Source organism: Kryptolebias marmoratus, linkage group LG21 (genome assembly GCF_001649575.2).
Source record: "Kryptolebias marmoratus isolate JLee-2015 linkage group LG21, ASM164957v2, whole genome shotgun sequence".
Lineage (NCBI taxonomy): Eukaryota > Metazoa > Chordata > Actinopteri > Cyprinodontiformes > Rivulidae > Kryptolebias > Kryptolebias marmoratus.
Window position 1 is genome coordinate 9403977 of NC_051450.1, and position 72089 is coordinate 9476065.

Sequence of the window (72089 nt, forward strand, 5' to 3'; positions counted from 1 at the left end):
TGCACTGGTGTGTAATCTTATCTTATTGAGTGAGCCATCCAGCCACAAGTGTCACTCAACAAAGGTCAAAGCTAATTCCTGAGTAATGATAACCCACATCTTTTGCATAGGTTGGCTCATTTGCATCAAACTTTGTTCATTCCATTTCTGTTTATGTGGTTGAGTCTAGAATAATAGAGGGTGCACCATTACCCCGGGTGGTATGGTGGAAAGTTCATATATTATGTCTCAGTTCAACAAAGCAAGGAGTTTTCTGCCTCACAATGAGTCCTCAGAGGCCAATGGTAACAAAACGCAGAGTTACTCTGTGTACAGTGAAGGCAATAAGCTGTGCTGCAGTCTATGCATTTTTGTCAGTTCTGTTCATTTGATAAATAGAAATATCCACCATAAAACTGATTTATAAAACTGGTATAAGCAGCAACCACAAAAGCCCATTTAATTTCTATTAGGATTGTACTATATTGCTAACTCTGGCAATAATAATAAAATAATGTATGATTAATGCCTAAATACTCACACAGTGCAAAAATTATAACAATGTAAACATGTAAAACACATATATATATATATATATATATATATATATATTTTTTTTTTTCTGTTAGCAATAGCTCTTTTTTATTACTTTTACAGCAGAAGACAATAACTGTCAGTTGTCTTTCATTATTGTTTTTATGTTTTTTACAAACTTCCTTTTTAATAACCAAGTTCTGGAAGGTATCTTCTTAACTCCACGCTGTAATGAAATGAATACATTTTCAAAAATAACTTTCTCAGGCTGTGCATCATTATGATGAACTGTGCTAACACAGCAGGCAGAATATTACCACCAAATTGCCCTTGAGAATTAGCTTTTCTGTAATACATCCTAAAAAAAATAGAAAAAAAAAATAATAATAAAACAACAACAACATGTAACAGAAGCGTTTCCTCTTGAGTGTAAATACCCCTGAGCCAGAGAAGCATCTGGTAGAGGAGTTAAATCCATCCTGCAGCTACTGTCAGTTCAGGCCCCACTGGGCCTTGTGGAAACCAGTGAAAGACACTCATACCTTTAAAACACCTGGTTTCCTGCTGCCCTTAATCACAAATTCACTACAACTACTTTCTTTTTTTTATCTTTTGTAAGTTAGGGTTGAGAATGACCTACTGAGCAAATCCAGCAACTCATTAGGCTTCTGAAAGTAAAAACAATACAGTCTTAGTTCATATGGTGCACCCATACTGAATAGCAAATAAATGTCCATATTAAATGCATTTAAATGATAATATATATATATATAAACATGGCATTCACAACAATGGAAACTAAGCTACTGAAGTGGAAATTAAAAGGTGGTGCTAAGCGAGTTCTGGTTCACTTAGCACCTGTTTGGTGGAACAAAACTCCATTTGGGAAACATCTTGTTTGTGCTAAAATGCTATTTTATGTGTCAAACTGTGTCATTTTTGATATTTTTCATAGACTTGGCTTAAAAAAAGAACAAATTGTATCTTTGTGACAGTCTGCCCATAACAAAGTCTCAGGAAATCCAATTTAAAGTAGGTTATTTGCTAAGTTATGAATCGATATAACACTATTTGATGATAACTTTAAAAGGCTTTAGATTTAAATGGTTTGATAAACAGCCAGAACTGAAAATTAAGGATGACCCAAGAACATTTTATGCTTTATTTTACTCAAGTCCTTCATTTATATTCATTTTTTAAAAATCAACCTATGTTCAGTCCCTTTTTTTTCTTTTTTAGCATTTGTTAAAACCAAGCAACAGCCATAAATCTAACAGCAGTAGTTGATTCAATGTATCCTTACAGCCAAGATGTCAGAATGACCTTTTTTGTTTCTACACTACACAGCCAGCTACCATAAGAACGATGCACCATGGTAGACATCCAGAGTTGTCTGCAGTGTTGTCAGAGAAGCCGGTACTTGAGAACACTGCTGTTCGATACGTCACGATTTGATTTGTTGGAGTGTAGCAAGTTTCAAAAAGAAATGCGGAGGGAAAAAAAGACGGCTGGCAGCCTGGAGTAGAGAGATGTGAAAACCTCCTTCATAATGGGGGAGGAAAGATCGACAGTTACTGTGTCACCACTTGTCAGAAAGAGGAGTGGAGGTATACTGTGCAGCAGGAGTTGTTCTGTGAGTAGTTTTACATGGTACCCTATGCTAACTGTCAGAGAAACACTTCGGGAAAGTTTAATAAAAGATGTAGACTGAAACGTAGAAAACAGCTGGAGCAGATTGTCAGACCACAATTAATTATCTGATTGGAACTTAAACCGCACAGGCGACCAAGCTCCACTTCTATGTGCTTTATCTAGAAACTTTTGTCACAATTATACATGATCCATGTAGATGTTCTGTACCCAATTAGCGAGCCAGGGTAATTAACTTTGTCTCTGTGTCCTAAAAAGTAAGGGGGCGGCGGTAAATAGGCTGTTGTCTGCATGGAAACAAAGCCCATCAGCCAACAACAGAGCTAATAGGGACAGGATTATTGGACTCAATAACTCCAAGTTAATAACAGTGTAGCACCATGTTTGCAGGAGGCGTGAACTGGTGCTCACTGTACATAAGGAATTGTTTTTTCTCAAAACCTTATTAAAGGCCTTGCATTCCTTGAAGGAATGCATATCACTCGTCTCCTTTAATGCCAGAGTTTTACATAAATATCTTTATTTTTTCCTGAGAAATGAGTTGTTTTAAGTTGAGTTTGACTTGAGTTTTGGTCAAATCTTGAAAATACTGTTCTACACAATCTTATTTGGTGTCATAATATGGTATGTGTTCATTGTAAATGATTTTCGGCTACTATCATACCAAATGTTACCATAATGTCTCTAAAAACCGACTGAATTGTAGACATGTTTGTGTTTTCTGAGTCTATTTGGTTGTGGCAATCATCTTGAATTGGTTTGGCTCCGAACGATAATCATTTGTAGATGAACATCCAATGACTACTTCATGAAGGTTTCCTTAAAATCTGTCCGATGGTTCATGAGATACTTTGCTAACAGACAAAGTTGACTCATGGCAAATTTTAAAACAATGATCTCATGCAATCTATTCAAGCTCAGAATATGTGTTGAAGAACAGTCTCATTTACTACTACACCAAATTTTAGGTGAATATAATTAAAATTGACCGAGGTATAGCCACTTTTGTAGTTTTTAAGGTCAGTTTGCTGTGGCAGCCAGTTTGAATCAGATTTACTCCAAAATTTAAACAGTTTTAGATGTACTTTCTGCAAGTTTCAATAAAATTTTCCCAGTGGTTCATGACATATTTTGCTAACAGACAAACACACACTCACCGACACAGGCAAAAACATATTTTTCCATTTTTGCCTTTTGGCGCTGTGTGAAAAAAGAATATGTAAACAAGTCACATGTTTGTGATGCATGCCTGTAGAACAGTATTTGCAGTCATTGTAAGAGCATTTCTGCTCAGTGTATTCACCGAGCAGAACATGTGAATAAAACAGCATCATCTGCTTCCACACATCCAGTCCTGAAGCCCATTGTTCGACAACTCCTACACGGTTGCTCAAACGCTCAATGCTTACTTGCTTGTTAATACATTTTTTGTCAGGCTGCAGCTCCTTTTCTTTCTTGAGCAAAAAGAATGTGAAAAAGTCACTCTTGAAAAGAATCAAACACATATCAGCCCGTTTTTCTTCTTCTTTTTGCAACAACAAGACTCTACCATGACTTCTCTTAAATCTAATCAAGTTTGTAGCATTATATGTCCCTAAAGTTGGTATTGCGCACAACCTTCACAAGGGAGTTTTCAAAATGTTTTGAAATGTTTGTTGGAGTTCTCAGTGTCCTTGTGTAACATTTGTTAAAGTACTAACATTGGATGCATTCAAAACAAACAGCCATCTTGAATTGGCTTGAGTCAGTCAGTTGCAGATGTACATCCAGTTACCTTCTAAAGCTTTCATTAACATCCATCCAGTGATTTATGAGATTATTTGTCAAAAGACAAACAGTGTTGACTGTAATAGTTAATGTTAAAGTTAAAGCAAAGACATTGCGGAATGTGTAGCACTCAGAATATGTGCTGGGTAAACCCGGCACAAGGCATAAGCAAAGCAAATGTCTGCTTTAGGGCCCCCAGGCCAACAGGGGACCCCAAAAGGGCTTTCCTATTCACATGAAGTGAGTTAAAACTTAGTTTAATCTACAATATCATATTCAGAAGGATACCAGAGTGATGCATGAATGCTAATATATGAGTGTCGGCTCCTTGTCTTTGGGCTGGATCACATTTTATGCACACTGTAACCATTCATTGATAGATCTCAAAAAGTAGTTGACAGTTTTCCAAAGTTCCTTAAACAAAATATTGACAACACGCTGATCCCTCCTACTCAACTCCACAGCAGTAAAGAAGTGCTATGAACTGGATCCATCGGCAAACTGAACTAGTAAGTCAGAGAAATAAGATATTTTGCTCATGATAATCATGCGATGATTTGCTAACAGACAGACAGTGTTGACTTGAAGAGTAAATGCCAAACTTTTAAATAAAGCTCTGGTACGATCAGTTTGCATTAACAGTATGTGTTGGGGGTGAGTCTGAGCTACTTGCAGCAAATTTTAGTATAATATTTGTAAAATTGACTGAGGTATAGGCATTTAGACTACCTGTGGTAGCCATCTTGAATTTGGTTGTCTCCAAAAGTTAATAGGTTGTAAATGGAATACTTTTTTTTATTAAAGCCTGTCCAGACTATTACAGGCAACATCACTTTGCCATCTTCTATGGCGGGCAATAAGTATATATTTAAACATGTATGTTCTTTGGCATCCATGTGGTGGTGGTAGTGGGTGGGGGTGGGGGGTCCTGCAGCACCCACACTTTGCACAGCCTTGATTTTTAAATTGTGAACTATTTAACAACTCAATTTTTTAACGCTTTTAATCTGACAAACGTTGCTCATCCTGAGGCTCCTTTTTCATTTTATTGTAATGTCCCATTTTAGGCCCTACTCCTAAAAAGACTAAATGCATAAATTAATGCTGAACAGTGAGTTTCTTTGTAAAGTCATGTTTTAATGTTTGCAAACGTTTTGGTCAAACCACCATTCACACGAGCAAATGTCAACTAACGCAGAGACATGGATTAGAGGGTTTTTGTGAGATGTCTCGTTTCCAATGGATTTTTTTTCTTCCTTTTTTTTATAGAGCTCAAGCAGCTTCCATTACTGTGTCATAGTCTAGTCATTAATCAACTATTATGGTGATGAGGGCAAAGTTGCCGTGAAAGAGAAGAGAAGAAAGAAATTTTGAGTGGTTGAATTTAAGGTCATTTTCACTGAAATGAGGGGCTATTAGAGTTAGTGATGATAGGTTACTGAGCCTTAAACTTCTGTCAAACGCTAATGTACATTAGACAAAACGTATTTACATCTACGCATCTTTAAAACGGGTTTCATCTTACAAAGCATTTAAATTAGGACAGACAGATAAATAAACATATTGTGGTGCTTTTTGATGCCAGAGCTTTAAAGTAAGATCATCTCATATTGAGGATTGAAAGAGTTCTAATCATTTTAGTCAAACCTTGACATCAATGTTAAGCATGATAACGCACAACATAAGTGTAGCCATTTTTTGTGTTGGCTAAGTTTGATTAGCTGTGGCAGCCATTTTCAGCTAAACTGGCTTCAAAAGGTAATCAGTTTCAAATGCACATCCAGTGATTACTTTCTGCAAGTTGCACGAAAATACATACAGTGATTCTTGAGATATTTTGTTAACATTACAGACATAGGCAAAAAAAAACATTGTTGCTCAATTATTGGCAGATGTTTATTATTGACACATGAAACACACGTTTTGTACATGAGTGTTGCACAATTTTGGAACATTTCCAAAATGTTTATGAGATCACAGGAGAAAATATGGTAAAGTGACATTTTATTTAATATTTTTTATAAGGAACGACAAAACAAATCTATCTGTCAAAATTATTATTCCTTTACTGAGCATTTATATCTAAAATGTCAGTGCTAAAGTACAGTAATGGATTTCACTCAATGTATTTATTCTTTCATACTAAAAGCCCTATGAATAAGGCCACAGACTCCATAATGGTTATATTTCTCTACCTAAAGCCCATCCAATCCATGCCATGGCAACACATGTCACCATGTAATTCTCAAGGGAAACACACATTAAAATGAATGCAGCTTAATAAACTATATTTAAAATCTGGGAGTTATGCTTCTAATGTAGCTTTAAAAACCCCTAATGTATCTACTTTGCATCACTAACAAGCATGGAGGTAATAAGAATAAGAATAAAGTCTAGCATTCATTGAAGGAGAGCATATTGCCTACTGCTTTTTATGCTAGAGTTTTAAATTAAGATCATCTTACACAGAAAAATAGCCAACGTGATCAAACCTTGAAAATAACCTTATTCACAATGTCATGCAATATTGCAGTAAATTGTGTGATCTGTTAGTGTTTGGAGTATGCACTGTGAATGAGTCTCAGCTAGTACCTCACTAAACTTTACCTCAATACCTGCAAGCCTTACTGAGGTTGAACCATTTTTTGTGAGGGCTCAGGTTGATTAGCTGTAGCAGCCATCTTGAGTTGGGTTGAATCCAAAAGTTAATTAGTTTTAGATGTGCATCCAATATTTACATTCTCAGAGTTCCACTGAAATCTGCTAATTGGATATTTTGCAAACAGACAAATAGGGATGACTCAATTAGTTAATGCCAAGGCTTTAGGCAAATGTGTCATGCAATGGGTAGCAGTCAGGGTATGTGCTAGGAACTATGTTCAACTACTACCCGATCAGATTTTAACTCAATAGCTGTAAAATTCACATAAGGCTCTTTCAGAGGCCACATCAGGCCGGGACTTGGACACCTTCTAACAGCCTTGGTGTGATTTCTGAGGGGGGGTCAAAGCAACCCATGCTTGCTGCTTGTAGTAACAGAGCTAAAGCGGTCAGCATGTGGCAAAAGTGGCTTTGCGGTTGAATAATGTGACAAAGTGATGACGTACGCTTTCAGCGACCACCCAGCCATGGGATTTAAATGTCAAAACAATGAAACATGTAATCATTCCAGAGAAGAACTCTCGAGTGTTTTTTTTCTTTTCTTTTTCTAACAGGTGTTGTAAATGATGGGGAAAAAAAAACAAACAACAACAACAACTGTGGCTTTTAGCAGTATTTTGGAGCACACAGGAAACAAATTGCAGCAATTTGACAAGGTCAGGCAAAAACGGAGTCAATACGAGGCAAAAAAAACAGAAGTCGAGAGACAGGCGAAGGGTCAAAAACAAGGCAGGCATGAAACTATGGGAAGCGCTGGACATTTACTAGGCAAAAGCTGTTCAATAATCTGGCACTGAGGTGTGTGAGCTGTGGATATTTAAGGAGACCGGAACAGGTGAAACAGATGAGACTAATAGAGTGGGCATGGCAACATGGGCGTGACTTGAACTGTGGGACTGTGGAAAGTTACGTGACTGTGGCTAGAGGCGTGGCAGGAGCAGAGGGAAGGAACTGAGAGAGAGGAGGCGTAACCCTGGCAGTGAGCTGTGACACAATTGTGCATTTATTTCAAATATTCTGTCAAACACAAACAGAATCCCTACGCTGATCTCAACTGTCATGTTGTGAGAAATGTTGTTGAGGAGACGTCTGTCACACTAATAAAGCTACACGTAAAAGCAACTGATTTTTGTTCCACGCCTTTTTTGGTTCTGCCCCGCTCGCTTCATTTCTGAACGCTCCCATCTTAGCGGGACTTGGGCGGATCCATCTGAGTTTTATGAATGTCCAGAGGCGCCCTAAAAGATGGACTGGTCTGTGCACCCATTTTACAGAACTGATTTATAAACGATCCTAGGGCTATAGCCATTTTAGTGTTTTTTTTTTTTGTTGTTGTTTTTTTTTTAATCAGTTGGCAACTTAAATCTATTGATTACTTTCTGAGAGTTTCATTATAATCTATCCAGTGAGTCATGAGATATTATGCTAACATCACAGACAAGCAAACTCACACGCATAGACACGGGCAAACACATGTTCTCCTCTTACATTTGGTGCCAGGCAATTATAAGGTGTTGCACATTTATTGCTATAAAACAACCAACAAATAAACCTTGGTTGGGCATAGAAGGGGTACAAATGCTTTTATTTATAATAGCCTCCTACATCATATGCAGCATGTCCACACATTCAGCAGTTTTCCACAAAAAAGAAAATAAAAAAAGAATGTTACATAACTAAAATTGAATAGATGTGTTTAAGCAAAGAAAACAATATTTGGGTCAGTTGATGTAGAAAAGAAGAGCAGCTATTTCTTTTATATCATCTATTTATTAGTTGATAAACCCAAACATGTATCTGTAGATGATCTGTACTGGACCTAGAGGCTAATATATGAAAATTATTATAACTTATGGAACAAAATGTTAAAGATATCACCTTTTAGTAATGACTGAATGTACGATTCAACAATAACTTATATAAATTCACAGAAAATGTATGCAACTGTGCACCACAGATATAATTTGCATATTTTTCCTGTAACTATGCCAAGCTCTTGGTGTTGAATTAAAGTGTGTAGTAACATATAATAGCAGAGTAAAACACCTCAATGACTATTATGAAGCTATTAGTTGATTTTTGTTTGTGAAATGTGTCTTAGAGCTAATAATCCTCCCACTCTCCAGTCCTTATCAGGGACCAGGCTGATGCTTTTCCCCAGCTACATCCTTTATCCTTGCTTGGCGATCCTCTGAGGCTGTATGGGATAAGCAACATAATCCATGCAGTGTGGTCAGGGTTTTTTCTATTTTGTATTTTTTTTTTTTTCTATTTGGACACTCTTGTATTTGGACACCTCCACTGGGGAGCATCCTGGTTAGACGGACCAACTGGTTCCATGAAAACAGCGATGCGCCTATTATGCAGTGAGTCACTTTTTGGAGAAATCTCTTTTTTTGTATTAAAACTAATAAAGATATATGGTTTGATAACCATGTTTTTATTCAATTATGTGACCATTTACAAAATGTTTTGACCTATTAATTTACTGACTCCTTAAAAAGGTTTAAATGAAATCAAACTAAAACTACAGGCTTAACTGTGGTATTTAAGCTCAATCAGTGAGGATTAAGTTGCATTAAATGAATCTCCTTCAACGATCTGCTTGAGTTAAAAGTAAAAAAAAGGAAAGGCGAATAAAACCATGTAAGGGTGAAGTTCTGCTTTTTATGGCTTGAAAACAAATTTTTTAGTTTGAATTAAATCATATGCATCTGAATAAATAACATAAATAACAAAACTAAAAATAAAACTCTAGCGTTCCTTAACAAAACTCATATTGCCTGTCGTGTTTCGTGAGAAATGCAATATTTCTTTAACATAGAGTCAATTTTTCACAGCAGAAGCTAAGTTGTTTTTTCATCCAACATATTAGATTAGTAACACATCCAACGAAACTTTATTCTCAAGTTTTTTTCTATTTTTTATTTATTTATTTAAAGCAATAGTTTAGATTTTTTTAAATGTAGGTTTCTGTGAAAAGATTATAAGCGTTTAACATCTTACCTGTTACAGATAGTTTTTCAATCACCACAAACTGGAAGAATCAAGTTGAATTCTGACCATATTGACTAGATATTGGCTAATCCAAGTGGGGTCAGAACCAAATTTCATTGCTGGCTTCTTAAAATAACTCCAATATCAAAAATGTTATATCAGTTAATGCAATCATTATTTTGTAAAATATCTTCTTCACTGTGCATTTACATATGATTCTATGGTTAATCACAACAGCTAACTGTAGCACTTCTTGTGCAGCCTAGGGCACTTCCTGTAGGAATATAACTATTTCTGCTGGAATAACCATCTAATAAGTATAATCTAATTAAAACCATCTAATAAAACCGACTATGGTGGAAAGTAGAGATAGATTTATTTTAATTGAGCAATGTAAGCTACTTTTTTTTTTTTTAAAGGCCACAATCCCGTACAAATTTCATGAATTACCAAGTATGAAAATGAAGCTGCAGCAGCGGCAGCTACAACCAGCATACTGTAGCCCAGTTTAGGTTTTTCAAGAAAGAATGCTCTTCTATGTGATATTTGTAGGTGCTCTTCTAAGCATTGTTAAATATACGTTATTTAGATTTTGGTGAATGAAGAATACAAATTGGCCAGAAGAAAGAAAAAGAAAAAAAAATGTTGTATATTGGCCATTGACTGCCCTGATTTCTAAAGATTAGTAATGGCCATAGAAAAACTCAGATTGACCTTAAGTGGAAAGATTACGAAAAACAGAGGTCACATGAGCTCTTGTGAAATGTTTAAGATTAGAGTTGCTAAGACAGCAATCCAATTTGGTCTTGGCTTAGACTTGCCTTTAGCTTGTCATTCCAGTCAGAAATAAACTATCTTTGCCAAACTGTGATTGTTCAAAGAACTCTCTACAACAGGTAAGCTATTAATTGCTCATAACCCTTCCATAAAACCCCACTGCCAAACTTCTGAACTATCCCTTTAAAGGCGGCTAAAGATCAAGGTAAATACTGTAATTGTTTTGACCGGTGTTTTAAAATTTTTTATTAGGGTCAATCCTAATCAAAGGGTAAAAATAAACTAAAATAAAATACAATTAGACAAGCGGAAACATGTAAACACATCTGCAGATGGGATGCGAGGTCACATCCTAAACTTTACAAAGCAATTTAGTATCCAGTTTACTGTTTTTATGATGGGTCTTTAACATTTTATTGCATTCATTGATTTGGGTCAGAATCACAGGAAACATCCACACAGGAGAACAAGTCACTGACAGAATAACAATGCTAGTGTTAGTTAAATCAGACCATGATTAAAGCTAAACTCAATCCTTATAATTTGCCGCTAACATCTTCATAGACACCATGTTGGTGAAATGTATTCACATTGATTTAAAGTAGACAAATAGCAGGCAAACATGAGAGCAAAAACATGGAAATATTATTAAAGCCTCTTTAAGCCACGTTATTATGTTTTAAATAGTTACTGTTTCACAGCTTGCAGATTCAAGTTGATTGAAGAGGTAACTGGAAACAACACATTACGACCCGATGCAGCTAAGGCTGCCATTAGTCATGACCAATCACATCACCTCTGATGCTTCCCCTTAAAAAACTGTAATTGAGTCTGCAACAATTTAGGCCAATTTCTTTTGGTAGACGGCATGGTCTAGAGTGTAATCACCATTCAGACAAAAACAGTGTCCATTGTGAGAGAGAGGAAGAGGAAAAGAATCACAAAAGAGCCGGCACACTTTTGAAGAACACTAAACACCAGTGGTGTGCAAGGCAAGACTGCAAGGAGGAAACCATAGCTACAGACGAAGATTAGCAAAATCATAGCAAAAAGCTACAATTAAAACTCAAAGAGAACAATAATTTTGAAGGAATTTAGGAGATCTAAATGTGCTTCTTTTTTTTTTTTTTTGGTAAATAAAGATAAAAAATTCCAAAAGTAAAAAGCTTACAAAAACTAAAACTCAAAATGCACTATTCACGATACAGATGAACATTTTATATTAATGGTTGAAATATAACAGAATATGCAGAAGTAATTACAGTCCAAAAAATGTGATGAAGAAATCATAAACAGGAAAACAGTTGTGAGAATTTTGACTCAGCATTCACACAAATATTGAAGGTTTTTCCCTGCTTTGATTTCTCTTTTTCTTTTTTGTTAAAGATAGTTTTTCTTACAAGTCTTACAAGGCCACTGAGAAAAATAAGGAAAAAAAAACAAAAAACAAATTAATTTCTTTTATCAAATAATTGCTGAGTGAATCAAACAAAACCTGGACCATGAACCCACCTTTATCCTCATTTTATTAAGCAAGTGTGACAACAAAAACTGTTCTTGGAAATTAAAGAAATGACTGTTTCCGTTGGATAAGTGTGATCTCTGCCAGTTTGTTACACTTTAATAAATACAGAAGCAGCTGAGGAAAAGAAGACCAAAGACAAGTGAATTATATTTTGCCCACAGGAAATAATTTACTGTTGCAAAGACATATAGGAAGCGTAGATTATCCACTGACTAAAGAGGCTTGTTAGGTTTGAGTTAGTAAAGCTACAAAACAACATAAAAATGACTTTTATGTACTTCTTAGAGAAGCTAAGTAGGCACCACGTGGGCTAAAAACTATTCTTAATATTAAAAGGTTTACCAATGTCCCTGAATAAACTTGGCCTATTTTCGTTTTCAGGAAGTCACTTATAACCCCACTACTTTAATAGCACTCTCCTCGCACTTGGAACACTTCTCAGAATTCAGTCAGACCTCTTGCAAGAGCAGGTTTGTACTTTCCCTGTGTTCCTTGAACCCGTGCAGAGATCATCAGACTAATCCAGCCTTCGTGTCACGGTTCCTCGCTGATGACCCGGAAACCAATCAGCAGTCGGCAGTGAAGGAGCCCACCGTCTCTGAGGAGGTACCTGATGCGCAAAGTCAAGAACGTGACCAAGAGCATGCTCGCTAATTTCCCTGAAACTGATTGGGTTCTACCCCATTTGTTCGTCCTTTGAGGTAAGACTGTTGTTCCATCACATCATGAGGGAGAACATCTGTTGAAAATGACCTGACCAGTTTTGCAGGCCAACATGCCCCAAAACTTGTTGAAAATGCGGAAACCTTTTTTTTTTTTTTTTTTCATTTTTTAACACTAACAAAATCATCCCTTACTGCCAAATCTTTGCACCATATGTGGCTCTTTGCAGTATAAAGATAAGACAACAAGATTGTGTTAAAGATTGTGAGAAACACATTATGGGTTCATACCTATACAGTTCTTTGGTTTATATAGCTTAGAGCAAATGATTTTAAACTTTTATTTTGCCTTTTGCTTTGTGATACTGTTTTTGCCCATTACTCTATGTGTGTGTTTGTCTGTAGTGTTGTAATCATGAAAACACTAAACAGATTTTTATGAAACCCCCAGTAAGTAATCACTAGATGTACATCTACAACTGATGACCTGCTAGAGTTAACATCATTTATGATGGCCACCATCTTGAATGGTTATAACTCAGTAAAGTTTACACATATTGAGCTCAAATTTGGCATGGTAGTTGCTGAGAGTGAATCCCAACACATACTTTGATCGCACAAGCTGTGTTTTTAAAACTTTGGCATTGCCTATTAAAGTCAACTGTGTCTGTCTGTTCACAGAATACTCCATGAATTACTGGACACATTTTAATATAACTCTCTTAGAAATTAATTATTGGACAGATACAACCAATACAACCAATTAACTTCAATCATTTTGACATATTTGTGACTCCTACAAATACTTGTAGATACAAAAAGAATGAATTCACACATATATATATATATATATATATATATATTATACTTATCAACCATCACTTCATATCAGTGTATTTTGCACATGGTGTTGTAGTTGCAACAGAGTATTGCAATTATTCCTCTGCAGTGTGGATAGGCAAAGTTTACTTAAAATGCCTTTGCAAAAAAACCCCAATAAACTCCAAACTTTTAATTTCCTTATGTTTTTTTGAACCATTTGATGATCAGTACTTGTTTTTCAGAATTACATTTGACAGGAAAAAAAAAAAAAAGATGTTTCTAAAAATTATTCCAACTTGCATAATTATTTATCTGGCAGTAAAATAGTTTCTCCAGCTGAACACTGCTGCACAGAATCGAATGAAAGCCCATCGAGGGGGGGTGAAGTGTAAAATTTCTGTGATATGAGCCAACTTAGTCAATAAAAGCAGATGTTTCACTTGCTGAGCACTTCCATAAGTAAGTATTCACAGGCTGAGTGATCTGTCATCACTTTGGCTGGGACAGGAGCATCCTCGGGGCTTTTCCTGTGAATCCAACATCCAACACTTCATCCTGCACACAACCTCTCTGCACACACCTGTCACTGTGCATTACAGAGGATATGTGCCCACCAGTGATGGAAGGTTCTTCACAGAGTAACATGCAACACAGATTGTTAATTTGAATTAATCACTAAAGGTAATAAATGACATGACTGAAGAGGTGTATGGATTATTCATGCAGTTGAATGATGTTGAATCACTTCTTGAACGTGAACTACAAGCCTAAAATTGCTTTAAACCATGTCACTTTATGTCCATTTTTCTGTTATGTAATGAACAAATATTGCATAGAGTAGACACCCCCACCAACTGAGGGCAAAAGGGTGATAATGGTTTTGTCCACGTCTGTGTGTGTGCGCTTGCATTTGTCTGTATGGTTAGAAAGAAAGAAACAAACAAACAAACAAACAAAAACAAAAAAAGACTCATGAACCTCAGAACAGAAAGTAATCTTTGGGTGTACAGCATATCCTTAGAAAATACTAGAAGGCACCAGAGCTTCATTTGGGGAATTCTTTAATCAAGCTTAGGTTGAAGAGATATTATACGCAACACATACATGAACAACAACTTGGTCTATCCTTAACTTCCCCTTTTACAGTTTCCTGCTCCGGCAGTGTTTGTACATCTTCACTTTATGTGGTGCTTTTCTGTCAGTGTTGGTCAAAGCATGGAATGTGTCTGCGATGCCTAAGATCTGTGCTACCTGTGGCCTGAGATGCTTGGAGTTTTCTTGTCTGTCTCCATCCCCCATTCCTCCACACTCGAGTAAACAGGCATTTGGCCACACAAAGAATCCAGGAATACCAGTACTTTCATTCTAACAATCACATATTTCCATCTTGCTAATGAAAAGAATTTCTTGAAGAAACACTTACAGTGCATTCAGATCATTTTCATCACAAATGTTATGACATTTGGAGTATAATACCCCGAAACAAAACTTAATTTTAATTAGGGCAAATCTGCAGCTCTTTAAAAAAAAAAACTTGCACTTTGCTGCTTTTCTCAATGAGCAATGGCTTTGTTTAAATGTTATACTCCTGCAGCAAATAAAGCAAAATTATTTTAACTCTTGTTACCCTCAATAGGAACATGGAGAGGCTTGAGAGCACATTCTTAAAAAAAAAAAAAAAGATGTTTTTATAAATGTTTGTATTTAGTTGAGCTAAAATCTGTCCAATGTGGGTTTGGTACTAAGAAAACTTTATTATTTGTGTTATTTGTGTGTCAGATTTCAAGATCTTTCAATGATTCAAACTAGTCTGAGCAAACAACTCTGGCAGAGACGACTTTAATTCAAATGTCAGGGAAAAAAGTTGATCTTGAATTGTTCAATTGCCACTCAGTTATTAGGTCAATTGTTAAACAAACAAAAAGTTATTTTCTTGGTGTCTTTTCACCATGCCAGTAAGATAATGTATTTAAAAGAACATGACCTAACTTCTGGATCAATTATATGAAATGAAATTTGTCATGTCTGTGGCCTACTTGCAGAAATGTTTTGTGAAAAAGCCTATAAGTGGGCTTGGTTTGACCAAATATTGGGTTGGAAAGTCTGACCCAGTAGATGGGTGGAAGATAAGTTGTAGTATTCTTCACAGTTTGTCATTTTAAGCCAGAGGTTAACCAAATCGAACCTGACTGAATCACTGCTTGAAGATGTAATACAGTAAGTAAGCTGAAGATGGTAAAAACAACTTATAAGACTATGTTTAACCTGGCTGGCTGTGTTAAAAGCTTTAGTTTGCACTACACAGTGAGTTTGTGGCTCCTAAAAAAAGGCATTAATTGGTGTTAGCTAGCTGATGGTAACAGTAGTTAGCACCAGCTAGCACTAGCTAGCACCAATTCAAGTTCTAATTATCCAATTAGACAGTCTTTGGGTTATTCTTTGTAACTCAACTTTTTAGTATCTCTAATTAAACAAATTAGTCATGTTAACTCAATTTTAAAAATAACATTATTCACAATCTCATGTGAAAATGAAATTTATTGGGCAAACTGTTAGTAGCTGAGATTAATTCACAATACATACTGTGATTGCTGCTACATTAAATTTTAGCTCAATGTCTGTTAAATTGGTTGAATCATGGTCATGTTTGTGTTGGCTAATGTTTATTACCAGCTCAAAAAGGATATGTAAAGTATACCCAATAGTTACATTCTGAGCATGTCATTAAAATCCTTTTAGTAGTTCATGAGTAATTTTGCTAACGGACAAACAGGTTTTAAGCGAAGCTCTTGCATATGGCTAAGTTCTCAGACTGTGTTGGGGAGGACCCTCAACTAGTACTACACCAAATGGCTCAGTATTTCTAAAATTGATGGAGTTATAGCCATGCATTTTTCACAGTCCGTCAGCTGGGGTGGCCATCTTGAATTTGGTTAACTCCAAAAGTTAAACAGTTGTTGATGCCCTAATTTCATAACCCATCCAACCCAAGATTTTCGTTTCACTAATATACATGTATATGTATGTGTATTCATGGAGTTTGATTAAAAATAGATAAATAAATACAGGTAATCAATGTGACATATATATATATTTTTTTTTTTTTTTTTTTTTCAACACCTTCATTTTTGACTCAGCTATACATTTAGTACTGTACACTAACAACATTTACACATTACAAAGTGAGATCAGGACAAAAAAAATAAAAAATAAAATAAAATTTCCAAAAGGCCTTAAGTTTGGTCATCTCAAGGGATTTGAGCTCTCATATAACATTTACCAAGTCCTCAGACCTTAATTAGCTTTTTGTGTACAAGCCAAAGACCCAAGAAGCTAATTAAGTTCTGAGACCTTAATTAGCTTCTTGGGTTTATGGCTTGTTCACAATCACTGCTAGGAAAAGCCAAGAGAAGCAAATTTCCAAACTTTGACTCTCCAACATTTCCCCAACAACCAGCATAAATGAGTTCTTCCTCTAAGCTGCCATCTAGAAGCTTGGAAAGTAAAATAAACTGATGAGTAGAAATCATGAGATGTCAATGAGAGGAGAGCAAAAATATTCTGTAGCAAAAATGACCAGAAATAGTGGAGGTCAAGGTAAGATAGTGACCAAGAGACAGAGAAGCTAAAGAAGACTTGGATGCATGGATCGGATCCTGGAGTAATGGTGAAGTATTGTATTTTGTATAGATACCCTCATATCATTATCACCCACTGTCAAAAGGCAAAGGGTGTGTGTTTGTGCACTTGTACAAGAGAAAATATTTCCTGAACAACTGGATGGATTTTAATGAAACTTTCACAAAGTAACCAATGGATGTATATCAACAACTGACTAGTGTTTGGAGTCAATCAAATACAGGAGGGCTGCAACATCTAAGCACTCTAGTAAACACAAATATTGCCATAACCTATTCAATTGTACAAGTAATGAACTAAAATATGGTGTGTAAGTAGATGATAGCCATCATCTCTGAGAACTGACTCTTAGAGCAAACATATTGCATATGATTTGTTCTTAAAGTTTTAACATTAAAGCTGCATTCGGTAACATTTATAAAAATGTATATTTTTTACATATTTGTTAAAACTGTTACTATGTCCTGACAGTTGAATATGAGGAAGATAATCTGTGAAAAAAATCAAGCACCTCTGGCTTCTCCCAGTGGTCCTACTGCCATTTGCAGAAATACACTGCTCCCCGTCAGAAACAACCAATCAGAGTCAGGGGGAATGTCTTAGCAGTGTCAATCACGTATGTGTATACACTGCTCACACCTTCACCCCATACTGTTGTTCAAGCTCAAGATTGCCGGTGTGCTGCAGCTGTTCTAATGGCGGAGAAACAACCCAACGTTACAGGAAAACTGCCATTTTCTCACGTTTACAGCAGGCTCCGCTGTGGGGGAGGATCTCTGGAGGGAGGGCTGTAGCGGAGAAGAGAGCAAAGGAAAGAGACCTGTAAGGTGGACTTGTTCAAGTTTTCAGACTAAGTCCATGGTTTTCTCAGAACTCCTTACTGCAGCTTTAACGATTCAACATCAACTCTTTATGTCTGTAAAGCAAAATGTTTCATGAAGCAATGGACAGACTTTAATGAAATTCTCTTAATTTATAACTGATTAACTTTTGAAGCCAACATATTGTCACAGCTAGCTGATCTTAGAAAACACAAAAATGGCTACAACTCAGACAATTTTACAGATATTTAGATAAAATGTGTTATGGTTACAGCTGACACTAATTCAGAACACATACTCCAATCACAACACGTTGCACATCTTTGCCTAAAATTTTGCTATAAAGCATTTGGAAATGTCTATCTTTTAGCAAAATATATCTTAAACCAATGGATAGATTTTAATGAAAGTAACCCTCAGTTGTACCTTTATACCTAATTATTTTTTGAAGTGAATTTAATTCAAGATGGACACCATGACTAATTGACCTCAGCAAACACAAAATAGCCCATAGCTCAGTCAAATTTACAAATCTAGAGCTAGAATTTGGTGTGGTAAAGGCTAAGAATCATTCTCAGCACTTTCTGCATGATCAAACAAGATCGGACATTACGAGGTTTGACCCAAAATGGTCATAACTCTGTCCTTTTATATCATAAGAGGATCTTAGCTTAAAACTCTGGCACAAAAGGAAATGTGCGATATGCATTGCTTCAATGAATGCTAGGCCTTTAATTGACTTTAATGAAAGCATCAACAGAGGGAACTGTTTTCTGAACCACATCACAGAATTCAGTGTTAGAAGTTTGCAAATTAACATCCAAACAAGCCCAATGGATTTAACTTGTAACATTTTTGGGAGCGTTTGTAGCCTGACCTGTCACCTAATAGAGTGCATGCATCATGTGCAAAGCCAAAAAGTCAAAACATTGATGTAATGACCCAGGTTTAATTTTATCCTGTACCTTTTTGCTGCATCTCAGTTAGTGTATTCTGGGATGTACTCTTAAAGTTTTTTTAGGACACCAACTCTCAAAAGTAACTCTCGCACTCCACCTGGTGCACAAAAAATCATTCAAATCCTGCATGACAGCAGTCATGTACTCATTTTGGTACGCCCCACACAGAATAAGCCATGGAGGTGTACAATGTAGAGTGGCTGGCCACAGTCAGAATGCAAACAACCATCTGGCACCTCCGACAAGCTACATCGGCACAGGACCAGTCAGGAGGGATCCTTGGCAGAATCTGCAGACAACAGTGACTCGCCCCTTTAGTATAGGACAGTTACCAGGGAGAAGGTTTTTTTTTTTATGCAATCTATTACTGTGAAGTGAGAATTGTTCATTGATGGCAAGGTGGACCTAAATGCAAACTGAGCTCCAAAAGTAGGCTGAGGAAGTAAACTAGTTGCATTTATTTTAAATATAAAGAAAACCCTGTACAGGCAGCAAATCTGAGGCAAATACTGACCGACACAAAGAAAAAAAAGGAGTTCAGGGAGCATAAAGCAAAGAGACTAAGATTTTCCTTCAAGGAATGCAATAAGGCTGCCATCTTTCATGCCACACTTTTAATCAAAGATTTTCTTTTTTCTCAAAGATGACAGAAATAAGTAACTTGGTCAGACCTTGACGATAACATTATGCATGATCTGTTAGCTCTGGGAGTATGTGTTGAGGGAGATTCTCAACTAAAACCACAAACTATAGCTCAATCCCTTTAAAATTGGCTGAGTTATAGCAATGTTTGTTTTTGCTAAGCTTGATTGTCTGTAGTAGCCATTTTAAAATACATTGACCCCAAATGTTACTTTGTTGTAGGTGTACTGTACATCCAATGTTTGCTTTCTGAGAGGTGCATTAAAATTCATTTAGTGGTTCATTAGATAATATGTTAAAAGATAAAAGTAGTTACTACTCAAACTAACTCTCCAACTGATCTGCAAACATCACAGGCAGGAATACCAATACTAGTATTGGGTATTGGTCTAATACCGTGTTGTGTAATACTGTGACTTGAATACTGTCCCCATGAAAGTGTTTTGCTACTCCGCTACCTGATATCACTACAACAGTGTGACGTTCACCGCTCAGTTGAGTGGTCGAGTGGTAGAGGAGGAGTAATATTTGCCATGCAGAGGTAGCGTTTTTGTCTGTTGTTATAATTCCATTTAAGACGGTTGTCCTGATCCACACTCCTTACTAGTTGATACTGGTAATACACCATTTAGTTGCCAATAAACACCATCAGAAGAAGAAAATAAGCTGTGTGGAGATATTTCATTGTGAACGATGGTGGCAAAAGTAAAGTGGATTGCAAAATATGCTTAGGAAAGCTGATGTAATTCAGCACTTTAAACACAAGCAATTTGAAAAAAACAACATGATGCCTAGTTAAAGAAGTTTGCTAATAGTAGTGAGAATCAGCTACAGTCTGTCATTGAGCAGAAGAGGCCTTGAAAATATATGGATCTTAGAGGAAACTTCCCAGTAATATCACTGCTCAACAATAGACATTTTTTGAAAACACTGTTGTTTTCACTGTTTGTTTTTGTTTGTTTGTTTGTTTGTTTTTTCACTGTTCCTTTCCTGGCTCCATTTGAGAAGTTAACATGAAAAGTAAACTCCTCTGATTTTCAAACACATAAAAACAAAGAAGTAACAAACAAAAAAAAACCAAGATAATGAAAAAAAAAAAAAAAAAAAAGATTTGTGTGTTTAGATGACTTGTCATTGAATCTCATGTAAGTCAGATTAAAGATTTTTTTCTGGGAAAAAAAAACAAACAAAAAACCCCCCCTTAAAACAAGCATATTTGACTGAAACCAAAAGCAGGGTTAATTAGCAGTTGATGCGGCCTTGTCATTGCCACACAGAGCTATATCAATACCCTATGAGCAGCTGCAGTGGTTATGCTAGCACAGCAAACAGTGGAGAGACATCCTCACTTGAGCGTACCTTTGGGAAGGCAAAGGAAATCAGAGAACTAATCAGTGGCAGCCAGAACTGTGGAGGTGAATACAAGCACAACGTTCCGGTGACGCTGATGGGAGCTGACGCTGAGAATTGGGGGAAGATCAGGAGACACCTCTTACTTAAAGAAGCTGTTTCTCTGGGCTGGAAAACTTTGATTTAATGTAATGGAGTCCTTATCAAGAGAATAAGAAAAAACAAAACAGCAACAACATGAATTTGTAAACTGTTTGCCAGGATGGATTGTGAAAATGAGATGAGAAGATGTTGCCTGTGTGCTGGGTTTAGGAAGTATAAGGGAACTTTGTTTCAAAAAAGGCATTTCTACATCTCCTCAAGCAGCTTGGTACAATGCTTGCTCTTGTTCTCTGATGTTTGCTGAGTTGTTTGGACTGCGTAACAACAGCGTAATTAACATCCCAGGGGTGTAAATAGCAAGTAAATTATTACTAATTCTATGCAGAGAGAGAGAGAGGGGTACAAAATTGCCTCCTTTTTTAGTGGCTTGTTAGCAAGGAGCACCACACACAGACTCACACGTGCATCCTGCACACTCACAAGTTTAAGTAAACACCTCTCCTCCCCCCAGCCGTACATGCAAATGCCAACACATGCACACAGGAACAAATACAAACACTCACCTACTTCTTAATCTCTCAGCACCATAAACCCAATGAGGGGGTGAGTTATGAAGTGTTAGGACTTGGCTCTGTATCAGAGGGAGGCTACCTCGCTCCTCGTTTTGGATGTTAATTAGTTTGGCCCGTTTGCATTTTTATTTATCCGGCGCAGAGAGTTAGCCGCTGATAATCTATTCACACTGATATCAGGACAAGGAAACTTGAAGCTCAGTTGGGGTCTGGCCACTGAAATTGCTTCCTTTCTTAAATTATTCATCAAGCGCCGCGATGACTGGCGTCTCCGGTGCATATATAACTGAGCATTTATCTGCTTTGGTATATGTTGGGGACAAGATACTGACATCTGAAGATGCATCATCCCTTCTGTCCCACACCATCAAATACCTAGATGATATATCATCCCCCTCCCTCTGCTCCCTTCAGTTGAACTGAAATGTTATTTCACTCTCAATAGCATGTGCTGTACAGGGAGACGGATTGATATGCATCCAACATGTGGCACGTAATGAGAAGAGATGACAGAGTGGCCTGGACTGCGCGTGCACCTGCCACGTACCGCAGGCCAAGTCGGCGGGACGAAAGATGAAGATGAGCGGGGCAAAATGAAGTCCGACCCCTCCCTCCTTCTCCACGTTGCCCCCTCACTGTTTGGCTGATTTACAAGTTATGGCCCTTTTCTCCTTCATTCCTCTGTCATTGAAAGAAGATTAGATGGAGCCGATTACTTTAGACATCAAGCACCATACAGTCGATCCGTCAGCCACTAACCTCCCCTTGTTTCTCTAGTCTTCACTGAACTGATTCTCACTGGGATGTTAGGCCGGTCACCCCTCCCCCACTTTTCCTTCTCATCTCCCCCTCTTTTTCCCCCCCTGTCTTTATCAGTAACTTGTGAATGGCAGCCAATCAGGGGCAGAGTCGCCTCAGCCTCAGTGACATCCACCGGCAGAATTGATGCACTGCTTGAGAAAGAGAGAGGAGGGGACCGGGGTAAGGAGGAGGAGGAGGAGGAGGTGGAGACAGAGGAAGGAGAGAGACACTGAAAGAGAGTGAGGGGAGATGATAGAAAGAAAGTGTAGAGAAGGAAGGAAAGGAGAGAGGAGCCAGAGAGCGGGGAGGAGTAACGGAGCGAGGGAGGGAAGAGAGAGGCATAGAGAGAAGGGGAGGGGAGCAAGCAAGGGACCCTCTCTCCTCCACACACACAGTCCCATACACATTCAGCTGTGCTGCTGTCAGTCCTGGAATGTAAGCACTGGCGTCAGGAGTCAGACTCTTCACCGCTAAGCACTGCAAAGGAACACAGCACAGCACACTCAGAGACACAGATGGATGCTAAAGCTGTGAAAACCAAAGGTAAGGGCTTTTTTTCTTTGCTTTCCTGATGAATGCTTTACGGCTGAATCTGTATTTTCTCTGCCTCCAGACTCCAGGGGATGATCTGCTCTTTGCACTGTGACAAAGCCTGACTAAACGCAGCAGTGAGCACATATCTCATGAAAAAGAAGTGTGCAACTTCAAAGGGGCTGAAAACAGCATCATCGAGTGAACTAGAAAATAATTAGATTTCTGCTTCAGTACTCAGGTTGGAGCGTGTGTGTACGGGGCGTGCTTGATAATGACATAAACTCCACATTGTAAGTGGATTAAAGCATCTGTCTTTTTAGAAACTAAACTTAATGATCATTAATAATATGTTTAATAAACCAACCGTGCATGTTATTATATTTTTTCTTAGCATCTGTTCATTCTCCTTAAATCAGCTCTCACGACACCTGTCATCAACTGCATGTGCAACTTTAGGGTGGGTGTTTTTGCTTGGGATCATACTGTGTGTTTTAACTCAGACTGGTAATAACTTTGTCACTCATTCTGCTAAATTTAACTTGTCCCAAAATAAGCCTTCACAGATTTGTGTACATCTGTACAGCAGGTGGATGCACCTGTTTGAAGACCCGTGTGAGGCACATATGACTTTCTTTCTAAAAGTGTGTGCATCTGCGTATGTGGGAGCATTTTCAAGGGTCCTAACCAAGCGGTGTGTGTATGCATGTGTGTGTGTGTGCAGTCAGGGAGAATTGTACTTGTGATGTGCTGTGAGCAGATTTGATGGAGAGGCGCTGTAACACTGTTTGGCTGCTCTACTTGAACACCACGATAAACACCTTGAAGCGTTTCTGGAGATATGAATGGTACATGTGCTCCAAAGCACAAACTTAATCCAGCCTTAACAGTCTTTTTTATGATTGCATTCCAGCTTCCTGGTCTTCTGTGTTCTCTCTTACTCACACAAAGCTCTACAGGCTCCCAAGTGATAGGTAGTGTGGTTTAGTGGCACGCTCCTCGTCGCCCATGTAATGCCATTATTGTTTAGTGCAAATTAGCCATTAACATGCTCCTTGAATCATTGTCAAATGTGGAGTGACCTTTCAGCATAAAAATGAAAAGAGGTGGAAATCGGCTCTCCTACGCAGGCAGAGAGGCTCTCATAGGCATCCACACAGCACGTTTTAAAGGATTAGACATGAATATTTATTTGGAAAAGTGAGGAAATGGTAAAGCAGAAGAACAAAATCAGAGTAGAAGTAAAGTTTGTTTGGATTGGATTTTTTAGATTTTCCTTTTGTAGTATCTTGTACCCGATGGTACTGCTCCGAAACCTGGTCAGACTCCTTCATGACTTTGTTAGAATGCATCCAAACATAAAGTCTGTCTTTCGTGTTTTCTAAATGGCAGAAAGGTTAGATTTCACGCAACGCTTCCATTATCAACACTGTCTTTTCAAGAAGACTTTGGCACTCAACCCCCAGTTGTTTTTCAACAAGGAAGTGTGCATTGTATGACAAAATTGCTTTGAGGATTTAAAAAAAAAAAAAGAAGAAAAGAAAAGGGCGAGAAAATCTTGCTGAGGTCTGCCAAGGACTGCAGCCTCTGTCTTTGGGAAGGTTTAGGGCTCCACCAAGTGGAGGTTTGCGTGGCTGCTTGCTTACTGGTGCATCAACACCCCCCTTCATGCTAGATTTATACTCTGCCCGTGCAGGTCTGTCAGGCAATCACAGGAGCCACTCCAGGTGCCAATCAAATAACACAAGGTTCTAGAAAACATTCAATATGTATGGCTGGTTTTAGCTTTAGTTGTTTCATAAATAATGCATGTGCCGGTCATAAAATACGGTGCTGGACAAACTAAATGCCCCAAAACACTGAAACTAACGACATCACCTTGATGACCTTGTCACCTCCTTGTACAGTCTTTCACAAAGTCTGTATTTCTTTGCTTCATTTTCTTTAAAAAAAGAGCATTGTTGAATAGTTTGAGCACACTGGGTGATTTCAAATGGCGTTGGAAAGCCAGCAGTTTCAAACTGTATGTGGGAGGTAGGAGGTTTTGGATAGTTGCTTAATTAAGCGCTCCAACATTTATGTAACACTGCATCTGTTCATAAATATATCTATATGTATGAGTAATGATAGTCTTTTTATATTAAGTAGGAAATGCACTTCTTTTTAAAGGCAAAAGATAGTCCTTTCATGATTTAATGCATTTGTTGCATTTATTTCTATGTAATGGGTCTCACTGAAAGCTTTTTTTTTTCTTTTAACCTCTTTAAATTGCTAACTCTTATTAAAACACTGCGCTGGCGGCAAATGGCACATGGTTTTAGAATCAGGAGCTTCTTTTTGGTGTAACATAAAGAACACAATGTGGCTCTTTTATAGCTTAAATAGTTTTCAATGGATTATATATATATATATATATATATATATATATATATATATATATATATATATATATATATATATATACACTTTTTTTTTTTTTTCCATGCTTGTAAGACCTTTAAAAAAGCCTAACCAGCCAAACCTCTGGAGCATTTTGCAGCTATATTTGTTGTCCTCCCAAAGTTAGAGAATCTACAAAAGTGCTTAGTTGCAGAGACTTTTTTTTTTTAAAGGGAAGCTTGCATGTTCAATTTCGAAATGCGCATGCATGAAAATTCATGCAGGCCAATGTGCAAAGGCTGCGCTTTTCTAGGAAGCACATCCTGACGACCAGCTTGTTTATATCTGATCAAAGATATTCTTATTCAGCAAAACAAGAATGTATAATTTGCAGATTAAAGAAATGGAGCAGAGTGGAGTTGTTGCCAGCCAGAATGTGTATTTGCCAAGATTAGGAATTTAAAAAATAAAATAAACAAACACCCGTAGACAACCCTTAAAAGCATATTTAACAATTTAGTCTCTCAACATCCCTGTGTTTTAATGCCAAGCCATATAAGCTGCCTAAAAGTTAATTTAGTCATAAACAATTTCTTTTAAGACACCCCACTTTTTAATAGGCTGAATAAGTTGAGATAATTCAGCTTGAGCCTATAGGATCTGGCATGGATTCAGTGTGCTCCCTTCATCCTTTAATAGAGTGTTTGGAAGAATTCTGCAAAGAAACACTGTCCTAATGCTTAATAGGCACACCACATCAAAAATTAATATCCAGAATGCTATTAAATCTCAAGGACAGGCTGGAATGATAATTAGAAAATGCAATCACAAGCATCAGACTAGATTAATTGCAAGGCGGCACTTCCTGATTTCAGCACGTGTCACACTTATGTCACATTTTGTGCAAGGAAATAATCAAAAATATAAAGAAAAATGGTGCTCCAATCAGCAAATCACATCATACATTTAAACTCTTGTAATTTTTCAGCGCTAAAAGAAAAAATAACTTTTTTTGTTTTGTGTTGTTCTATTAAATGTGCTTAACACCTGTATGAACTTGTCACAGAATATTTAATAAATATCTGTCTTGATTGGGATGTTGATACAAAAGTCACTCTTAGTCTTAGTCAAAAACTGATGTAATTACTTAAAAATAAAAGAAGTCTTTTGAGCAGAGTCATTCAAGTTAAACTGAATAAATAATAAATAACAGAACAAAAGATATAATAGATTGTTTTACACTGATTTGATTTAAAAGACTACATTACAATTTTTGGTGCATATTTTGCCTGCCACCTTTCCTGTAAGAGTTTTAGACTATGATCAGCCTAGGTTAAGAAATTATGGCATTGTAGTTATCAAATTGGTCAAACTTTGAAAGACACTTAATGCTCAATCTCATGCAATATAAAATGTCACCTCAGGAGATGTGACTGAGCTATTACCACAACACATTTTAGTTCAATATGTGTAAAACTGAGTGAGTTATAGCTATTTTTAGTTGGCTAATATCAGTTAGTTGTGGCAGCCATCTTGGATTAGATTAATTCTGAACATTAACGATTGTAGATGTACATTCAATGACTACTGCCAGGAAGTTTCATTAAGATCCAGCGACTTGTTCATAACATGTTTTGGTAACAGAGACAGACTATTGACTCCCAATAGTTAATGTTTTAAGCAAAGAACTTGCACAATGAAAAGCACTTGGAGTATGTGTTATGAATAATTCTCACCTATATCTGTAAAACTGACTGAATTATATCAATTTTGTGTTTTCTAAAGTCAGTTGGTTGTAGTGACCATCTTGAATTGGGTTGGCTCCAAATCCTAACAAGTTGTAGATATCCAACCAATTATTGTTTTCTGTGAAATTTCATTGAAATTCGTCTTGCTGTTCATGAGATATTTTGGTGACAGTTTGACACACGAATACACACATTACCATAGACACGGAGCAAAACCATTACTGTCTGCATTTGACTTTTGGAAGTGGGCAATATTAAAACCATGATACTAATTTGTTCATAGACAGTCACAGATCTAACTCCGCTGACAGTTCTCATTTGAAAACTCTGACCAAACACTGATAAATTGACTTGCATGCGCCTCTTTACAACCGCATTCCCCGAGGAACACCATGAATGCTTGTTGAGATAATTCTACAACTCCAGCCTTTATGCAGGTACCTTACTAAATGGGTTCTTTTAGAAAGAGAGAAAAGATTTATTAGGATTAAGTTCCAAAAGACCATTAATTATGCATGCAGCGCCAAATTACCTATCAGGGCCAGCACTGCTAGGGACACAACCTCGGTGAGGTATTGGAAGGAGACTGCCAATAACAGAAATTGGCTTATCGCAGGCACAAAGCTTAACGCATACCTGAGGATAATTTTGGCGGTTCTGGCAATGCTTGTGTGGATTTCGCTCCTTTAGAGAACATCACAACATCTTGGAGGGGGGGTGAAAATCAATGAATGTACCCATCAGTTATGGGTACAAAAATGAAGTGGAGCTAAAAATTGTGAGGAGGTGTGAAATAGAGGAAGGGGAGGGAGAAGAGACGATGAAGAGATGGATAAAAAAAGAGAGACTTCCCCTTTAGCAACACAATCCATTTTCACATGTTAGCAGAGGAGCTGCACACTGTGACTGAATGAGTGTGAAGCAGGACATAAAAATAAAATCCGAGTTTGGGAAGAAGGCATTGGGGCGGTGTCTTTTCCCCCACGCGTCAAGAGCATTCGGCGCCAACAGCCGCCTGCTTCGAAAAGCTTTTCAAACATGCTCAGTGGCTTTGAAGCACATCCGCAGCCTAATGTAAGTAATAATTAGTGAAGTGCTGCCCGCGCCTATTATTCACACATAATAAACTCAAATTATTGGCCTCTGAAAAGTGGACATTTGCAAATGATTATAGGTGAGTTGTGGAAAAATAGGCTGAAATAAATTGTGATTTTCATAAGATGTCAGTGTCTGTAATGAAAGTAAAAGTTCAACAAAGAACAAAAGTCTGTAAGTTATATAACCTGAGTAATGCACTGATTAATGTAATAATAGACAAATGATTGTTATTTAGAAAAAAATGCTGTCAAAATAGTAACATCATACTTTTAATAGACAAGGAACATAAGCAACTACAATAGAATTTAACAAATTAGTAATGCACCTAATGCTTTGTAGTCATTATCACCTGCTGCCAAAGGCAAAAGAGTGATTATGTTTTTGCCCGTGTGTGGATGTGTTGTCCAAACTGTTAGCAAAATATCCAGTGAGACACCAGGGATTTTATTGAAACTTTCAGAAAGTAGTTATTGAATGTTTCTCTACAGCTGCACTACTTAGCTTTTCGAGTCAACCCAGTTAATTAAGGCTGCCACACTCAACTTAATGTTGGAATCACAAAAATGGCTATACCTCAGTCAGTTTTACAGATACTGAGCTAAAATTTGGTATGGTAGTAGCTAAAAAACATACTCCAAATGTTAACTAATGGTACGAGATTTGTTTCTAAAATTTTGCCTTTAATTCTTGGAGTCAACTCTTTCTGTTTGTGTGTGAAATGTGTCATGAACCACGAGGAAATAAATAAAATGATCCAGAAATCAATCCTTGTGTGTACATCTACAACTTATTAGCTTTTGGCCACCACAGTCAAGTGATGTCGTAGAAAGAGGTAGTCATCCTGAATATATTCGTTGAACACTGAAGGCCTTTGCATACACCATGAGAAGTCACGAAGACAGCTATCATTCATGTTAGTGCATGACAAAAATTGCATCATTTTTGTTCACGTAGCAGCTTCGTCCGCCCCTTTGTGACACAAGGCTATGGCCAAACTTTTTCTTACAAGGGTTTGCTCCAAATATTGTGTGATTGGTCAAAAGTTGTTGTGGGTGTGTTTATGCAGAAAAGCTCGTGAGCTTTAATGGAGTCATTTTGCTTCTACTACTTCGCTGAGAAGCAGCTGGCCAAGGCTGTTAGAAAATACAGCCATCTTTACGACTGTTCCAGCAAAACTTATAAACCTTAAAAAGACTGCACGGAGACACAGGCGGCTTTTTGTGACTGTGACTGTCTTAGTCGGTTTAAACACGTCTGGTTGCAGTAAGGGAAGCAAAATTCTGCACAAAAACAAAAGAGTTTAGAAGCAAGTGGGAAGAAATCTGTTTTAACACTGTAGAAGAAGGCAGGAGCTTCCTGGGAGTTCTGAGTCAAGTTCCTTGTGGACAATGAAAAATGTGTGTGTAAACAGTGACCCTGAACAGACTTTTTGATGCCTTATGGAGTATGCTGGAGCCTTACCTCAAGGAACATAACAAAAGGATTAAGAAAAAAAAAAAAGAAAAAAAAATCGGCATTAGTATTGATGCAAAAAATAAATAAAATAATACAATGTTTATATTGGATAATATAATAAAAATCAAGATGAAAAACATTAAACAAGCTAAAAGAAGAAGAACAAAAAATAAAACTAGACAACAGATTAAATCTAATGTAAAAAAAGTTTTTTTTTTCTAAACAAACACTTCGTAAAGTTGCTTCTCAGTCAATAGGAATTCTAAAATGTTGGGTGTAATTGACATATTATGGATAATCATACTGTAGTTGTTATGAGGCTTCTTCAGTGAACTTCCAGTATATGACTGCAATATTCCCAAAGGTATATATTTACAGATGTGAGTTTGTAAAGCATCTTGGCCATTTGGAGCATTATATGTAAGGAGAGGGACCCTAAAATCCATTCTAAAAGTAACAGAAAGCCAAAGCAAAGCAGAAAAAAATAATATGCTTTTTCCGCATGGATTTTATAGCAGCCTTCTGCAAAGTTTTGAATAATCTGAAGTCACCCTATACTTATTTTCAAAAAGATCAGTATAAACTACTTTAATCAGCTTTAAACAAAGGCAAAATACAGTTGAGCTCAAATCAGGGTCTACAATAACACCCAAACTTGTGACATCAGACTTAACCCAGGGAGTTACGGTAGCTCAACTAGGTCATTGATGAGCAGTATTTTTCAGGTCAACAACTAAGAATTCTGTTTTATCTTTGTTTTGTCTTATTTATTTGGACATTGAATTAGGATTGGATGGTTATTTCAATTAAATTCAGTTTATATGGTGCCAGTTCATAACATAAGTTGCCTCAGGACACTATACAGCAAAAATAATTCATATTCGAATCCAGTTGCAGTCAATTCAGTCCAATTATAATACAGTCACATATAATCCATTCATTCATTTATTTTCTTTACCCACGTGTCCTGGGTGTAGCTGATGTCTATTTTCAGCAGTCACGGTAAGAGAGGTGAGATACACTCTGGACAGGTTACAAGTTCATCACAGCTCACCAGTGCAACAATCACATACAGTATATAATGAAATGCCTATTGTCTATCTCGAGAAGCCAGCAGACTGTGTCAAACCGTGCAGTTGATGCCGTTCCCTATCCTGAACCAGCACACTGGCAACAGTAGAAAGGAATGATTCCATTTTAACATGAAGAAACCTTCAGCAGAACTAGGCTCAAGAGGGGTGACCACCTGGCTCAACCAGGTAGGGGTTGGGAGTGCAGGAATGGAATGCAGACAAACATAGAAGATTTGGTCCAGGTGTATTTTATTTATTTATTTCATGGGAAGAAAAATGCAAGACATCCAGATAAAGAATTACAATAGTCCAGCCTAGAAGTGATAAATGCATGGACCAGTTTTTTCTGCATCATTTTGGGACAAGATGTTTCTAATTTTAGTAGGATTGTGCAGGTGGAAGAAAGTGGCCCTGGTAATAGTTTTAATGTTGGGGTTAAAGGACATGACCTGGTCAAAAGTTACACCAAGGGTTTTACCTTAGGACTGGGGGCCAAGTTATTGTCATAAATTATGTTAAATGATTTATGTTTCATATTGAAACATTTAACACTGATTTTTTTTCTTCTCATTTTTACAAAGATGCCATCATAAAATTAAGGACTTTAAAACTCACCAACATATACATACAGAATGCATTACTCTTAGGTGTTTGCAAATGTTATTCATATTTTACCCCAATAAAACACAAACTGATAAAACTGTTACAATTGTAGCATTATGTTATTTTAATCTGTAGTTCTTACCATGCTAGATTTATTGGAGACTAATGAAAAGCCACATTTCTCCTGTTAACTGCAGTTTTCTCTCTTCACAGAAATCTAAAGGACATAAGTAAAGGAATACAATGTGTGTTCTGATGAGGCTACCTTCCAGTGTTTATCCTCTCAGAAGCTTATTTCCATAACTCCGAAGTCATTGCGGACATTTCCCAGCTGATTGGATACCATGATAAGCAATCAGGCTCTGCTACTCCTGATGCTCTCCAACCTGTGGCCCAGTACAGCCCTTCCTTTCATGTCTGGGAATATTGGGAATCTGTTTGGAATGCCAGAGAGTGATGGGAAGGTTCTTCAGCGTTCCAAACGGGGCTGGATGTGGAATCAATTCTTTCTGCTTGAGGAATACACAGGAAATGACCATCAATACGTCGGCAAGGTAAGGTGTCCAAATGCATTGTCTGTAGACTAATTATAGAAGGTTCAGCTTGTTGAAGTAGTGTTTGATGTAATTGGGTGGAAATGGATGGGCTGCCAGAAATCTGGCTGTTACGGGCAGAGTTAACTAGAGCAATCAGATCCACATGAGTGCATACAAATGCTCTCTCTTCTGCCTTCCACAGCACTCTTTATGCACCGTTTAAAATTGTAGTTATAGATCTAAAACCAAAGTGCTATTGATGACTTTCTGGGTTTGTAACATTATTAAAAAACATCAAAAATCATGGCTTTTTTTACATGCAAATTTTAACGTAATTCCAGCTGGAATCATAATTACAGCTTATGTAATAGCAAGAATCCAGAACTTACGAGTCACAGAAATCTTTTTATTTTTTTTTAATTTTTTCTTTTTCACTTTTTGCCAGTTGCCAAGAAGAATTAGTTATCTGTGCATAAAAAGTTTCTGTGCCTGAGAAGTTTTATGTTCAATGTACATTTTAAAACACCCCGAACTTAAATAAATAAATAATAATTGAAGCTGTTGCATACCTTAAAGGAATGCATATTGCCCACCACCTTTTTTAAGAAAGTTTTAAATTAAGATCAACTTATTTTCAAACCTTGAAAACAGCATTATGCACAATTTTGTGTGATATTGCAAGGAGTCACACTCAGAGTATGTGCTTTAAATGACTCTCAACTACTACTGCATTCATTTTTTAGCTCAATATCTTTAAAATACACTTAGTTATAGTTATTTTTGTGTTGGCTAATAACACTTAGCTGTGACAGTCATGTTGAATTGGATTGACTCCAAATCTTAATCATTTGTAGATGCACACTAAATGATTACTTTCTGAGAGGCTCATTAAAAGCTGTCATTTCGCTTTTTGACATCGGCCAATAACAATATGATAAGGTAAAACCTACTGCTCAAGTAACTGAAAGTAGTTTTCTATGATCATCCAAATAACTTGCCGATTTTCCCCCAACATAAATAATTTGTAGAAAGCATGTAATTCAGAGTTTTTGGAAGTTTTTTTACAGGCTTGGACACAAAAAAACAGTCTAGTAAAGATGTATTCATTAACATTTGGTCAAGTCCAGAACAGGGTTGTGTTTTGGAGACCAAATTAAAAACCTTCAGCTCCTGTAGGGCACCCTTCTACTAGAGAGTTGCGGGACAATGTTACTCTTTCACAGTCACCAAGATCAGAGTGGTTGCTGTCAGCTCACCGGTGCAACATGAAGACAGGTGTGATGTGAAACGGTGCTGTTATCAACTCGGAGGGAAATGAGGTGACTGTCACTACCCAATTTTCTCAAAGGAGGCTTGCTTTCATCACATACCTCATTCTCTGGAGAAAACAAGTGTCTTGTGAAAGGTTGAGTAAAGACAGCAGGGATATGACAACTTCTTCAGCAGAAACCATCATCCTGGTGTGGGTGAAGAGAAGGGAACAACAAACAGTAAACAGAAAAGAGAGACAAAGGAACTGATGAAACATATCAATCATAAAAAAAGAGAGAGAGAGAAATGAAGTTCTACTTAGGAAATGTGATGATACAGCAAAGCGGCTGCTAACTATAAATGAGGCTATCCGATGATACATCAGTGGATGGAAGCTTTTTGGCAACCAACTTTTGTGGGATGACGGCAATAAGATTCATCAGCTCCTCACTCATCCTTTGTCCAAAGTCATTAAACTGTCAGAAAATCACGAAGCTTTATTAATTTACTAGTGGTTGTGGGAGTGAGGCGTAGGGGAACGAGCAGTGGTGAAACACATTAGTAATTCTATTGGTTTTATTTGAGAGTTTTAGCAATAGATACAGTCTCTGGTCCTGACTGACAGACAGAACAAGTAAACTGCAAATGCATTATGCTATACAGTCACACTGATATCTGGCCCTTCAACAGAAATTTGGTGTAGTAGGTATAATTGGTTGTATTTTCCAGATATGTCACATATCAGAAAACAACTACAACATGTTATAATCCGTCTGGCACATGGACATATTGCCATCTTCCCTTCAAATTTGAATGCTTGTACAGTGATGATTAACTTGAAAGGAAGATTTGCAAGATCACAATCACAGGCAGTTCATTTTGCCAGGCTCCAAGCTAAATATCTGTGGCCAAAGTGCAAAAATGTTCAGAATTCCTGGTAGCTACAGCCAATGGTGTTTACTCCATTGATTGACTGAAATGTGCTTGTGATAGTAACAGTCAGATTATTTGCCTAGTTGCTATTCAGGCCCCTTCCTTTTCTAAAGCGTGTCTAAGAAGGTCTTTCAAGATATTTTGCATCATGTGGGAAAAAAACAAAAAAACAAAACAAAACAAAACACTGTGTTATTGGGCTTCAATTGAGCCTTTCATGAAACCCAAGAACACTATATAGAGGACAAGAATAAAACCAAACACAGATAAGAGTCAGGTCCAGACACTAGAAAAGAAGAAGAGCTCTGTTAAGCTGCAAGTTATGTTGAATATATTTTACTGTATGTAACATTAACAAATCATGCATAGAAGGTTTTTAAGCATAATCATGGGAGAGGTGCGACAAATGTTCACATGAGCATTCTAGGAGGTCAAGGCTGCAACACTGAAGCTGCTTTCATCTCTTAAAGTCTGCTTTCTGGTGTGATGAATGGAAAGCAGGACAGTGTCAGAAGACTTGAGGTTCCAAGATGGCATGTAACTAAGTTGACAGATAAGTACTGATGAACAAGTAAATTGAGTAATATGTAGGTATGAAAAGATATTTAGCACAGCCTAACTGGAAGTAAAATGGAGTAAAAGTGAAGTAAGATGCATGGCAGCAAGGGTTTGGACATACTGGAGACATTTTAGGGTTTTACTAGGTACTCCAAACACAAAACATTGGGTACTCCATACCTCATTACAATAGTCCAGATATAAGGTTATATGAGAGTTTCTGCCCAAAGTCAGGGAGTAATAGTCTACACGTTTTTTTTTTTGAGATGACAAAAACCTAGATTTAATATTGTATTTAATTTAAGACCTACAGGAGTAGAGTAGAGTCCAGGATGACTCCACTCTTGTGAACCTAAAAGAAGAATAGATGGTAGACCATTTTATGTCCAGAAGGAAATCACCAACTTTTCAAAGTAGTGCCTTTGAGGCCACAACCAAGAGCTCAGTTTTGCTGTTATTTAGTTTAAGTCAGTGTGTAGACATCTATACTTTGATGTCCTACAAACAGTAGACTATAGAATGTTAGTAGAACTTAGGGACCATTTACAAGAAGCTCTTTTGCGTGAAGCTGTAACATTTATGTTGCAGTTTGGCCATTCGTTTACGTGACAACAGCTGTCGGATTAACTGACACTGAAACTTTTTGAATGCAGGTCTCAAAGTGGAACTTTTCCGACACTCCCATTTTCATTTCAAAGGAAGCCGCAACATGTGAAATCGCATATGTGCACCACAGACGGCTGCAGTCAATAGCTGTTCTGTGGATGCACAAGTAAATCACCAACAATAATAATGGTGATTAGCAGAGAGCTCACCCTTTTCAACATGTAGCAGAAACCCAACCTCACTGTAAGTCAGAGCAAACGTCCTTGTATTCACCATTTTGGATGTAACTGTTTACATGCTCAAGAGACTGGTGTCTGCATGCATGTGGGTGTAAGCACTTACTTAGTGGCCTGGTATGGAAACTACAGTGGGTTCAATGAGCACAGCAACACCATGTAAACATGTAACTTTTTTATTCCAATCTGATAATATTTAACGTTTCCAGGAGATCAACCTCTTGTAAACATGGCCTTAGTGGATGCTTCAGTGCTGGTGTAGATCTGTATGTCATCAGCATATGAAAGGAACTTGAGGCCCTGCTGAGAAAATATTTGACAAAAGACAAGAACTTAGATAATGAAAAGGAGTTCACAAACAAACTCGAAAATACTCCTTGACTGACTGGGACTGTAGGGGAGCAATAGTTACCAATAGTTACATTTTTTTTTCTTGTTTTTATTAAAACATTTCAGATGTATTGATAAAAAGTACACCTGAAACAAATTAGTGTTCTATTAAATATTTTGATTTTAAGATACATAATTGGGGTGTATTCAGATTATCCATTTCCTTGGGGTTTTTAAACAGCACATCCAAGTGTTCCCAATAGGCCCAGAACTGTACAATGATTATATAATTGACATACATTAGGACATAAATCACACACTACATGCATTGTCTAATTATATAATGACTGACAAGAAAGAAAGAAAGACAGAAAGAACTCTTATGCCTACCACTAAGCTATCAAAGCCTTGATGGTCTTCCACATAAAGATCATTTAATAGCCCTTTTGCAGTGCACTGTGGGAAACCTTGTTTATTTCACATTCAATCAAACCTCTCCAATCAGCCCATGCACACTTGCTAACTGTCACTTGAGGTTGATTTCTTGATTATGGCAATGAAACAAGATGTAAAGAACTGTCACTCTTTTATAGCCTTTTGCTTAACTGAAAAGAACACGGAGCTCTGCTGCTCTACAATAACTGCAGCTCGTAACGCTTATCGCAGTGCTCAAAGGACAGGCTCTTTTAAGGTTTAAAATACTGACGACTGCTCAGCGATAGCTTGCATAATGACAGAGACAATTAGGAATTAATTCATTACAATTTTTTGAACACTTAACCTATGTTCAGGAAGGATTGTCAATGAGTTTAAAAAAAAAGAAAAAGCTCTAATTTGTTCCACTGAAGTCTTGTGCATTAAGGTACAATAAAAAGTGAGTGCAAAAGCCCAAGTCTCATTTTAACTTTCTTTAACGGGGCTGTTAGTGAGTGTGAGCACTCTTCGTCTGCAGCTGCAGTGCCCTACTTCTTAAGCAGGGCTGTGAAGTGTGAACACTTGCAATGCTGAGCAATACAACCGCAAACTTTGAATTCAGGGGCATTGGAGTGGTGTGTTTGAAGTGAGCTAAATCCTATTAAATTCTTGGTACACTGCATTGTGCTGTGCCTTGTAAACAAAATCTGCTGCCCTAAATTAAAATATTCAAGGTAGCTCACTTTGTTGTGGTAATATTTGGACAATAAGCATCCTTGGGAATTTTAAAAGGCCTCGTTCAAGACCTTTCCGCATTAATTTTTGTGTAAGTAATGAAAAAATATAACACACTTTCTAAGCTGTAAGCTGTAACTTTAACTTGCATATTTGACATTATAGCATGGTTCTGCGGTGGTAAAGAATCGTAGCCTAGGTCTTAAAAGATGCAGGGAGAGAGGAGAAAGAGTAATTATTCTGTATCCATTCTGCGCTCTATTTTGCTATCTCCTCTCTGCAGCACCGAGCAATGCTTACCAGAGACCTGACAAGAATTGCCAATGATTTTGCTGCTTTACTGACAATTCCTCAGTGTTTGTGCAAAGCGATTTAACTCATCAAGGCTCTCTTCTGTGCTTCTGTTGTAAGGCCTTGAAAAGACTGTGTTTGTGCTGCAAGGCCTTGAACGACGAGCCACTAAGTCTCTGCAAATATAGTGTGGAAGTGCTAACATTTGATTTTGTAAGGGGCTGTGTGTGAAAACATTCTGTGCCACACTTCCGAAAAAGTACCAAGGATTTTTTTTCTCAAGCTTACAAAATGATCAAGATTTATATCTTAGCTATGAACATTAACACACTTTGAAATTTATTAAATCTCTTTGAGAATAATGTCAAACAATCTATCGTATTGGTTTATTGCATAGACTGCTATAAAATGAAGCAGTTTATATGGTACACTCCAACAAAAAAGAAAAAAATCAAACCTCCATGTTGCTGGCACACTGCAAGGAAGATGAATAGCAGCCCTATTATTACTAGATGCCGCAGAATGGCAAAGGCGGACAATAATGATTTTGCCCAGATCTTTGGGTGTGTGTGTTCATGTGTCTTTCTTATACAGGTGTATTTCATGAACCACTGAACAAATTTTAATGAAACTCTTTTGCAGTGGATGTACCTCTACAACTGATTAACTTTTGGAGTCAACCTGATTCAAGATGGCTGCCACAGCCAACTGACCCTAATAAACACAGGGATAGCTATATCTCTGTCAGTGTTGTAGATATTGACCTAAAATTTGGAGTGGCAGGAGCTAAGAGAGATCATTCACTCATACCTCTGAGCACTTACAGACTGTGCAAAATCTTTGGTTACCATTTTGCCATTACCTATTCTGGGTCAACTCTGTCTGTCTGTAATTACAACTTGTGAACCACTGGACACATTGAAACTTTCAACAAATACTCGCTGAATGAACTTCTACAACTGGTTAACTTCTAGGACCAATTCATGTCAAAATGGGTGCCACAGTCAACTGATCTCAAAAACCTAAAAATATGTATGTAATTCATACAATTTCACAGATATTGTGCTAAAATTTGCTGTAATTATATCCGACAGTCATTCACAATATATACTCTAAGTGCTACTAGACCTTTGTTCAGAACTGTCGCATTACTTGTTGGATCAAAGCCTGTTTGTTAGCAAAATATCTTATTAATAACTGGATGGATTTTAATGAAATTTCCAGAAAGTAATCAATGAATGTGCATCTAGAACTAATTAACTTCTGGAGCCAGTCAAATTCAAGAAAGCCACAGCAAATCAACATAAGCCAACACAAAAATAACTATTTCAATAAATTTTACAGATATTAAGCTAAAATTAGATGTGGTAGTAGCTGAAAGTCATTACCAACACAGCGATATTTCACAATATTGCATGAGATTGTGCATGATGTTGTTTTCAAGGTTTAACCACATGGCTACATCTCTGTCACAAATCCTGGCAAGTGATATGCATTTCTTGAAGGAAAGTTAGGCCTAAATATAATTTTGTCTCACAATAGCATAGCTTGCTTGGGCACGGTTGTTTCCTTTTTTCTCAGTCAGAAATCTATATGGCTAGAAGAAAAAAAAAATCTTTTGATAAAGTATTAGAAAGTATGAGAAGATCAAATAATTGCATGGCACAATTTAAAATTAAAACAAATATATGAATTACAAGGTTATGCAAACACTGTAAAACTTATTTTACCTTGCAAGCTGTTTTTTCTCCATAGGTCTAGTATTGTTTTGTTTGATGGCAGTTTGTTTGTTTCTCTTTCTTTTTCTTTTTTTTTCTTTGTGCATACATGATTAACAAATAAGATAGGGAAATATGGTAATGATAAACATAGTGGAGAGTTTAATCAAAGGCTTTAAGAAAAAATGAACAACTCCTGCGGTTTGCAATTGCACTGGTCTAATTATCAGCGTGTTTTTAAAGTCTGAACAGTCACAGTTCTGAATAGCATTGATGAAATATATTCTTGTCTCGCTTGGAGTTCCACGCTGCATAGTAGACTGACCTCTAAGACCAGGTATATACTAAAATAATTAAAGAGCTAGTATTTCTCAAATAAATGCATATCACACACCATCTTTCATGCCAGAGTTTCAAACTAACATCATCTAAAGTTTAGAAGGGAATAGCTGTTTTGGTCAAACCTTGTCAATGACATTACATATGTACAATCTTATGCTATATCCTGTGAGATGGGTTAGTTCTTGAAGTATGTGTTGAGAATGACACTCGGCTACTGTCAAACCAAATTGTAGCTACATGTATTTAAAACTGACTGAGATAGAACTATTTTTGTTTGACAACTGTTGATTAGTTGTGGTGACTATCTTCACACAGGCTGACTCCAACATTTAAATTTCACAAGGTATTTTGCTAATAGATAAACAGGGCTGACACAAATACTTGAAATCAAAGTTTTGCGCAAAGATGTTCTGCAATGTGTTGTCCTTGAAGTATGTAGCTAAATAACTGTGAAATTGGCTGAGTTAGAGACATTTTTGTTTTTGATAAGATCACTTAGCTGTGGCAGCTATTTTGTTGTAGATGTACATACAATGATTACATTTAAATAGTTTCATTAACGTTCATGCAGTGGTTCATGAGATATAACACAGCAAGTTAACATACACACACACATGCAACAACATTATTGCCCTTTTGCACACAGATGAAGGTTGACTGTGGTATAATGACTTTTTATAGGAAAGAAATTACATCCATGATTTGTTTGTTTATTTATTTTTTCATTTATTTGTATAGGGACAAATGGTTTAACATTAGCAAACATATTGCAAACCCAAACCAAGGCACTTACAGCCTAAGCTAATTTGCAATGTCTGTATCCCTCTTTGCATTCAAACGAGCATCGTATCTAGGATTAGACGCACATTTGGGAGCAAAAATTCATGTAAATACTCTCCAACTTGCCAAAATTATCTCATCATTTAAAGTCAATAGCAGCAGAAGCCTTCACATTCACAACATGGCTTAAAGCTTTGGTTCACTGGCCCAATCCTCAAGAGAGAATTCAAATTCACAAACAATGAATAGTAAACATTCAAACTCACTGATATCCCTCTTTAATAGACTTCAGATAATGGGCTTCAGCTGCGTGAAAATGTCTTCAAATGCGATGCCAAACCCTGTGCGTATAGCTCATTTGAACTTGACAGTGTCTTGTTTCCATGAGCGTCCCCGTTCTTTAATTCTTCCTGAGAACAGTCACCGTTCTGGCAATTCATTTCTGATTTCCATCCAAAGTTGTGCTGTTGGCATCGCTCTTCCAAATGCAGGAAAAATAATTACTTCCCTCACAGCAAGCGGGCATTAATATTAATGAGATACCGAGGTGCACAGTGCGTCCCTAACTTCTCGTCATTTAAAATGTGAACCCATGAGATGGTGCTCTAAATATATCTGCTGACAGATCCAGAACAGTAATGAGCTTGAATCAAACGTCTGTCACAGCATGCCACCATTACTCCTCTGCAACACTACGAGGCTCTTCAAGGTGATGGATAGGTCAGAGGTGACTAATTTTAGCAGTTGTTGCTGTAGGTCAGATTTTCATCATTTTTCAAAGACGCAATCTGGAAGAATAATCTTAGACTAATTTGACCTTGAGTAATGGGCTATGTCGCACTTGACACTGTGGGTGTCCAGGCACTGAGACTCAGTGACTGAGACAGATCCCTCAGTGGACTTACATCATTATTTCAGCATTCCTAAAGGGCTCATATATAGACTGTAGTGGAAATGTAAAGAAATATTTGAATCAAATTGGGCAGCAAATCAAAACTAAAATAGTTTTCAAAAACTTAAGAGGAAAAGAAAGTAACAAAGAAAAGAAAAGGCACACTAGCCGTATATATAATATAGATAATATAATAATGGAATTGAACATCATTGACTAACCCTGTTTTTGTGGATGTGTTTATTTAACAAACTTCTCTCATCTTTCAGCTGCACTCTAATATGGACAAAGGTGACGGCACTGTGAAGTACATCCTGACTGGAGACGGGGCAGGCACCCTGTTTCTGATTGATGAGAAGTCTGGAGACATTCACGCCACAAAGAGGCTGGACCGAGAGGAGAAAGCCATGTACACGCTCCATGCCAAGGTTTTGGACAGGAACACCAACGCAGAACTGGAGCCTGACACTGAATTTAACATCAAAATTCATGACATCAATGACAATGAGCCAAAATTTGCAAGGGAAATCTACTTTGCCAGTGTCCCTGAGATGTCTGAAGTTGGTAAGTTGTGGCTACTTTCCCTGTTTGCCTACTTTACATTAACATAAAAACTTAAAGGTAGAGTTTAGTAACGTTTTTATTTATTTATTTATTTTGGGTCAAATATTTAACAATATATATTACCCTGTAGGTTGTAAATTCATTTTTTAGGAGGAAATGAAAAAAATCAGAAGAAAGAGGAAAAGCCCACCTGACCTAGAGTCAGGCTACTGGCTAGCCAGACTGGTTCTTTTCTATAGCGTTTTTTTTTTTGTTTGTTTTTTGTTTTTTTAGGAAAATACAATGACAACAATTATGTTGTTGATGTTGGTGAGTGTGTGACCACCATAGTCTCAAACTGGTTGCTGTGGTGTCCCTGAAAATGCACACTTTTCATTGGTTTCTGCAAGGAATAACACAGATATTTTGTTATAGTACTATATAAAGAAGAGTCCCTCCTATTACCTTTTTTTTTCACTCCCATTTATTGTTTGACCTGTGGAAGCAGCTCAATGGTTGGCTCAAATTTGTTGCATTTGCAGAACTTGTCAGAGGTCATGGATACAAAAAGGGTATGTTGTATTAAAGATTATTATCTAATCTTTGAACCAGCTAAGTTTCAGGGTAATAGGATGTGTCAAACTAAAGTTACGAGGGCCAACAGCTAATGTGCACTCCACCCAGGCTGCTCTGGTGGACCCAGTCCAGTTGATGCACAGCGTCTTTTTGATACTTGGATGAATCACTTCATTTTACTCATGCTGTTATAATACCACATTGCATAGTTTCAACAGTATCTACAGATGTGAAATAATGCTAGATTTTTGATTATTTTGCTGTAAATCTACCAAAGATAAATGGTTTTGTTTGTCCAGCACACATCTTTTATCCATAATTGCAGTATTTTTATCTCCACATTTGATTTTTAGATAATATTGAACCTCAACACTTTTAGCATCCATATTACTACGCAAATGTTGGTCTCCTAATGGTGCTGAATGTATCAGTCCACCTGATCAGCACACCTATGCAAAAATATAGAGCTTTAGTTGTAGCTAATATAGTGTACCATACTAGTATGACATTCATGAGCAAGAGTTGTTCTATTTGCCTAAAACAACACTGTAAAACAGGGTCCAGTCTCGGTAGTCATTAGCTAAAGTATTTTCCCTCTTTCTTCATTATTTATTTTTCTATAAGACTGTTTTCACGGCAAATAAAATGAAGATTGACCAAACCATCTCTTTAAGCTCCCCATATGTGTATACAACAAAACATGTTTTACAAGAAAGCCAAAAATGCACCCAAAATAAATAAATAAATTAGATGTAGAAATAATAAACCAGCCAAATTGTCTTAATTTGATGCTTGTATTCACAGCTTCAAAGGTTTTTCTTTTCTGTTTTATGATTGCTATTTGTTTGGTCAGGCTCATTGGGCATTCACAATAAGTAATGCCATTTGCCATTTTTTAATAGGGAGCAGAAATATTGAAAGTTTAGATTGTCACAGTCTTTCCAATTAAGTATTTGCTCCATTGCACTTCATTCCATTCAAGTAAATCTGTTGGCATGAGTATAAACAAAGTTTGTGAAAATAATGCATGCAAGTTGAAATCAATTCTCAATTATGAAACAGCAAATTAATACACAGGAGCAATCAAGGGTAAATCAAAACCCCATTGCCTATATGACAAATAGCAATACTCTATTTGGGATTCATAAAACGGTGTCTTTAGACTTCCCAGCTGCAAGGGCTCAGGAAAGAGGTGTGTCAGGGTCACAGCTACTCATCTGTGGACTAATAAACTGTCTCACATGTTCAAACTGAACACATGGCTTTATCAAGCCACCCAGGCATGAAAAAATCAGCAGCCCCCGCCACCCCAACCCCCGCTTATGCTATCAGTGCTGGGACTAAGTGAGACAGATGTTCAAGGGGTCATTAGTATGCACAGAGACAGTCAGACCCAAACAGGACACGGCAGAGGTCTCTTGAATGCCAAGGACAGTATTTGCAATGTGGGTTATTGAAACGCTTGGGTGGATAAAGCAGGATATGATATGGACGTGATTTTAATGACAGGATGTCTGAGAGGAACCAAGCTCTTTCTAGGCTTGTATGTTTATTATTAAGACTTTTATTTTAGCACAAGAACGAAAGGATCGTCAAGCAACTTGAAAGCTCCTCTGTTTACTTGTGTTGGTGTGCCTGTGAAACGTGATGCTGTTTTATGCATGCATCAAACATTAAAAAAAAACCTGCCTGTTCACAGGTTATAATAAGAAATGCAGTGTTTTTGTCAAATGTAACAATGACTGAGAGCCTGAAATAGTTAGCCAACTTCTTTCTTTAAGCAGTTGACCTCCTTCAATCACACATAGAATAATCTTTAATTATTAACATTTTTTTAATTGAAACTCAGAAGTTATCATTTGAGGTACATCTACAACTAAATAACTTTTGGTTTCCACCTGATTCAATGTGGCTGCAGCAGTAAACAGGTAGAAAACACAAAATGGTTACATTTCAGCCAACTTTAGAGATACTGAGCTAAAATTGGTGTAAATTTGGTGTGGTAGTAGCTAAGACTGATGCCACACATAGTCTAAGCACTACTCACTGTTCAAGATCTTTGCCTAAAATGCTGGCATTAGCTATTGTAGTCAACCAAGTTTGTTAGCAAAATTTCCTATGAACCACTGAATAGGTTTGAATAAAACTTTCATAAAGTTATCAGTGAGTGTACACTCACAATTGCATAATGTTTGAAATCAATTCAATTCAAGAGGGTTGAAAGCTAATTGATGTTAACAAACACAAAATTGGATATAACTCAGTAGATAAGACAGACATGAAGCTACAATTTGACATGGTAGTGGCTGATAGTAATCCCTAATACAATTTGAGCAGGTAATCTTGTAGTATTGTTTAACACTGTGCATAATGTTATTTTCAAGGTTTGACAAAAAATGGCTACAACTCCCTGATTTGTCAACATCAGGAGATTTTAGTTTTAAACACTGGTTTTAAAGGTATGCACTTCTTTTGTAACTTGTTAATTTCGAAAGATGCAGTTCCTGACTGGTTAACCAAACCAGTAGGATGTGCTCTCTGAAAACATACAGCAATAACAGGGGGGATAAAGGAAAGAAAATCCTTTGTATATTTAGATATTTTGAACATTGTAATCTGATCCGGTCACAGTATTGTTTAGCCCTGTTCAATTCAGATAAACCACAGAGGAGAGAAGAAAAGCTGAGGCATCAGCTCTAAACAAAAATGGCCTCTTGTGTTTTCACCTTGCTGACAGAAAACTAACAAACTTGCAAATTAAGTTTTCTGTCATAAAGCTATGAGAGTCTAGAGTGGAGAACAGGGGAGTTTGGTTTGGTATTATTACTTTATAAACTGTCAGTAGGCTAACGCCTACGGGCTTTATATTTTTTAAGACAATTGCTGCTTAAACTTAAGCAGAAACAACTTCACTTTACTCACATTCCATCTCTGCTGATCAGAACCAATTCTGTATGGTTTGTAGTGCTTGATCCTCTCAGCTGCACATCAACTTTCAAAAATATCATCTGACTTTAATCTCCATGCTGGGAAAAAAAAAAAAAAAATCAATGATCTTACCACTGTGGAAATACTGATATGCCTCTGGTTTTTCTGTTTGTTCACTGCATCTAAATGTGACTTTTCTGATGTGTAAAATTCTCATCTACCATTGGAAATGCACCATGCTCTGGAAAAAGACAGAGCCTTTTCTGCTGTTTCAGAGATTAAATACTTCTGATCACTGTCACAATGCTCTGGTATGATGCGTGCCATTGTGTGTGCTTATGTTAGTATCTCACTTGATTGCCACTGTTGGGGACAAGCGAGAGACACAAAACTGCAAGAAACTTATTGCTTGGATCTTCACTCTGTATTGCAGCGTTTTCCATTGGTCGTCTGTCTACATGAGTCACTGTAGAGTATTTAAAATGTCTTTGTTGCTGAACTTTGGCTATTTTCAGACATCTTTAAATAACTGACAAATATGAAGATTAATAGATTGATTTAACCATAAAATTATCCAACCACTGCAGTGTAGCTGTCACATCTTTCCAAATTTTATCCTATTTTATTTACAGTTCTGTATTTTTACAAAAGATACCAGTCCAGAACAAAAAGTTTTGTTCCTAGCTTAACTTTAATAACTTCACTAAAATGCCAGCAGAAGTTAAGCCACATTTTTTAAATTTTTTATTTCATTTTATTTATTTATTTTTATTTTAGCCTCATGCACCTTGCCATCATTACTTGTTATTGGGCTGACTAATTTGATTTACTTCCAAGGCCTTTGGTTTGACATGACTGCTTGGGGTTAGTCATTGGCTAAACATGAGTAACATCAGGGCACTGTTGGTAAAAGCTGTCAGTGTGAGAAATTGCGTAGCTGAAAAGTACTCTCATGCCTGCAGCCAACTAATGCAAATTGAAAGAAAACAAAAAATATGTTGACTAAGTTCTAAGTTTCTTGATCATTGCTTGGCTATGGTATCAGAGTCTATTTAATTTCACTTTGCATTTTTTTTTCTTTTCTGCAGGTACGTCTGTTGCCACTGTAACTGCCACTGATGCCGATGATCAGACATATGGGAACAGTGCCAAGCTTGTATACAGCATTCTACAAGGACAACCTTATTTCTCTGTGGATTCTGAGAATGGTAAGCCAAACTCAGCAAAATCTGTTGGAATGCAATTGTACTGTTATGCTAAGATATATATTTTTTGCAGAATAAGGAATACAAATTAATTCATTTTTCAGTTAATTTAATCATATATCAAAATGTTTCAAGTTAAAAAACACATTTGTAAGTAATAATCTAAAAGCACAAATTTGTTGTAAGCATCTTAGAAAAAATGAATCAAAACAGATTACATAAGTTTGTTTAATGTTGTCCACCTTATAAAAGCTTGGCAGGCCACATGATTTCCAAAATACTAATTATGTGTTTTGATGTAGGTATTTAGTTATGAAGTGTTTAAACTTGAATTCAATATAATAAATGATTAAAAAAACTTCAGTAAATCTTTGTACTTCAGGAACTGAAGTACAAAGATTAAGTTCTCACAATATAAATTGTGGTCTTAGTTAAAGGCCTAACATAGTAGAAAATATCTTCAAATATAAAATGTTGGGGTTTTTTTTCTTTTTTTTTTTTTTTTTTACCAAACTGTAACTATCAAATTTTGATGTTTATTTTTACCCAAACACAAGATTGGAGAAGTATTCAACTGTCTGCGACACAGTTCCACCACAATGCTCCATTTCCTCCACTGATGATTCTTGCTCTTTTGTTTCAGGCACTATTAAAACTGCCTTGCCTGGCATGGACAGAGAAGTCAAAGAAAACTACCAGGTTGTGATTCAGGCTAAAGACATGGCCGGACAGATGGGTGGGCTTTCAGGGACCACAACAGTCAGCATCACCCTTTCCGATGTCAACGACAGTCCGCCACGCTTTGCTAACCGTAAGGAGTCCTGTAAAATATTTGTCACCACTCTTTAAAGATAATCATTCATGTGCAATGATTACAGTGTATAACGGTTGTCTGTTGGCTGATCTGAAATTGCCTTTATTTAACTCTCATGTTTAGATTCCTTCCGTGTGACAACCGTGGAGTCTACAGAGATTGGTGGCGCCATTGGACGCATTAAGGCTGATGATCCAGATATTGGCCACAATGCTGAAATGGAATACAGCATTGTTGGTGGCCACGACACATTCAATATTATCACTGACCAAACTACACAGGAGGGAGTTATCATAATTAAAAAGGTTTGCCATTTTTGTTATTTTTATAATATTGTTATTTGCACTGAACAACAATAACAGCTAAATTTAGCAAATCTTTAACTACTGATGGATAACACATGTGCAAGGTTTATATTACTTCTTATGACAATATTTTTAGATAAAAAAAAACTATCAACCTTCTGTGTTCAAAAGTTTCTCAATAAAGTTTCTCAATTTAATACTGTTTCTGGTAAACTCAAGGCAACATTTGCATTTTGGTCCCTTTATTTGCTTTAAAAGATTTAAAAAGTTTCACAGTTGGTATTTAATATTTGAATGTTGGCAGAAAATAGCTTAGGGTTCAAATTAAGTCCAAACCTATTGCATGTTTTACCTAAAATCAATCCTTAGATACCTTTTGATCTTGTCCTTAAATACAAAATCTCTCCTTCATAACTGTATTGTGGAATATTGAAATCCAGTTGGTAGAGAAATAGCATGCATTCAGATGAGAAAACACTCCCTAAAAGCATTTACTCATGTAAAAAAAAAAAAAAAAGATATGACAGAATTTATTTTTCTGAACTGAGGTGTAAAATCTGATACCATAAGCCTGTAAAATGAATAATATAGAAGAGTCTTTTGCAAGGAACCGCTTTTTTTTTTTTGAGTTTTCCCCTAAGATCTTTCAGATCAGTATTCCTGACTTGGATTTGTTACTCTGAATTTAGCAAGTGACAAAGATAAAGGCAGACAAATGAAATGCAATGAATTGCATATCAAAATCCTGGGGGGGGATTTTTTTTTTTTTCTAAACAGAAAAGTCTACAGCTTTCCCTCTGATGCTCTTTCATCTCTAGGCACTGGATTATGAAAGTAAGAAGGACTATGAGTTCAGAGTGGAGGTGAGAAACACCTACTTAGATGCACGGTTCATCCATGGTGTGCAATTCAAAGACTACGCCACGGTCAAGGTCACAGTAGAGGATGTGGACGAGCCCCCTGTTTTCACCAGGAACCCTTATATCATCGAAGTGCACGAAGACACGGCTGCTGGCAGCTTTGTTGGTGTCGTGTTGGCCAGGGACCCAGACGCTGACAACAAGCCAGTCAAGTACGTTGCAAAAGACAAAGAACCGTGTTTACACCTTTAACTGTGCCAGGCTATTTGAGTGGAATACTAAAAATCTTTTCAGCCTTTTCACTCAGGTTTTTTCTTCCTGGGAATTAAGTGCACACTATTAAACGTACAAATAAATCAATAGCCTCTTAAGCAAAGATTTCCTCAACAACCATGTAGGTCTTTATTGTAGTGATTTGATTGTTTCAAAACTCATCGTCCCAGGTTCAATTATACAAGTGTAAAATCAATGCTAAAACAAGCAGCTGTGGTAGACGTACAGGTTTTTTTTTCTTTTTTTTTTTTTGTCAGTTTTATGCAGGGATGATGAAAATGTGCCCAGTAGGTTTATCTAATCCATCAAGCCACCCACGTGTCAGCGTGCAAGAGGGAAGGAAAGAATATTATTCATGGATCCCTCCTGGTGATTTCCCAGCGGAAGATGGCAGTTGCCCTGTGAAGTGAATACAGACAGTGTTTATTTCCCAGAATTATGTAAGCCCTCTGTGGCTTTGCACAAAGTCAAATAGTTTAATTTGCTGTATCGATTCACACAGCTCATTGCCGCCGTTGGAAACATATGGCGCCCGCCTGTCCCTGTCGCAGAGATATGCACTGTCGGCCCATGCCACATGGTGTGTAGTGTTGCATATTCAAATTTCCACCGAACACGAGAGGTGACTGTGACAAATGAGTAGACTCAATGAAAGAGGTGTCTTCGTTTCACAATAGAGAGCTTGAGATACATTTTTTAAACAATGGTGGGTGTATTTTAACAAAAGTTTTTTTTTTTTCTTTTTAATTATGCAAACAAGTCTGCAGAAATGAAATAGAACTTCACCACATTGTTTTCATGCAAATCCTTGAGCGCAATAAGAATACAGTGATAGTTTGTGTTCCTCTTGCAGATACTCCATTGACCGACACACAGATCTTGAACGGCTGTTTAGCATCGATTCCACCAATGGCACAATCACAACACTGAAAGCACTTGACAGAGAAATGTCCAAATGGCACAATATCTCTGTGGTGGCCACTGAAATAAGTAACTGATCTTTCAATATCTTTATTGAAATGCTTTTCCCAGCAGCATAAACTTAAGTTTACAATTATATGTTTCAGATAATCCTCGTCAGACGACTCGAGTGCCAGTGTTCATCAAGGTATTGGACGTCAATGACAATGCCCCGGAGTTTGCAATGTCCTATGATACATTTGTCTGCGAAAATGTCAAAGCAGGACAGGTCATTGAATTTTGATTGCAGTTTCAGAAATATGCAGTTCATGTAATATACATTGCACATTTAAGAGTATTGAACCATGCAATGCACCGTGCACCAATTTTTAAATGAAAGAAAACTTTTACTTGTTTTATTCATGCTTTTTTCTTTGTTGTTTGTTTTCTTAACAGCTAATTCAGACAATAAGTGCTGTTGACACAGATGAACCTCTTGTTGGACACAAGTTTGTCTTCAGTATGAGTGGCACCAACCCAAATTTTACTATTGTTGATAAGGAAGGTAAGATCTTATTAGCTCTTAAATATACAGTAAAATTACAATAATGTTAAAGCAGATAAAAAGTAAAAATTTTGATGACCTCATAAAAAATAGTTATACAAAGATAATATGCTCTTATGGATAATTAAACTAAGACTCAAAAGATTGCCGCTGGAGAGAATTTGTTCGACATTCATAATTAGGAGTACAAATGATTTGGACAGTCTTGCATTCTGGATCTCTCTCTGGAAGAGTAGCATCAAAATTCTTATATTTCTCTAAATATTTCTGTGCTAAAAGTGGGGGACAAGATTACACTCTTGAATGGATGTTACCTACAAAGATAAACATGTTTTCATAACACTGGTAGACATTCTGACACCAAGCAGGTTTAATCTGGGTTACTGTGGCCAAACCACTGGCAATCATGACACTTCAGTTTCATTTGCAATTTTCGGCCCCTACAACGTCTGTCACAGTAGAAAGAAGAGCAGGAATAAAGATTGTAATTATCTCGTGTGAGACCATTTAGCCAAAAAGCTTTTCCCATCTGCATCTTTCCGCAGACAACACTGCCAATATCCTGACGAGAAGGGGGGGATTCAGCCGGCGGGAGATGAGCATGTACTTCCTCCCTGTCGTGATCTCCGACAATGACTATCCCATTCAGAGCAGCACCAGTACGCTGATCGTGCGCGTGTGTGCTTGTGACAGTCGTGGAAACATGCAGTCATGCAGCCCTGAGGTCCTGCCCTTTTCAGATGGTCTCACAACTGGAGCTCTCGTGGCCATACTGCTTTGTGTCATTATTCTGCTCAGTAAGTACCCTTATGTGAGAGCATGTGTATGTACCTGCTTATGACTGTGTAGGTTTGAACCCTGATGTCATTCTTATCGTGTTTATTTTGTTCAGCAACAGATGTTATTTCTCCTTATAGGTACAACTTTGTTTCTGTCAGAAATCTACCCCCTCCTTTTTCATTTCCACTACAAGAACAAAGATTTCAACAAAAACGGCTTAAATCTGCTTATGGTACAATATAATGACTAATAAGATGATTTTAAGTATTTATTCAATACATTTTTGTGACTCTTTCCATCTGAACTAGTATACTATTATAAAAAAATATAAACGGTTAACATTGAAAATATTGGTGAAATGACTATTCATTTCAGGGCAAAATCAAACATGATTTCATGTATCTAAAGCTAAAAACAAAAATCTTAGCCTCTGGTTTGGCAGTAGTATATCTGAGTTTTTTGATGCAGCTTTAAATGCTAAATATTTTGGCATATTTTTCTAGCATTTGGCTTTTCATAATTTCATGTTTAAACAACACCATAAATCACCAAGTCCAACATTTTTACACTTTGTAAATTGCTGTTCCACTGGGGGTTAGGAAGATGAGAACAATTGAGAAGCGACACTACAGGATACAGCAATAAATCATGAAAATAAAATGTATTTCTTTTTTTTTTATTGTTTCACAGTTGTCATACTCTAAAATAAACAAACAAAACAAAAAAAAATATTTTTTTTATTTTTGGCATAACCATGTAGAAATATGGCACAGCGACAGATTTTGGATGGAGGCAATGTGGGCACTTTTTTATGTTATTTTTTTAAATGTGCAGTTTAAACCATGTAAACTACTCAAACATATTTCAATTTTCCTTAATAGAGAATAAACAAACATGTTTTTTTTTATCTAATGTTATCTAATGTTGTCATTAGATAAAAAGTAAATCACAATTAAAGCATCGCTCTAACAAAATCTAGTTTTTAAGCATCAATGCTTATGAACTAGGACTGTGTTGTGTTCTTAGGTTTACACAGTGGATGCATTCATGTTCTGTTCTGTTGCTGTTATTGCTCCTTGTGGCTAGAAAGTGCAGCTGTAACACCATAGGGCAGAAGAGACTGCATTGGAAGAAATAACATAAATGAGATACAGGCAACATCGTATTCTGTATTGGAGTCTGGCGTAATGGCACACTCGCTGTAAAAAAGATCTTGAGTTTAACTGTCATCTCCTTTTTCATTACAATTGCCACAACAGACTGAAAAGTGCAGAGTTACAAAGTCACTTAAAATCAAATCTTTAGTGATTATCAGTTTTTTAGTGACAGCACATTCATAAAGTCTCTAGTGGATTCAATTGGCAGCTAGCAACACATTTTTGCAGTTTGGTAAATTGATCTGATATCGTGTCCAGTTCTGCCTTGTTTCCATGCTTTGAATGTCTTCAGTGCACAATGCATAATGCAGTTAAGAACAGAAAATACAGTTTACTTCTACGGTAAATATTACCAAATTAGAGGTCAGACATGAGATGAGTATTCCCTAAAATGCACAGAGATGTTACAGCACCTTGAGATGGAGATTTATTTGTGACATAGAAACCAGTGACATCTCTTTTTAGCTGTCTTTCCACTCACCTTTACCTATAAACATGCTCAGAATTTTGCTGCTTTTTAAGTATTTAGTATAGTTATGGAGTATTCTGTGAGGGAAGATAATAGCACTGTTGCAGCTAAGTCTTAAAGCCAAATAATATTCTAATAAGAACTGAAAAAAGTGACCACTCCTTGCAGCACTGCTGTTACAAACACCAAATCTATCATTGCAAACAGAATGCTGACTAAAAGCTGCCAACCTACTGAAATCAGTAAAATGTTACTGAAAAGATGTCTTTCTGCCACTCTGCCAGCAGCTTGACATCTCAGCATATTAAAGCAATGAATGAACACTAAGCGCATTAACACATTGGTACAAAGAGATGTCATCCTTAAACTGCAACATCTCACAGTACTGATAAAGAGAAACTTGAGAGTGCATCACAAGTGATGGCTTCTCAACAAATCAACAATAAAAAGCTTAGAAGAAAAGTGTAAAATTCTGCTTTTCTTTTCTTTCTTTCTGAAAACTTTAGTTTAAACATGCAGGCATTGTAACTTTAGTTTGGCAGAAAATTTTAATTGTGTGTTCATAGGCTGCTGGTTTGTGGCTTTGTCTCTGCTATTAAATGTTCAGCAGGGAGATGCTGTTTTATTTTGTTGTTGGGCAGCTCACTTTACTTCTACATAGCTTTCATTTATCCCCAAACAGAGTTATTGATCACAGTGTTTTCTTTTTTAAATCTGCTAACATCTTCAAACAGGTGTTTGAATCAACTTTCTGATTTTTATACCTATCTGGTCATTACAAACCAACAAATCGTTTGTGCGAACTTTGTGCTTTGTGATATCTTAAGAAACAGAATTTTTATGATATTACACTAGAATGTGCTTCAATGTGATGTATTTTGTCACTGTTCACATGATGTGTGCTACCTTGCATCTTAGTGGTGAGCCAGACATAAATAAGGCTGATTAGCTGGTCAATGGTAAAGGTTAATCAAGCTGAAAATCATTTGCAAGATTGGATGTTAAACTTTATTCCTATGAATGAAAATATTGTATTCTTTGTCATTCCTTAACTTTGCTTTTTAATATTTGACCATGAGCATATCATAGTGTATAGAGTGCAGCTGTGGTGAAAGAAGAAATGTCCACTTAATGCTATTTAAAGCTGCTTTGCTTAACTTAATGCTGCTGAAGTTGGGTTTTTCTTCCACAGCTTGTCCGCATAACCCAGCATGGTCATCTTGTACATGAAAAAAGGCGATAGCTGCAGTTATTAATTATTTCTTTGCACTTATGTCAGTTTGTATCTCAATAAATGAGTCACACACATAGTAGCGGGCAACCTCTCTTGGTAATCATATTGCTAGAGCATAAAAAATGAAGAGAATTATTGTGCATTACTGTTGGCTTGTATTGCTAATAATAGGTAACCTTTTCAACAAAGCTTACAACAAATCCTAACTAGAACATGGTTAAACTGGGTGTGATGTCATTCCCAGATTAGAGTTCTGACATTGAGGATAAACAGAGGAAATGCAGCATCTTATCCTCAGGCTGGACCAGTCCTGGTTGTTTTCTGTTTGAGCTTTGTCAAATCCCTGTGGTAATGCAGAGTATGCATATTATAGAGCCCTGTGTCTTAAAATACCATAGGCATAATAAGCAAAGATATTAAGCATGTATTCATAACACTTTTTTTTTCTCTCTTTCTCTCTTTTGATGTCACTGCATGACATGCTCTAGAGGAGAAAGAATGTCTTGCATAGTGGTGTCATTAAGGAACAGTCATGCTGCCTGTTATATTTTTAGGTGCACCCTTTTGTTGATGTTTGTTATTTAAAACTACATAACATAATAAGACGACTCAATGACCTTAAATTTTACACTGAATCTAACCACCTTCTGTGTCATTCAACCGTTTAATGTGTAAAAATACGAAGACATGATCCTACCCCAACCATTTGGCAAGTTAGTGAAATGCAGAATTCTTAAAATGCATACAGCGGCACAGTAAATATTTGCTTTAAGCGGCACACTATTTGTATCCGTTGCTACAAGGATTATTCAGTTCTTGGTTTTGCCTATTTTTTTTCCCTCAAATGCTGCACAAAGCGGATGAGCCAGTCAGATAGACAAATCTGGAAAGGCCTTTGAAAAAAATCCAAACAAGTTTCAAAAGAAACCCCCTAATAAAATTCTTGGTTTTATAACACAATCAGCATAATCGGTGGTATGAGCTAGGATTGAGCTGAAGGACTGTTATAACCTATGATGAAGAAGTCCATTGAGTGTTACGTGACACCATAGATTCTTTTCTTAAGAACATCGGAAAAAGTAACAATTATTTACAGAGGTTTTGGGTATAGAAGACAAATCCAAGTATTAAGATAGTAAGTCGGCAGTAATTGAATCAATGACTGTTCACCTACATAAAATGGCTGCTTTACATTGTCTTTAGACCTCTGATGCTCCCACATACACATAGTATATCTTCCTAACATAAGAATTTCTTTGAAAAATAAGGTGTACTTTTTTCATCGTACACAAATAACATGGGTATTACATAACATGAGTATGTTATGACACTGTAAATGTAAAATTACTTGTGCAATGCCACAGGCGGTACAACAAAAACGTCTATAATTTATTAAATCTGTCCTCTTCAATATAACCCTATGTGTGTGTTCACTCACATGACCCTAATCCGTATTTCCATGTGTTTACCAACTTCTTTATTTCTGTTCCCATAATGTTTTGAAGTTTGGTGTTCTTTGGAAGATATCCATTTTTTTCTGACACAGCAAAGTAAGTTCAGTAAAGACCAGCTTTTCTTCCATCTGCCTGTTTTTAAATCCAAATTTACAGTTTTTTTTTTTTTTTTTTTTTTATCTGAGGCTAGGGAGATCTCCACAAGCACATCAAGTGAGCTAAATGTGATGCTCTTCTTTTTACCAAAAATATCATGACATCTGTTCATTATCTGACACGTTGCATCTTTTGATCTCCTTTTGACTCCAATATGCAAGGCACTGAGCTGGAATGGCTCGAGTCTTCTCATTTCAGGCTTTCATGCTGTCTAAAATCATGCACTGGTCAGACACACAAGTTCATAAAGAATAATCTCACTCAGACACATCCAACCCATGCCGAAGGCATAGTAATTAACACCCAGATGGAAGGCAAGCAGAGAACAACTCTACCAATTGTAAGGACAAGGAAGGGGAGGAAGCAGAAGGAAAGTAGTGCAGGTGAAACCGGATTTATGCTCAGCTAAACAAAAGAACATTTTCTTTTAAAGAATCATAAATTTATTTTAAAAACTTGCAACCACATCGAAGAACATGCTCACTCTGCAATCTCGGGTCTTTTACCCCTGAGATGAAATATGAAGATGCTTGTTGAAGAGTATAAAATGGGATCCCCCAACCACTGTGCATTTTATAAAGTGAATGTGCCATTCAGGAGAAAAAAGGGAAGAAAAAGCTTTTTCACTGAATCTTTAATAATAGGAGGTGAACCCCTGAGGCAGAGTTAGGGATTTGTCACTGGTAGCAAATGTGTCTCTCCCGTCTGCTTTTTGCTCCCCCTTCTTAATGCATGACACATGTTAGAAGGCACACGTCTTATGCTGCACTTTTCCTCTCTGCTTTCCCCCACTGTTTTTTGTGCAGTGATCGTGGTGCTTTTTGCTGCCCTGAGGAGACAGAGGAAGAAGGAGCCTCTGATCATCTCCAAAGAGGATGTCAGAGACAACGTTGTCAGCTACAACGATGAAGGGGGAGGAGAGGAGGACACTCAGGCCTTTGATATCGGCACACTGCGCAACCCGGAGGTGATGGATGCTAACAAGCTTCGCAGGGACATCATACCCGAAATGCTGTTTCCCTTTCGGAGGACATCACCGATAAAGGATAACACGGATGTGAGAGACTTCATAAATGGGAGGCTTCAGGAGAACGACTCAGACCCAACAGCACCCCCTTATGACTCCCTGGCAACATATGCGTATGAGGGCAGCGGTTCATTGGCAGAATCTCTTAGTTCACTGGAGTCTGCTGCTAATGAGGGGGACCAGGATTATGATTACCTCAGCAACTGGGGACCACAGTTTAAAAAGTTGGCAGAGATGTACATAGGGAGGAGCCCTGATAGAGAGACCTAGACAAAGCCATCAGTCTCTCTTTTGCCAAACTCCTTTTTAGTGTCTGTTTATCTAGCTAGCTAGCCAGACAGCTATTTGTTTAGTTAGTTAACTGGCCAGCTAGCTGACTGTCTGTCTCTCTATTAAGCTATCTGTTTGTCTAATTTTACTAGCTAGACTGCTAGTTAACTGGTTGTCTATTTGATTCACATACATGCACAAACATGTACTCTCACAACAATCTGTTCAATACAAATGGATGCTGAAATGGAAGACTTGAACTGAACTGAATTTTCCTAACAATGGAGATACAATATAAATCTCAAAGTTTTCACTGTTTTTTGGTCATAATCATTAAAGATGCCTTTAAATTTTAGGATTTTTTGTGAACAATGGTGTGGATAATGTGTTTTGTAATAACTTGAAAGATAGTAATATTGTATACTATCAATGTTCAGTGGTACTGGCTTGGTATGAGTGGGACTGGGTAGGAGTCCGATGGCTTTTCCAGCCAACTCCGTTAAATACTGTAAGTGTACAAAGTGTTTTTAATGATGGACATCATATATACTATTTGCTATCTCTGTTTGACAAGCAATGTTCATGTGAAAGGTTGGTGCAGTTTATTTGTCAAACTGTGAATTCATTTCATGATATAGGTGTAACATGTAATGGAAAGTGTATGTTGTAGGAAACCATCATACACTGCTTTCATGCTATTTGGATGCTGAGTCACATTGTTTTATATTTATATTTTTATACTTATTTTCATAATAAAATGAATAAAAAAAATGTCAGCTAATTTTCCACTTTTCTATTAAAAAATTCTTGCTACACATACAGTATAAAAAAAGTAAATATGAGCAATATTTACAATTTGCATGTTCAAAACTAGCCGATCTACAATCATCAATCAACGCATAATTGATTCATTTGGATGCACATTATTATCTCAGGAAATACAACAATCAGAAATTAATACTAGCACAAATTTTAAAATCATTGTCTTGTCAGCATGAAATGTCAGCTGATACAGCATATGCAGTATTGTGCAAAATATTGAGTAAACCATCATGTTTTTTGTTGTATTTTTCTTCTAAAGAGACCATAGTTTGGTAATGTTTTGAAGTGAACTCAGTTAATAGATATTAGGTCTCTTATGAAGGTTTTTGAGAGTTCTTTAAACGTTGGCTGCTTTTTTTGTTTTGTTTTGTTTTGTTTTTTTAAACATTTTCAGTCCAGTACTTCATCGTTTTTTGACAAATTTATTTTTAAAATACTTAACTCTGACTTATGGAACATTTAGGCATAACATGGCTTCTAAAAATCAAGGGATAAACCAGTGTTGTGTTGATATGTAACTGAGAACCTAAATAATTTTACACAGAATCTTTAAATACTTTGTTACTGGTAGCCTGTCCAAAGGACAATTTGTTCCCATTTTTTCAGCTAAATCTATGGGGCATTTTAAAAATTTCAATGTCAAACACATTTTGACATAAAAAAAGCATTTTAGCTCTAGCAAGACGATTTCTGAAGTGCTGTTAGCTAAAAACTTGACATATATTTGTTGATCATCTGAAGTATGATGCATCTCTCAAGTCATGTGCAAGGTCTTTTCTGGAATTCCCCAATTTAATAAAGACATGAATTTCAGGTACTGTTCATTGGCTGTACATTCAAAAAAAAAAAGTTTAGGAAAACAACATAAATGAAAACACCATCAGAAAGTCTGGAGAATATGTATTACTCTAAAAGAATAAAAGGTGTCTTACATATTGGAAGCAAACAATATTTAAAATAAAATGGTTGAAACTTTTGCACAGCTGCTTTTCTTTGGCACTCAAATGTGTTTACAGCAGGAGTGTGAAAGTGATATGTAAAGTTCTGGCATAGTGTGACAGAAACATGACAATCTGACACAAACTAACATCAGAGTTTTGTGATATTCATCTAGGGTGTATATTCAGACATACACTGTGTGAATTTTTTTTTTTTTTTTAAATCTTATTCAGTGTTAGCTTTTGTGCAAAAGAACTGCTACTCTTAGATGGCTGAGCTGAACATGGAAACTAATATTGGCGGTGTGAAACAATGCAATGGACTACATCAGTGGTATACTATCCTAGCCATCGTGGGCCACTATCCTTTTTTTGTTGTTTTCCTGCTCCAAAACACCTGATTTTAATGGTCAACTTATCCCTACGTCATGTCTTTAAGTTCTTCAGAAGTTCCTTTAATCACCTATTCATTCAAATCAGGTGTGTTGAAGCAGAGAGAAATCTAAAACATGGAGGGTTGTGGCCTTTGAGGACCAGGATTGGACACCGTGGGACTACATGATAAATTCATGGAGCAGTTTAGTTGTAACATGCATAACAAAAAAAGGGCTGGACTGAGGTCAGACTAAGAATTCCTCTTTCAAATAAATATACCGTACTATACACCAGACTGACCTCAAACCAGTCATGACATAATGCGTAAAAGGTATAATTTTCATCATCAATCTCAAGAATATATGTTTAAATACTTGATATATGTCATTATCATCATTATCATTTAAAGGAAACATGGCTTTGGTTTTGCAAATCCAAATAAGAGCTCAATAAATCACAGTTTATAGAGTTAAATGCTGATTAGGTACACGTGTACCATCCAGTGCACCCAATATAATAGCCTGGCAATTAATCTAATCCCTGTGATTTTTTAATGTCTAGTCATTGCAGAAAGCACTAAACTGTCTCTACAAAAGTCTATGGGAAAATGACCCTATTTTCAATTTGATTTGTGGCATCGGTAAACATTTTCTAAACATGTTTAGAGGCTTAATAGTTAGTTTTATAGCTTCTTTAATACAGCATGACACCCATTTTAATAAAGCGTGGTATCCATTCTGTGAACTATGATCCCATTCTGCATAAAATACAAAGAAATAGCAGTGTATGCATTACGTTTGCTCAGTCTGAGCCCATTCCATCATTCATTTTTAATGCCTTATTTTTTTCCAATCATACAATAATTATCTTTTTTTAATGGAAGACCAGCACAGCAGCTTGTGTCACTAAAGCCATGTGAAAATTTGATAGCATAGCTAAATTTAGATAACCTAGTGTACTTGTATATTTATACTTTTTAATGTAAAATTCAAATTAGGACTGTTGGTCAGTGAATGTTAAGAACGATTCTCCTTAATTTACTAGTCACAAAAGAGGCTGATTGTTTGTCTGGTGGGATTCGTTAAAGAAATTATTTGTTATTTGACTTAAAATTAAAGGATTCATGAGTCCGGGGAGATAGTTTTGGTCTTCCGGCATCACTACCAGAATATCAGAAATATGCTTCATGTCCTACCATTTATTCAACATCAGTTCTCATACCATAAAATACTGTTTACTTCAGTGTTTTTAAAGAGTTTCTAGGCACATAATGATACGACATGTTTAGCACCAAAGTGGAACATCTTCCATTGCATGTCACCTGGAATAATACATGACAATGTCTATTGGTAAACCTAATGCAGGTTGTATGAAGCCTATTTAGTTCAAGAAATATGCAAAAAAGAAAGACTTTTTTTTTCCTTCTTTATGGGACTGACAGGTTGCAGTACGTGACTACAGCCAGGGCTCAAGGGTTTACTCATGCGCTGACAGCCCATTGGGAACTCTGCGCTCTACCCACTGACTTGATGCACCAGATGGTTTGTTACACAGAAGCACCTGGGAAGTCCGAAGTAGAAGTAGTTTTTGAAAAAGGCCAGGCATTATCAAAAAGGATCCATTGCAAGTGATTTGATAGTGTCTGCATTCCAGAAATAGTACAAGCACAACCAGTCAGTAAACATAACCTGCCATTGTTTACTACTATCAGGATCTGGCTGGTCCTCTTCAACTAAAATTAAAGGCATTACATTTTTCGAAAGAATGCATATTGCTCGGCCTGAGTCAGTATACCAGTTGGACTTAAGGCACCTGGCAAATCTCTTATTCTTGCAATGCTGTATTTGAGGTAAGTATGCCAAAAAAAACCCATGTCCGACCAGCAGATATTGTCTGAATGATGTTGACTAAGTGTACCTGAAGTATCAGTGGCTCTGTCTGCATTTTTATTGACACAATATTTCTTCGGAAAATGTACTCATAAACATAAATATGGGTTTTCAGCAGCAAAATATATAACATGCTCCCTGTTTCAAATCCAGTTTATTCCATCTCAAAGCATATTTAAAACAACACAGCAGAATGCAGATACATGCACTGATGCTGTAACTCCATGACTTGAATTTTCTGGATGTTTTCTGCCCCCTGCAATGTTCGTACAAAACAGCCCTTATGTCATGTTTCATAATGCATGATGTTTTTTATGGATCTATTGTGACTAAAAGACGCAAAGTATGGCAATCAATAATGCAGGTGAAATATTGGTATGCAGACGAGATGTGACAGCAGCAGAGAACTGCCTGAGGCGTTTTCCCCCCTTGTCCTTTGCCTGCATTTTTTTAATAGTAATTTCTTGCACAAACAAGCTGATACCTAAAGCAGCCAATTTCTCATATTCCCTGCATATCAGCTTAATGTTGCTAAACTGTAACCAAAAAGTCATTATTTTTAACATAGTCTGATTACATAACTGTAACCTTGGTTACCCCACTTGAGGGAATAGATTTTCCCATTAACTGACCTTTAGCTTTGGAAATTCTCACATGTCAGTACAAGTGAGCTTCACACATATGTTGCTATAAAAAAAACATAAAAAAAAAAAAAAAATTAAAGCCTAGAATTTCTTGAAGGACTGTATATCACCCGCTGCCTTTCATGCCAGAGATTTAGACTAGGATCATCTCATGATGAGAAATGACACGGTTGTCGCTGTTTTGGTCAAATGTCAAAAATAATGTTTTGCACACGCTCATGCAATGCTCACAGTACGTGTTGTGAATGACACTCAGCTACTACCATATCAGATTTTAACCTAATATCTGTAAAATTGACTCATTTACAGACATCTTTGTGTTTGTTGATCTTGATTAGTTGTGGAGGCTGTTTTAAATTAGATTGACTCCAAAAGTTAATCCCTTGTATTTACTTTCAGGAAATTTCATTAAAAAACATCCAGTGGTTCATGAAATATTTTGCTAACAGACAAACAGTTAATGCAACGTTTTAAGCAAAGCTCTTACACATTGATTAGCGCTTAGAGTACAAATACACCAAATTTTAGCACACATAACTCACGTTATTGCTCTGTTATTACATTTTAGATAATAAAGCTACTGTTGGAAAACCTGCAGCTTAGACATTTGGATGGTAAATATCCATGTTTGCATGCACTGAGTGACATTAATTACCTGGAGTCGATTTATTTTTGGTACTGACTGGCTTTAGTTAGTTCAGTTGAAGACCTACGGTCATCCTGTCCCATGCCTGTGAGCCAGAGAAATCACAGCATGCAAGTATGTCCTTTTGAGGACTACTGTGAATAATGAGGCTCTCCACACCTGAGCCAGTGATTGGTCAGATGATTGTTCACAGGATTATACGACTACAGAAACACAGCTCCAAGCAGCTTTGTAGTGCCGGCAATCTTAAAAGCCACTTCCACATGTTTAAAATCATTTCGCTGCTCTGCTGGCGTGAAGTTCCAGACGTGGGCTGAACATTAAAGAACACAAGGCAGCTTCTGTCCCTCAGGAAAAGAAAATTACTTCTGAGCACAAGGGAATGCATCAGTAACATGGCACACTGCCTAGTTTGTTATAATTACGAGCAAAGACAGTTCTGAATAGGCATCTTAATGACCAAACAAATTGTTGCATATTTCCAACCCATCTGGATGATTTTCTTAGGGGAAGAACGTGATTGCTGTTCTGAACGAGTGAATGCTGTCTTTGTCGAGGTGAAAGTAAGAAGTCGTAAGAACATTTGTTTTCTTGCTTCTGAAATGCTCTGTTAGAATTCACAAAAAAACAAGCATCTTTGTTTGGGAGCAGATTCAGAGTTGAGTGTTGATGTTCTTCCTTTGAAGTTGTGAAGTCAAGAAATAATCTATGAAAAACTAGTTTTATGGTGCCTCAAACAGCAACATCTTTAGCTTTCAATTACTACATCCAAACATGATCTTTCACAGTTAAGAGCGTGAACGTAAAAAAACAAAGAATTCTTAGATGAGTGTGTGGCTCCATCTTCTGGACAACTATATAAACAACATGCGGATGCTGCAATGTTATTGAGAATTATAGCTTTATAATTTTATTCTAAATTAAGGGCCCAGCAACTTTTTATTGAATCAATCATCTCTCTCCTTACATGCCAAAATAAGAACGAAACAAAAAACAAAAGAAAAGTTATCTTATATTGAGAAATAATGATGATATAGTTGTCTTGGTCAAACCTTAAACATAACTTTATGTGCAATTTCAGGTATGAGGTATTTTGCTAACAGACAGAAAGTGTTTACTCCAAAACTACTGTCAAGGCTTTAGGCAAAGATCTTTAGCTCTTGGAGTATGTGTTGGGGATCACATTGAGCTACTACCACACTAAGTTTTTAAATATCATAACATACTTACTAATAATAATAGAAGAGCGCAGAAAAGGGATATGATCACTTTTCTTTTGCATTCAGTTAACAAAAGGCAAAAACACAAAGTTGGCATCCAACAATTGCTATTACATACTAATTACAAAACAAATAAAGATAAATAGAAACCCTATTGTTTGATATTTAAGGGGTGATTTAGTTCATAGGTGACTAGATACAAAATACAGTTTAGGTCTTCTCCTACAGATATACTCTTTAACACAGAGACCTCAATCTTGTTCCACTGTATTGCATGTTTAAGTTGTTTCCCTGCTCCAGTGAACCTGATTCATAATAATTAATTTATGTGTTGAAATGGCCTTCAGAAGTTGAAAATGTTGCAGAAGGTGTGCTAAAGCAGGAACACTATTAAGACATGTAGGCTTATGGGTACTGAGGGCCTCTGCTTTCACTCATGTGCGCTGCAGATGTCCATCATGCAAGCTATCAACAGAGGGCAGCAGAGATCTTTCAAATAATAATGGAGGACTTTCTTACTGCTACACAGATTCCTATGCATAATAAATCTAAATGTGATTTATTCCAAATAGCAGCTTAATAAAACAAAAAAATAAAAATAAAATAAAATACAAATAACAAATATGAATTTTGGCTTTTGGGTTGGTCATATGTGCAGAAATGGATAAAACCATGTTATTATCACTAATCCCGGTATAACTTAAAATATGAAAAACACCATACTGAATGCTAAGCCTATTTAATGCCAGTCACATCACGAAGCAATGTGAAAAATAAGAATCATCAATTATTCACATCTAACAAGTGGAAAAAAAAAACATCCTCTTAACCAATTTACATGTTATTGAGTTCACTAAATGTTTCTGTTGCTTAAATATATACCAGTATATGTAAGGAAAAAAAATATATAAGAAGAAACTGGTTTGATAGACATGGATTTGAATTTACATTTTCATAAGGACATTCCTAAAGTAGATTTTTTGGGACAAACATTTTTTTTTTCTGCATTTCTCATGTTTACATAAATCTAGGTTAACTGTCATGTTATAAATATATACAAATCCACTTGAACAGACTTGAGAATAGCATCTGTTATTGAACTGCAGACAAGAAAGACAGCAAGCCCACATCACATCTCATTAAAAAGAGTAACAACTGCTTCTTATTTATATCATGTAAAAGTCAACACACTCTGTATTTAGGTGTATTTTATGCTGTAAGGACTACATGAATGCAGTTAGACAAAAACCCTATTAGTCCAGCATGTTAACAACATTAAAGAAGTAGCCATATGGCATGTCATGTAAATGTAAAATCAGTATTTATGGACTACTGTTCAACTTGTTTGTTATGATTGCTGAATTAAATTTTAATCTAAACCAAATGCGCACGTCTGCTTCCATTACAAAATGCTTGAAACTGCCCCGAAACAAAACTGAGTTGAGCTACTTCTATCCACTCCAACACGTCCTAATAAAACGTTGAGCTGATCTGCATAGAACACCCACATATTAGAAATGTTCATCAACTTTGTGTATTTTTGCAGTGCCAGGATTTGACATATTAGAAAGTGTTCAGCCCCACTCATTTAGATTTTCTCTGTGACAGCAGCCTCTTTGCTTTTTGTGTATATGGAGTGTGTTCCAGAGGTCAGCACTGATCTCATCTTCCATTTTCTGCGTTCGTTAAGCTCCATTCCGCTAAGCGTGTCCAAATTGGGTAATTCTGTGTTCAATTAAGCAGGGCAGACACAGGACATTCAACACAATGTCAATGAGATGCCACTAAGAGTGAGCCATCAATTTGATAGACAGTCAGAGAGGTGGATAATAAGCTGTTGTATGTCCCCTGATTCTGCACCACCCAAGGCCATCCCTACAATTGAATTACACCCGCGCCTTGGTAAGTCACTGCTGATAGGGCCTCATGCATTGCAAAAAGCCACCTTGCTGTGACTTACTGATGATGCCGTATAATTGCGTGGTTGTCTATAGCTATCATGGCAGTGTCTCCCTACCAGCTATGGCCATGGAAACAGTATAAAAAGACCCGCTGGGCCACACAAAGCACTGCAGTTGTCTTTAGGCAAGAGGCCAATGAGAGAGAGAGGGGTAAAGATGGGATTTAGGGGGGGTGGGGGGTGGGGTGGATTCTGCTACAGCACAGTGAGCCAAACACCCCGGGCGACATGCCAACTGGCCAGTCACAAGGATGGCATGCCAAGAGAATGCCAACCGGCCAGGTTGCACAGCCAGATAAAATGCTCCGCGGGTTGCCCGTGGCTCGACATTACACGCCTCGGAATACAGCAGCTTCTTCTTAAAGGAACAGTCTATTCATTTTGAACTGATGGTCTGTCCAATAGTTATAAATAATTAGTACCTTGTTTGTGACATCAGTCAGAGAGCACAGATCTAGAAAAAGGGGAGAAGTTTTCCTCCAGGTTAGGCTAATGGCTAGCCAAATGAGTGCTAGTTTAAGTCGGAAAAATCATTAAAGGGGAAAAAAGGCTAGTCATTAGCCTAGCCTGGTTGAAGACTTTTTGCCTCGTTTCCATTCTCTGTTCTGTGACTGATGTCAAGGCTGATAAGGTACTAACTACTAATAACTTTTTGACAGAACATCACTTCAAAAATGACTAGACTAACCCTTTACAGGTTCCTCTTCATATCACAGCTCACAATAACACAAATATGCACCAAATACTGAAAGGCAGAAACAAGCATTTCTGTGATCTTGGGAGTAGCACTGTCCAGGTGTGAAGACAGACAATTATCCCAAGGCTGGTAAATGAAAAAAAAGAAGAACAAAAAAAAAAAAAAAAAAAAGCACATTCAAAGCTTTGATTTTGTTTGGACACGAAGCCTGGAGCCAATGCTCTGACATTTCTGTTATTCAGCTTCTGAACAAGAATCTCTTGGGGTGTTCTGTATCTACCTCTTGAATCTCAGAGGACACAATGGAAGAATAGAGTAGTTTGGAAAAAAACTTTCAATAGTTTCCAGTGTGTTCTTGCTCGTAGACTGACAAGGGAAGACAACAATAACGGTGAGTCGGCTCAAGGTTTTGCAGCTTGGGTAAAGTTGTCAGTAACTGTGGTAAAAAAAAATGTAACTTTTACTTTAATAACTAAAAACTCTGATAATTGCCCCATGTTTTAATCAGTTGATCAATGGCCTCCAGTATGCCATTATTAGAAGAAACTATAATAAGTCCACAGGTACCAAGTTATTACTCGATCAAATCTAGTCTTTTAAAGATGTGTTAAATGGTAAAGTCCACTTGACCATTCTGTGATAATGGGGAACACTTCAAAAAACAGTGTAGCAAAGATGAAAATTGTGGGATTTCATAAATGGAGAGACACCACTAAAAAGGCAGTAAAAAGATGATGAATTTCCCTAAAATTTTGCAATCTTAACCTATGTAAATGTAATTTTCCAGAGCATAGGCACTGGGGTAAGAGGAAAACAAAACATCCATCACTGGAAGAACACTTGTGATGCTGTAAATGTCATGACAGTGAGACACGGAGGCACTGACATGAATGCAGAATGGTTTGACATGAAATTGGAAATGCTTTTTGAAATGCTAAGCCAAGCACTCGGTGGTGCCAACCGAAGGAGGACAGGAGGAGGCAGCAGCTTAACAGACACGGGGAAATTCAAGAAATAATGTTAGAGGTGGAATTGGCAGGTGTCGAGTCAGAAAACAGCATTTCCAATTTACAGCAATTCCACTCTAGGACCTTAGACAGAGACTGAGCCACTGACATACACATCGGGGACAGCCAGAAATGCAGTACAATATGTACACACACCATGTGTACTGTATGTTTTAAATGATCATACATACTGTATAAGTAAAACAAGAAAAAAAAGTGATTCTTAACATAAAGGACAATATTTGTTTCTGAATTGATATGGAGTAGGTGGAGGAGCTCGATCTCACAAAATATTGCAAGACCTTGTGATCTATTAGTACTTGAAGGATGTGTTGTGTATGCATTTCAGCTCCTACCACATCAAACTTTAGATGAATGTCTGTAAAAAATGATTGTGTTGTGCTATGTATGTGTTTGCTAAGGTTAATTAGCTGAGCTGACCTTCTTGAATATGATTGATTCCAGCAGTTAATCATTTAGTAGACATCCAATTATTACTTTCTGAAAGATTCATTAAAATCCGTGCAGAGGTTCAGGAGACATTTTGCTAACAGTCTACCACAGTCGACTCCAATATTTAATGCCAACGTTTCAGGCAAACATGTGACACAATGTGTATCGCACAAAGTATGTGTTCAGCATGACTGACAATATCAGGTCAGTACTTGTAAAACTGACAAATTTATAGTCATTTTAAGTTTAGCTAAGGTTGATTAGCTGTGGTAGCCATGTTGAAGAGACTGAATCGTTTTTTGGTCATTACTAAGCTGTGTAAAAATGAGCTCATTTCATCTCCAGAAATTGTGTCGAAACATGATCTGCAGAGGTTCACCAAAAAGCAGAGACAACAGAGGACACTTGTTTGTTGTTTCATGAGAAACTTTCCCCCTGATGACGGGTGCCAGCCTGGCTGGCCCATGTCAATATATCTCATATGTTTCATATTTATAACGTCCTCTCCTTTTTACCCTAAGAGCCTGTAATGCATTATTTATGCTGCCAAGAAGATATATTGACTTTTTCTCTGACACTTTAATAAGATATTGTCTGCTGAATTTAATAAAAATAATATAAACAACCAAGTCTGTGCTTTTTTCTTTGATTTTAGGTGAATATTGACATTCTATACTGTAATGAAACTGTTTTATGACACTGACCGAGTGACAGGTTGTTTTGTTAAATGCCTTTACATTAGTTTTCAACACTTCTGTCCTTACTGTGACTCACTGTCCGTTGTCATGTTTAACATTAAGCCCATGAATTTTTAATGATCAACATAGTAAGCTTGTGTATTGGAAAAGGCTATCTTTAGCACTCAGCTCAGCCGGGGAAGCATATCAGCTGGAGGAAGGTAATATGACCTTAATGTGTCAGACCCAGAGACCTCGGCTGTCAATATTACATCAGGATCAGCACTTTTGAATCAGCATGGGGCCTCCCCCCCTGAATCTCTGAAGTGTATGCTGGTAAGCTGTTCCCATTTAATGTTTACAAGCACTGCTCCAGAATGTGTATGACCATGTTGTTTTTGCTGCTTCAAGTGTCTCCTTCAAGAAAGGTACAAGTTTTTCAAGTTGGGCACAATAAGGCCACGTCAATATAAGATTTATTAGAAACGGGAAAGGGAATTTATTGGAAAGGTGGCAAAAGAAAACAAGTCAAATGGAGCAACACTGCAACATCTGTACATCGTGTTCCAGTTATTTCCAACCGAATGGAATTGCTTCATAAATATTACACTGCATACCAATTTTTTGAAGCTATTAGATGGTTAACCTGGGCACATTTTAGGTATTTATTGGCATTGCCTCTTTAAATAAAGAGAACATTGACAAGCTGGTTGCTTTCATATCAAATAAGATGAGTATGTCATCTGAAGACCAGCGGACACAAAAGAAAAGTTCCTTTACAGCTGGCTTTTAAAATCATGTACCTCTGGAATAAAGCCATTAACCCATTGTTAGTTTGAAATTTTCATTTTACAAAGAAAATAATTTTACAATTATCAAAACTCTTTCACTTATTTGGCAGCAATACACAATACAGTCTGGTACATAATGGGTACATATTTACCAGTTACAAACTGGGTACATACCTGTTACATGCCAGGTAAGTAAGAGTACTTCATGGGTATTTAACAGATTCACAGATAAAATAATATGTAGCAATACATAAAATAGTCCAGTAAGTACCTGCTACACACACATTATTTATGGAGTATGTACCAGGTACCTGGTACTGCCATTTCATTAGCATTTGATGTGAAATACTTTGAGTATGTTTGTACAACACCACAACAGGTTTTAAAACAGATTGAGTTGCTTGACTCTAAATAGTTACACAATACGTACAGAACAACACAATCATAGTACACTAATATAATCAGGGAACCTTCACAGGTGAACATCTTATAAACCAAAAGATATTGACTTTCTAAGTTGATACTTGAAAATATCAATATTTGAAATTCGTGAACTTGGTGTTAACTTACTGTGAATGTCATGGTTTAGAGTTATTTTTCTCTATTGTTTGTTGTCATTCCTGTGTTCTTCATGTTTTCTTGTCTTTGTGAGTCGACCTTGTATGTGTTAATTTTTCTCATGTTTTTTTCTGTGCTATAGACTCATTTTCCCTCTGCTCAGTAATTCTCTGGTCTGCCTGCCACACCCACCTCACCTGTTCCTCATCACATTCCAGCTGTAACCCATTTCCCATTACCTTTTTGGATGTCATGCTCCTGTGATTTGTCCACGCAGAGTTAATGCTCTTTATGTTTTTGTTCCTCATTTTCTTAGTAAATCTTTGGTATTTTGTGTTATCGCTGCCACGTCATCCTTTTGTTTTTGATCTTTTCTTAATAAATCATTTTGATTTTATACATTTTTGTGAGTCTGCATTCTGGATTCGCCATGCACGTTCATAACAGTAAAACTTACACTGTTTAATAATTATAAAACCTATGTTGAAGTCTTTGCAGATACATACAATTTATTCATCTGCATGCATTTGGCACTGACAATCTTTAGATTCTTCAGGTTGTTTGTTAATTGTCCTAAAATCAAACCTTATTGTACAACCATGTCCCAATTTTAAGAGATCAATCTTAAGTATTTTACTGCAATCTGTTTCCGTAAACCATTTCAGTGACTGCTGTAATTTTTTTTTAAAGCATCTCTTTGTGTACTGTTTGGAATGCACTTTTCAGGCCAAAGAGTACTACTCTGAATATATACCAACATTCAGAGATATTTTAATATTTTTTATGAAATAACAGGTAACTGGTTTTGACAGAATAAACCATTTTATGTCTTAAATACTTCACATTTATATTTGTTCTAAAATTGCAAACGGAATGTCAGAATGTTGCTTTATTATTGCTACTAAAATCTGTTTTTTTTTTTAAATGCACAAATGTTAAGAGCAAGTAATTAGGAAAAAAAAAAAAAACTGGCAGTAATTCTTTAGAGTATGTACATATTTGCTACCAAATAGCTTCTGTATAACATTTCTATGGACTATAAAAAATAAAAAAAAATCTTACCCAGCTTGACAATTTAGCTTTAAATGTAAATCTGCACTGTACTGCTAATTATTTTCTTGTGGCTTTAATGTTTAAATATATTTAGTTGAAATGGCATGGAAGAACTCAGAAACCATCCATCCAAATGAACCACGATATTTACCAGAAAAAAAAACAAATGCAGAACACCTGAATGATGATCTGTCAATGTGAAGAGATAATTTATTCAAAATGTCAATGCATGCATTTGTAAAGAATTGAAATTACTAAAAAATAAAACCCATAAGAGATAGGTTATTATTCTTTATTATATATATATATATATATATATATATATATATATAAACAAAAAAAAGTACTACATTACAGCTCAAAAAAGTTTATTAATGAATGTTTAGAAATTGCAGTGTGATAAAACAAAGGGTTTGAGGAAAAGATCCCTGCAGCAGTAACATCCCTCCCCAGGCTGTACTAAAACAAATAACATCTGCTTCTGTTAACACCACCTTCGCTGCAGCTGTGTTGATTTCCCATAATCCCAAAAGAATATAAACCAACACTGGTAATGCTATCATGACTGTCAAAACTGTTTCATCAACACGCAAAGCAATAAAGAGTTTTTCTTTTCCTTTTTTCATACAGAAAAAGCACTTTGTACTTGGCAGTGCGCAACAAGTAACTTTCCTTGCAATTGTGCAGAAACTTTCCACCACAACTGTTGTGTTTGTTATAGTTAAAAATAACTGCAATGACTAATATATATATATATATAACATGTAGTGACTGTGACATCAGGGAAAAAGGAGAATGAGAAGCCGGAGAAATACTAAGGGCTGAAAGAGGAAATAGAAAAGTCGTAGCAAGTTAAGGCCTTAGTGGTACCAGTGGTCATCAGAGCACTCAATGCTGTGACCCCCAAACTGGAAGAGTCGCTCCATCAGATTCCAGGAACAACCTCACTGATCTCTGTCCAGAAGAGCACAGTCCTAGGAACAACTAAGATACTGAGCAGAACCCTCAAGACAGACAGACAGACAAGAGTGGCTACACTGTAAGTATTCCCTTAGATAAAGTAAAATATAACAAAAGAAAAGGCTGGCGTGGCAGCAAAAACTAACAAAAACAAAGTCTAAACGAGGCAAGGCGAGGCAAGGCAAAGCAAAGCAAAGCAAAGCAAAGCAAAGGCAAAGCAAAGCCAAAGCCAAAGGCAAAGGCAAAGGCAAAGGCAAAAGCAAAAGCAAAAGCAAACGTGACATGGTGCATGGAGCGAGGTAACGAGAGGCATGACCGAGCAAAGAGTGGTGAACAGACACCGGTTTTAAAAGACTGAGGGAGAGGTGATTATTGGATTGGGTGCAGCTGTGGACAAGACGAGGAGCAGGTGAGGTGGGCGTGGCAGGCATAAATGGAAAAACACTGAGGAGGTTAATAGTGACCAGACATGAACACAGAAAACCAAAAGGACAACCAAACCTAAAGTCAAACAAAGCAAAACAATCAAATAAACACCAAAACTATGACATTCATATATATATATATATATATATATATATATATATATATATATATAAAACGCAACATAAGTGAGTGCATAAATATTCACCCCTTTTTAAAGTGACTGTCCTAATTGTACTCACAGAAAACATTATTGAAAAGTACAAGTCAAGGGATGAATACAAAAGGATTTCCAAGGCCCAAAACATCCCTTGGTGTTCTGTAAATTCATCGTCAATTAATGGAAGGAATATGGAACATGTAAGTCCACCAGGAACAGGCCATCCTCACAAACTGAGTGACCATGCAAGAAGGGGAATAGTGAGACCACTATTCAGTGACCACTCTGAAGAGTTAGATGCTTCAACAGGTGAAATGAGAGAGACTGAACAACAATTCTTGCCCGGATTCTTCACCAGTATGAGCCTTATTGAAGAGTGGCCACATAATTTGCTGATTAGCTATTTGTGTTAACAAGCAATTAAACAAGTGAACCTAAATAAGTGGTCGGTGAGTTCATATACCATTAGCACCAGAGAGACATCAACTCACTGATCCACCTCACCTGGATGTACAGCAAGGGCGTTGGAAT

The 72089-nt window shown here is 36.8% G+C and overlaps 1 protein-coding gene across 3 annotated transcripts; it reads left to right on the top strand.

Annotated features, from left to right (window-relative positions):
* Positions 1 to 22576: 22576 nt before the first annotated feature.
* cdh10a (cadherin 10, type 2a (T2-cadherin)) lies at positions 22577 to 57061 on the top strand. Of its 3 annotated transcripts, XM_017414119.3 has the most exons (13): positions 22578 to 22803; positions 22874 to 23084; positions 31361 to 31701; positions 41039 to 41333; positions 45905 to 46024; positions 46665 to 46832; positions 46959 to 47140; positions 47959 to 48212; positions 49127 to 49263; positions 49341 to 49462; positions 49630 to 49738; positions 50284 to 50535; positions 55795 to 57061. In XM_017414119.3, the coding sequence occupies exons 3-13, from the start codon at positions 31492 to 31494 to the stop codon at positions 56283 to 56285; spliced, it is 2340 nt and encodes a 779-aa protein (XP_017269608.1). In that variant the 5' UTR covers positions 22578 to 22803; positions 22874 to 23084; positions 31361 to 31491; the 3' UTR covers positions 56286 to 57061. The 3 variants fall into 3 exon arrangements, with proteins under 3 accessions (XP_017269609.1, XP_017269608.1, XP_017269607.1); XM_017414120.3 differs by lacking the exon at positions 22874 to 23084 and having other exon boundaries at positions 22577 to 22803; positions 49341 to 49381; XM_017414118.3 differs by lacking the exon at positions 22874 to 23084.
* Positions 57062 to 72089: the final 15028 nt, after the last annotated feature.

Bases quoted from the DNA above. Each gene is read 5' to 3' on its own strand.
- cdh10a (XM_017414119.3), top strand. From the start codon at position 31,492: ATGATAAGCAATCAGGCTCTGCTACTCCTGATGCTCTCCAACCTGTGG. The intron at 41,334-45,904 runs GTAAGTTGTGGC...TCTTTTCTGCAG, and splicing joins CCCTGAGATGTCTGAAGTTG to GTACGTCTGTTGCCACTGTA. The intron at 49,264-49,340 runs GTAACTGATCTT...TATATGTTTCAG, and splicing joins TGTGGTGGCCACTGAAATAA to ATAATCCTCGTCAGACGACT.